Source organism: Amblyomma americanum, chromosome 4 (assembly GCF_052857255.1).
Source record: "Amblyomma americanum isolate KBUSLIRL-KWMA chromosome 4, ASM5285725v1, whole genome shotgun sequence".
NCBI classification, from domain to species: Eukaryota; Metazoa; Arthropoda; class Arachnida; order Ixodida; family Ixodidae; genus Amblyomma; species Amblyomma americanum.
In genome coordinates this window covers 162530894-162602654 of record NC_135500.1, presented here as the reverse complement: position 1 = coordinate 162602654, position 71761 = coordinate 162530894, and the positions used below count along the sequence as shown (strand labels likewise).

Genomic DNA, 71761 nt, shown 5'->3' with positions numbered 1-71761 from the left:
CTCCACACAATGTCTGATAGTAAAACTTGCTAGAAGGCATCTCCTTACGCCCATTAGGCAAATCATATGGTTTGATTACGTTCGAAATTTTGTGTCTGTGCCCCCTTCAAGAACATTCATAAGGCTCCCTAGGCCACGTATTTCCACAAGTAGAAAAACGACAGGCTGCGCCTGTTGGTGGTTATTCATAATTCTTTAAGAACAGTGCTACCAGAGGCAATACATGAAAAACGAAAAGAGACACACTGCGCTGATGTGACCGGTGACAGGACACCTAGATACGAGAGGTTCAGATTGACGCAGAACAGAGGCCCACGTACAGGACTGAACTGTAAGAATGGCAGACTCGGCAAGTTGGTTGTTATTAATGGTTATATATGGTTGTTCAGCGCATGTCTTGGCTTTGACAGGGCTGTTTTTAAAGAACCATGTATTTCCATGTATTGGCTACTGAAAGCATCGTCTCTCAATGGCTGGGTTTGAAAGACACCGACACTGGGCGCGCGTACTTACAACAGAATATTGAGAACGAGCCTGTAGCGCCCAAATACCGGTCGAAGTCTGTTCTCAACGCCATGTTAGCCAGAGGTTCTTAAGAACTGTCGCAATGGGCAAGCCGAAAATGCCAACAAAGCTAGCAAAGAGTGGCTGGCAAAAGATGCCTCTCTGAGACTGTACATCTCTGAACTGCCCCCTTAGACACCGATAAAGCATTAACCGATCTGCTACATCATGATATAGTTGCGTGAGGTGCCCCGCCGTCTAAACTACTTTATGGGTGAAATTCAAAACAGCCAGAAAAGCTTTGACGTAAGCATAGTGGCAAGGAAGAGCAACTGACTGATTGGCTTGGAGCCGCTAAACAGATTTTTTTAGTGGATGTTGTTTCCGCCGAAAAGTTGAAGTGAACACGTTTTTTCTTTGAACTTTAAAATCTCAGAATGTCGCTTTTTCTTTCATTTCACCCATTAGTAGTAGAGCCCCCAATATAAAATAGAATTATGAATCTTCCAAACCGTTTTTAGAGATATTCGAGATGGTTTTTGAACTAAAAAGTGCACGTACACTCAGTAGTTTTGTTACTAGAGGTGTTTTATTGCGAAGAAACGCCAACTAGGAAGTGGTTTGAAGAAAAAATACTAAAAATTAATATTTCCTACTATACAATTTTCCTGCTTCATTTCAAAGAATACAAAACGGGGAATAAAACCAAGCTTGCCAAAATGAACTAAATGCAGTATTTGCCAAGAAAATCGGTCTTAAGTATGCTTAAATTAAGTGGAAAGTATATGGCTCACAACTTCGCACAACAATGTTCCCCCTGAATGCCCACAAATTTCAACTTCATCATAACGATGCTGACATTTATTACCGCTTTCACTCCCGGTAACTCTACAGCAGTAGCGAAGCACCACTAAAACAAAACGCGTGTTTAATTAGGTTTTGAGCGCAATAAAATAAGCAAACTATGGGCAGGAAGTTACGTGCGGTATAAAGCAACATATTCAAATCCATTATGAGCGGTACAGCGCGAACTAGACGACGGGCAAAAGCAAGAAGACAACACAGACGAGCGCTGTATAGTTCTAGTTCGCGCTAAACCACCCACAATGATTTATTATCAACTCGCCCAGCAGTCCATCCTTATTCAATGTATTCCAATCCAGTATAGTCACTCAGACTTTGCTGCACGCAGTGCTCAGTGGATTAGCATCGCGTTCTATGTAAGATCCGCCGTGAGATTTTCTGTTCTAGCGCGAGTGTATTTGTTGCTGGGCTGCCCACAGTCTCGTGAGCTTACCGCGGTAGAGAAAATAGTGTGGTTTTTTTCTTGCCGCCGAATGATCCCTTACCTTATGGCTTTCTGAACTCGCACTGTTGCCTGATGAATCTGGTCGCGTGCAACGCGTTGGGCCTGTAGGAGCGCAGTTCTGTGTTGTGCGCACCATTTTGCATCGCATTTGCACCACTTTCACGTCATTTGCACCGGGTTTGTGTTTTAGCTGTACTTTTCGACTAGAATAAACGGCTGTTTTTTTATGCAGGTCGTGGTGTGTTACTCGCTGGAGGGACCACTGTTCGTGGACCTGTTTTGAAGGCGTGGCCTGGATCGACAAAAAATTTACAGTGTGTACTCTGCAGCTGAATGTGCCACATAGGAGACCCCTGCTTAGAATGGCTAATAAAGGGCTGCGCCAGCTCAAGCTGCTTACATTTATTGATTGCTTTCATCTTCAAATGTATTACCTCTGCAGCCTTGCATCTGGTCATTCACCAGCAGAGGTTAACGAGCCTGTTTCCTTATAGATAATATCAATTAATCAGCATATGCATTCCCTAAACTACCGCGCAGGATGCCTCTGATGCATTTAATTCCCAGAATAAAAGTAAGCTGGCTACATTGAGGCACGCTTTATACATGAAGCTCAGTAGAAGGAATCGCATGCAATGTTATTCACATCCTGCATTTTTACTGAGGCGGTGGAAAAGAAGTTATAAAACACTACGAGATGGCAGTATTCACTGAATCTTTTCCATCTCATGTTCACCTCTTTCATTGTGTTCGTAATTCAAAGCGCTGCAAACAGGCAGCCGATGCTGACAAGCAGCGGGATGGGAATGGAACGATGCTGGCGGGACGGGAATGGAACGCAAGAGAGAACAGCAATGGGAGGAAGTGCAGACCCCCGCACCGACAAAAACACACTTCCGCCTCTTTCAACGCGGAGCCTGCGCATGCAGAGAGCTTTCCACAGACGCACCAAAGGAATTCAAAGCAAAGAGAACGAATGGCAGGAAGGCATCCGACAGCAGCCCACACGGCGGGCTTGTGACCCTGAGCTTGCTGAGTCTGCTGGTGCTCTGCGGGCAAAAATAGAAAGACGGGCACAGCTTGGCTCGCGGTTGAAAGCATTGGTGTGTGTGTGTGTGTGCGTGCGTGCGTGCGTGTGTGCGTGTGTGTGTGTGTGTGTGTGTGTGTGTGTGTGTGTGTGTGTGTGTGTGTGTGTGTGTGTGTGTGTGTGTGTGTGTGTGTGTGTGTGTGTGTGTGTGTGTGTGTGTGTGTGTGTGTGTGTGTGTGTGTGTGTGTGTGTGTGTCGAGAAGTTTTTGTATTTGTGTACTGAACAGAAAACAGCAGCGTTGACAAGAGAGCCCAGAGAAGGAGATGGTCTTGTATGAAAAAGTGTCAGGAAAGTTCGAAATTCGATACGTTACTTTACCACCTCCACACATCAATTTTAATTTATATTTATGTACAAAGGATGCTGGCTTCGCGGCAAGGCCTAATTCAAGAGTTTGGTTTGTGTTAAAGTACCTTGTCAAGACAGAAACGAAATCATCGCAGTATATGGTGCACGCCACATACAGAAAGGGGAAAAAAAAATGTTTCACAACAGAAGATAACATCTTGCATGAGGACTTCACGGTAGGAACACCGGAAAGAAATGATCAGATATCACATAATTGTTAAGAGTTTTTAAGCATAGCCGTAAACGACGCCGCAGTTGGGCCTCTACAATATTCATCTTGAGAGCATTCAGTTCCCTTGCAGTCCTTGGGAAAAAGGATAAAATGTTATATGTTTCAGTTCGACATGAAAACTCCTTCACTTTTAATGAGTGGTTAGACTGATTTGGGTGACCAGCGACAAGCTCGATGTGCTCGATGCTATTAATGGGTTGCCTATTATGAACAATGAGATACGTGCGCTTTAGTCTTTTCATGGTGTCTCCTGAGATGCGGACTTGAAATTCGCTTTCTTAATTCACGTGGTATGGGATGTCTGCGGAACCGCTAGTAAGGTACGCAGGGCGCTGAACGATTATAGTAACAAGCCAGACTCTTTACTTGCATGCCAGAGAAAATGAAAAGGACCGGTACATGAAATTACAAGGAAATATTGCTATATTACGGCACTCCTTGAATTCTAGTTTCTGAGGGCTGGTTTTCTGCTCATTTGAAGTTTTGTTTTTCGAAGTACAGCATAGTTAATTATTAAAGGAAACATCCACAATGCGTCATTTGGTTTCTGTCAAACTAAGTTTAGGTGAGAGTAGTGCAGGTAGGTGGGAGTATGTCAATGAAAACATAAACGCACTGAGAAAAATGAAAAGAGAAGATGAATACCATGGAAATTCTGTGATGAGCAGATGAAAATAAAGTACACATTGACACGACAAACATTCTAATTCAGTATTTTATGTAACAAAATTCGATCAGATCGGGATATCAGGCGCTTTCACAGACAAATTAGTAGGGTGGCCCACGATTCATCGCAAACTTCACTGTAGTGATGAATGGAATATAATTGATTTGGATCAACATAATTAGGCTGAGAGACTTTTTATAGTCGCGGTGATATATGTGAGACACATTCACCGCACTGACGGTTTTGGTGCACGAGGAAAGGGAATACAATTGATTCAAATCCTCAGAACGTTGTATTCGGAAATGAATAGCTTTCTTATATTTTGTGCCTGCACTTACGTTTCATTCTTGAAGTTCAGACCATGCGGGTTTGTTTCGTAGGAGCTTCAGCCGGCAGTTAAGCACAGGTACAGCTCCTAGATATTCGAACGTACTGACTAAATCGGTTTTTATGCAGCTGAAATGTAGTATTTCATGCTTGCGCGTACACTTGATTACTGTATCATTCACCAAGAATGGAACAGAAGAAACAAATATTTTATTCCTTTTAATATGTGCGGTGTATCGTGGACTCAAGGTCAACTAAGAAGCAGAAAGGAGGCACAAGGCAGCACGTAGACATTTCCTGTCACGTCATGCTCATTTTACTTGCAAGTCTTCCTGCGTCAGCCTTCTTTCTCTCATCTTCGCCACGGCTCAAATCGGAGACATTCTTTGACTCCCTATTGCAGGTCAGAGCGACTAATTTGTAAGCATGTTGCCCATGCATTTCATAACTGGCAAACCTGCTGACCAATGGTCTACTGGGGGCATTTTTAAGCGCTGCTGAACAGTCGTGATGTATTATTTGATCTCTCAGAGAGACGACTAATGTACTGAAGACTGACCCAGAGGTTTTCTTCCTAAAACGAGAGGATATTTGCAGGAAACTCCTAATATGAAGAGGGAGCAGCGGTTGGCACTTGCAGGAACGTTATTGCAGGTATTAGAAAACTTCACAGGTTGTGGCTGCAGTCAAGCTGGGTTGACGTGTCTCCAGTGACAGTTGCAACAGGGCTGTTTAGATGAAGTCGGTTGCACAAGCTGCAAAATATGCTTCTGGTTTGAGGAAATGAGCCAGCGAGGAATAGTAAGCGACAAAACTCGTAACCAATCAACGCTCTTAAATGACACGAAGAGGAATCATGGGCAAGCAACAAACAGCAAGAGACCGTTTCAATGCGCGGTGAAGCCAAAACCCACGGCTATCACAAGCACTCTTAATGTGCCAGACTGAAGCCTGCATCGAACTTCGACGGAAAACAGCCCGTGCGCAATCATTGTCAACAGATTGACGATTAAGCCCAGCCAGATAATGTAATTACTTGTGCTTCTATTTCTGTGTCTTTGCTTAATCAACTCATAAAGAAGTCAGAACAACAAGAATGACACAAGACAGAGGAGAAGCGCAGGCCATGGAACAAACCAGCTCCTGTGACGTACAAATCGCACTGTTCACAATAATCGCTATCGCGTCACTGCTGGCGTACATCGGTCGCAAGCACCCTGCATAGCCTCTTTTTCTTTTTCTTTCCTGGGAACTTTCTGTGATGTGAAACAAGAAGGAGCATATTTTGTTGTGCTTACACTTTTGTTTTTGTCCGCAACAGGGCCCTGCTTTCTCGCGCGCTCCAAATCTAAATGCCGCTAATTATTTTTTGCTTTTTGCTTTTTTACGTACCCTGCCACCTGTTTAGCGCATACCTGCGGCGAAAAAAAAGCTCGCAGTCACTCGAGGAAAGAAATCGCTTCAGTTTTCCACTCGTCTCTCCTCCTCCCAACTGACGTAAGCGTTGACGTCAGCCGGGAGGCCCACAATCGATCGCCCGCGGCGCCAGTCCTCGCGCGACATCCTCTCTTTCCCCAAGGTTCTTTCCCCATGGGGACAGATTCACTTCCCCGCATATACGTGAGAGTGCCGCAAAGCTAGGGCAGTTGCTGGTTTGGTTGAAAAATAGCAAAAAGGCGACAGTGGCCTGGCGGATCGCATGAACACACTGCTTGAATGCGCCGACAAAAGCAGCTTTTTAGTTCCAGCCTTGCGTCAAAGGGATTTTCAGAGCTACTTTTTATTTCGCTCGGGCCGGAAGCTCAGAAATCAGGAATCGGAAAGCCTACTGTAATAAGGTTTCGGGAATGCATTAAATGCGCGCACCTACTTTCAGACGCCGTAAGGCCACGGCTCTGATCTCCAAGTGGGTGACGCTGTCTTCCTATGCAGAAATATTTTGTAGAAACGAGGCTAATTGGTTTGCGTGTATTCTAAGGGCGAAAGGGCTCTAAAGGAAAATCGTTATTTAGGGAACTTGGAGAGCTATTATAGAAGGAAGAAAAAAAATAACAGCGTCGGAAGAGAAGGAGTAAAATCACTAAAACTTCTGCTTCCACCTGACAGCCTAGAGTGGCGACGAACTCACAATACCACCTCCTTCGCTCAATGAGACTGCGAGAGGAGAAAGTTCCAGGCGGCTGGAAGGAAATGAAAGAAACAAATACCTCGCACGGCTCTTTTGACCAGATCAAACGCGTCGGGCGTTTACATCTTGAACGAGTGCTGACTCGAAGTAGTGTTTACAGAAGCGCCTGAAAAAAGAAAAAGGTGTGTGTGTGTGGGGGGGGGGGGGGGGGGGTGTTCTAAGCAGTCAGCGTCAGCTTAATCTGCCGCGGTCTGTTATTGTCACGTTCGTCGCGCTGCGTGGGACGACGAAGTGCGCCTTTTCCCGTGATGTCCCGATTGGTCAGTGAACGCGAGTGGAAGTTTCCGCGCACTGAAGGGTGTCTTAGCGGTCGGCGTTTGATTCAAGTCGACGCTGAAATGTCAGCGTTCCGAGAACAGACAGAGCTGGGAGCTAGACCAAGCCGCGCGCTGAGTGCAGGAGAGCTGAAGAAAGGGATGCTTGAGACCGTAATGTGCTTGAACTTGAACATTCAGGGAGTATATTTGCGCTGCAAACACGTTTAGGCCAAACATTGCTTTATTTATCTCACTCTTACCTTCGGCCTTCCTTCAGTTGTTTTCTGCATTCTAACATTAGAAAATTATCCGGTGGTGAGGAAGAGCGTATATAAATACGAGGACACAAACGCTGAACTTCAACTGAGTATCTGTTGAAAGCAGAGCAGCAAGAGTGACAGCAGCATGCGCACCAAAGAGAAAAAAAAAGAACCAAAGAGCATATGAGAAGAAAGTGACTTATCGCTGACAAAACGACTTTAATTCCCACTCTTGCTTCCTATTGAGTTCTCTTTTATAATACTTCCAGCATCGCTGGTTTCATTTCAGTCTTTCCAACAAATGAGCGCTTCCGCTCTTCCACAGCCCTCTCATGTTTGATTAATGCTTTCTTAAGCCGTCAGTATTTATGGTGACCTCTGTTATTGCGTATAGGAAACTCCATGGAACGTCGGGAGTGCGTTCGTGTGACACATGCCGGACTTGTGACATTCTTATTCCCCCTTTTGAACTCCGTTTAAGGCAAAAACTCTTATTAGAGCGCAATGCAGGAGGGGCCTCTGTTAGAGCTAGAATAAACGCGTCTATTCCACGCTAATTCATGAAGACCTTTCTTCTTCTGTGCCGAATCTCGGGGGCCTAAATTTTAGCGCCTGTCAAGAGATTGATTTACGCTGGGTGCGAACTGCAAGGATGAGCCAGTGTGTTTTATGAAAACAGGTACCTGAAATGATTTTTTTTGCCTTACTCGTGCATGTAACAACAAAAATAGACCATTCTTGAAGGTACTTGTTTCGTTTACGTAGTGAGAATCAGAACCGGCGCATTATCACAATAAATAGGGTGCTCTGACCATCACGCTACACACCATATCGCAAGCGTTGTAAAGTGTCGCAGTGTCACCCTTTTAATAGTGTTCGATCAATTAGCAACGGGAAAGCTAGGCCAAGCAAAAATATCAAAGTGCGCGAACTCTGTTTTCTCTGTACCCCCGTCTCGAAACCTCCCTTGCTCCCTTGCTGATGTTCGCGCTTCTCATAAAGTACCTGATATGAAGGCACATTGTTAGTCATTTCGAGCGCACCTTGCCGGACGGAGCCTAACTTCATGATTCGCGTATTCCACAAGAAGACTGCAGTCGTATACAACTCAGGAACAAAGGGGCAGACGCCTCTAAAAGGAAGCCCTCGAGCCAATGTCGTCGACCGATTTTCAGGACGCCGCGGTTGATCCGATTAAGCCGTGGTTTATATCCTTTCTTCTCTCTACCCCTGCGATATCACGCTAGCAGGTCCAAGGGGATTAACCACGGCGTCATGAGAATCGGTCGACGCCATTGGATGGAGGGCCTCCTTCGAGGGGCATTTGTAGCTTCCTTCTTGAGTTACATCCGACTATATACATTTCTCACCGCGATGGTCCCGCTGTAGATCAGTGTTATTTGATGATATTAAGCTAAAAAAAAACGGTCGAAGAAAAATGACGGCAACATATTTGATGCAATCCTTCCAACAATACAGCAATGAGCTATTGAGAGTAGTGACGTCATTATTCGTGCCCAGTACACGGATCGACGGCGGGAGCTGTGACACGTTCCATCAATCGCGGCGTCCTTCACGCAGAGCCTTGTTTGTGAAATCGACCGCGCTGTCCATCTAAGCAGAGCGCGACGAACGGCAGTCATAAAACGAGGCGAATCGTGCAGACGGAGAGAGAGGAGAGACATTTTCGAGCCGGCCGTTTGCCATGAAAAGCGCAGCTGTCGCGAGCTGCGCGCTAAGGCCCATCGTATGGGGTGGGGACATGAGTAGCCACCGATTTTTGCAAGCGCGCTCTGTGCAGGCGGATGGAAAAATCCCGCCACCGGACGAGCTTCGTCAGCTTCCAGGACCCGGAGCCATAGACAAGAGAAGGATTATTGAGGAAGAGGAGGGTGCAAAAAGAAAGCAAGAAATTGAGTGAAAAAAAAGTGCAGGTGCTGCTTTTGGTTCACATTACATAGTTTAGTATACAATATATATAGTTAACATTATGGCTTGCTACTTGTGGGCAGTGCAAAAAATAGACAATAGACTGCAGCCCTTTTCCACTTTCGTGCACGGCGATGAAGCTATTCATCATTTAGCGGAAGGAGATGGTTATTATAGCAGATGTGACATCAAATTTGATATCACGTTACAGTTTGATCTGCTTGTTTTGTGAAAATATAAGTTGAAGCATCTTTACAACTGCGAAAGAGGTCTAACGAATATATGTTCACCACAGAGAAAATTTAACCAGAACAGGGTGTTCGGTTTCAATATAAAGCTTCATTGAACAAACTTTCAGCAACCGAGATTTATGTACTCAATTCCACTGCACTACATCGGAATGTATTAAATTGAACTAAACCCCATTGTTAAGAAAACCTCATTTTGTGTCATGGTTTTAATAAAATGTGTACAATTCTATGGAATGATTCGGTACTTCGCCCAAAAATTTTCAAAGTGAATTGCTTTTACATTCATCTGAATGGAGGGCTTTTTTGGCAGGCTACAACAAAGCTCAGTGTAACTGCTGCCCACACTTATGTTGCTTCGTATTTACAGCCCAGTCATGCTTACCCACTGTACCAAAATTTAGTTTCAAGTGACTTTGATTTTGTCTAGACCATTAATTGACGTTATTAGCAAATTCTGAACCAGCTACGTAACGGCTTCACTGCCTGAGCGTTGTTGACTGGGCCATTTGAGGTTGAGATTGTTGTAGGCGACTGATAGGGTTAGCGTTACGATCATTATGCCGGCAATTACTCCACCGTAGCGACAATTCAACATTAATTAAACGCGAAAGTTAATTTTGCGTTTGTGCCGTGAAAGTTCATGATCGTATTAGTGGACTTGGTTCAGGCAGTGTATAAAACTCGGATCACAGAAAAAAAAAGAATATTGCCGTTAAAACACTGTTCTGCCTCGAATAAAATCACACGGTAAATGATGCTGCAAAACCGTATTAATAATTACCGCAGATTGTCGAAAGTAGTATACACTGCCCTACGGCATGGAACATTCATTTACGGAGGCGTCATTTTCGCATTTCTCTTGCCGCGTCTAGAACGTGACCAGATGAGGGTGCCATATTTCATTGTAGGTACGCTAGAATAAAAAGGCCTGACCTCCCAAGATCATGTTCTAAAGAGATATAAACGTGCATCCATCAACGTGCGTGATATATTGATTATATGCTGCATTTATACGGTTTTGTTATGTGTTATCAAACATCTTTGGTCAACGCAATGTCAAATGCTATCAATTGTTTTTGAAAAAGGGCCGTCCAAACTGAGGTAATTTGTACACCTCTCCGAACTCTCCGTTCACTTGTAGAAACAGAACCAAGGAACTGAAATATTGCAGACCAGAACCAAAGAGGTGATAAAGAAAATATAGTCACTGGAAAGGCAGTGTGCGATGTCTGTTCTTTCTCCTTGTGAATATTAATTGGACTATCTCTATAAATACAAAAGAGCATCATACTGATAGTTGACAAAATGCGGAAAGGTGAATATGTTCATGGTCATGGCGTCCTTTGTAATTTGCTGCGTTGATTAAAATCAATACGATTAACATGGAAGGCTATGGTAAGATATGATACGGTATGGTACATGGTGTGGTGGGGTGTGGTGTGTTATGGTACGGTACAGTACGATATGATATAGCATGGCATATGATATTTAAATGGTACGAAGCCGCGCGTGGGCCATGCAGGAATTCGCAGTCTGGAGTGTTCTGTTAATTTGGGCTATGTGCTCTTTTTTTTTTTTTGCTTGTACTGACATCGCAAACCACACAAGAGGCGCTTTCGCATTTCTCTTCCATCGAAATGCTAATGCTCGGGCCGTGGCTGGCGTTCAATGCTGGCCGCATCATCCGGACCGAGTCCTTTACTCAGCTACATATCGCCGGCATTACTCATCCATGCTTGTTTCTTGCATGCGTTACAGAAAGAGCGAGTTGAGCAACCAGCCACGTGCAGTTGGCTCATCTCATACTCCTGTAGCAACGCATAGCTGAGAGTTACAGATCTGCGTAGCGGTCGTGTTTCATTCATGTCCGGTAACAAGTCATCTTCGTGCAACGACGCACCACCCCCTCCCCCTTTCCCCCCCTAGTACTCGATGCTACCCCCGGACTGTAATTTGGAACGTTTTCGCCCATACCTAAACACGAAGAAAAATGTAGGGTATTATTTCAACTGGGCGCCTGCCCCATTATTTCCGTATAGAACACTGGAGCCCAAGAGACTGGTGTACTACTCCGAGCAGGTCACTTACTCCCCCCTTGGTCTTGTACAGGTCCCCCTGTACCACAAGTGATCTTCTGCTAAGTCGCGTGCTGTTTCGCTTTGAAATGCATTTCTTCGCCATGAAGGATTATAATCATGGGAAAACGTAAATGCGTTCCTAGTAATTACAGTGGTGTTTACGCGAGCCGAAAACATTCAATGCGAGTGTACCCTGAAGGCAGAGTTTTCAAAATTGCCCAAAAATGCTGGTCATCATACCAAGAACGATCCTGTGATCAAGTTTCGAAGAGAACGGCTATTTTGTCGAATGAGATCGCTTACATTAACGGGTGGTTAAAGTAGATTTGTAATGCATTTGAATGCATGCGTAAGGGCTTTATTGAAACGGGCTGGCACATCAGCTGTAATTAAAGATACACTGAAGATAACGCTATCAAATTTTTTCTAGTGAATTCCTATTAGTTGGGCATTTGTGGCTTTGTTGCCGCTTGTCCGGCAGCGAAAGGTGCACTTGTTACTAAGAGATTGAGATACGAGGTTGAAAAAAATTTTTTATGACGCTCTGATTCAAGCTCGGGGACTCTCTGATGACGAAATAGGATAAAACTGACGTCAAGTGACGGAAACAGGGACTGCGTGATTGTTGACAGCGAGCGCTGCGCTGCCGGCTAGCAGCAGTCGAAATGAAAACTGCTGTCGGCCGTACGGTGAAGACCTCTATCAGCCCTCGTCGCTTCATTTGTGTTTCATTGACGTTACGGTGGATCCCGCTCCCTATTCCGGCAATGATGTTCTCGCAAAGAACTGCGGCCTGCACTTCAGCGACCTCAACCCCACACAGCGTGCGATTCTTCTGAGGGCTGAGGCTGCGGGTCTCGCAAGAAAATCCGAGCGCCGAGGAGTCGGCAGCGTCGCTGTCATCCCCGAGCCACCGTCACCACTGATGTGTAGAGACTGGTATATTTGAATTATTTAATAAAAGTCCTCGTAGGGCTCGTTATGTAGACCAAACGTGTTGGTACGTTTATGAGCGAACACGCCGAGCGGTGTGTTTGCTGAGGTGGAGGTGCAGGGAACATTAGCTACACACGACTTTTTCCTTTCCGAAGGTGCGTGCCGGTTAACGAACTGCTCCGCCCTTGTAACTCTAGACGCGTCAAAAACTAAACCACATGGGCGCGAGAAGCGCATAGCCGCGAGGCACAACAAAACATACCGAAACTGTTACGCCTCCAATTACAGGTTTTCTTTGACTTCCGGAATTGAGGATGTATTTTTTCCATTTTCCCCATGTGATAAAAGTGCACTAGTGGTTAAAAAAATTCTGTACTTCAATATCGATCAAACGCAAAACCTTCATGCACGTTTTTCAGCATCAGAGATACGTGTATTCTGTTCTCCTATTTCGTCATTTCGCTTGAACTTTCGAGATTGGCGTGTGGCGGCGATGCCTGTTTTTCAGTTAATTCTCTTTTCTGCGTGACGAGAGCTTTGTTTTCAGCAAAAAAAAAATTTTTTTTTGAAGCTGGTAATGTATTGATAGTAGCCAACTTCAATTTCCACTCAGTGTCTTTTTAAGGACGCGGAATACTAGGGAAGAGAAAATTTTTTTTTTTGCAGAAAACGAAATCATACAACTCCTAATATCGAAATGAAGCAGCTTGCGGCGCATTCTGTTAGAAATATAATATGCAAACAATTCATAAAAAGGAGGATTCACTGTGCGCACAGAACAACATTGTTGGCTTATTCAACAAAGTAGAAGAACATCGACGAATAAAACATTCCAGGATTGTCTTCTCCCTCAGCACCATGGTAGGTTCTAGACTGATAAATTCTAGGTCAGAGCGCATAACAACAACCAGCAGTGCGCACTGTAATGCTGGGATGTGCGGTCCATTATTATTAGCCAGTCTTGTCCTTTGATAGGTCATACAGTCCATGGGGTTGGGCTTCTATGTCTGACGTGATTACGGGTACATGCTTTTAGGGCGTATTGAGGAGCAGCCTGCAATGCCCCTGGAAGGCAGTGTGAAATGTCACAGCAGCGTTTGATCCATTCATGAGTGTTCTTTTCCGTGTGTCCTCCAGCACCACATCGCGGATGGGCCGCGGGATAGGAGGGCACGCAGCTGGGAAGTACTGCTGGCAGCCGACGTTTTTGATTGGCAGGTGATCTTGGGCGACTTACAAAAGACGGGCTGTCGGCCACGATAGTACGAGAAGAAATGAATGGGAGGGAACGGAAATTAGTAGCAAACGAGGGGTGACGAGGAGTTAGCACAGGCGAAAGAAATAGTGTGTCTGAGCATGCAGCAGATTGGACTACGGTACACTGGGTGAATGCAGCCGCGCAAGAGGCACCATGCTCAAAGAGACGCCGAAGAGTTGCCGGACTCAGGTCAAGCCAAGCGAGACAGTACTGATGACATGGAAGGGGCGTCCAAGCGTAGGAGAGGTGGACGTGCGTCCGGGGGCACCTACCGGGTGTCGAGGTCAAAGGGAAATGCTCAGATGCGTCTGCACAGTAGTACAAAAACGCCAGAGGTCTAGACAGGGAGTTTCACTGCAAGGTCGTCGTCGGTAATAAGGCACCGTTCCTCAGCTGACAAGACGTTGTTGGAGGACAGGGAATAAGGCGGAGATTAGTCGCTTTTTGGCGCAGTTGGGCCGATGGCCGTTGAGCTGGCTTGGGAGGGGAGAAGTGATGGGCCGCTCGGAGCACTCGAAGAAGGTGAAGCTATTTTGCCTGCGGAGGCAGAGGCTGCAAAATGGTTGGTGCGGCTTAGGCGGACGCTACGCCATCAGCAGGTGAATAATTGGAGCGAGTCAGTTTCCTAATGAATGCGACGCAGAATTTTTATCTCGGATCGTTTGCACAGACATGGTCCGCTTTGCAGTCGCTCAGCGAACACAGCCTTCCTGGCGCAATGTCACATAGGTATTTCCAAATACTCAGCTGAGGGAGTGCATCCTTTTTTTTTTGGACGCGGCTGGAGGACTCGGCAATTTCCACCGGCCTGCACAACGCTGCCAAAGCTTTCCCGTCACGCCTACGGCACCGCGATTTTTTCCTCTTGTACATTTATTGCAGTGGACCACAAAACAAGCAGGAGCCGAGTAAGGCGCCCATACGACTCAATCGCATAATTGCTTATTCGCTTAATCGCTTAACTGCAAAATGAATAATTGTTGGGCTAGTTGGTTCACGATATTGGAGCGAAACAGTACGAAAATAGGGGACTACAGAAAGAAAGAACTGTGTCTGTGTTCTTCCTTTCTGTAGTCCTGTGATTTCGCGCTGTTTATTTCCAGTATCATTAATCGCTTACTATCACAGAAACGGGGACTATAAATTTTACAGGATTTGTTTAACATTATCTCAAACCGTAAGGCAAATGCAGCCATAACGGCTTTAGTGGTCATTGTTTTTAGCGACCAAACAAATCGGCTCTTCTGTCCGCGACTGCGCTTCAGACTGGCAGCAGCGGAGCGTGACGTCAGCGACGGGCCACCTGTGAGTGCTGTCCGCGACGCGGCGAGAGCACCGACACGAACTCCTCTTTCGAAATGCGATAGGTTCTTTCACTGCAGATTGATTTTACGATTGCTCTTCAGCCTTTTCCACCTATATTTTGTTCTGCCATGCTTCAGTGAGCATGTCATCCGACTTGGGTTAAAGAATTCATCAGCATAACTTACATCGCAGTCCGAATCCATCAAAAGCTCATGAATTTCTCCTTCCTTCAAACATAACATGTTATTGCAGCGGTTATTCCGCACGGCTTCAACGTCGAGGCAAACCGGTGGTGCACGAATCCGGTCCACCGAGGTTGGTGCGCAGTGCGAGGGGGTACGGTGACGTTGGGAGACTCTACGTACGCTTTCCCGCATTAATGGCGACGCTGGCTATGAGACGGTGAAGGCGCGAAGCACCCAACACTAAAGATTAGATACGCTTCGCCTGTATTCCATCCCTCTACCAATGAGTAATTGAAAAGATATGGCCTGCATCCTATGCGATGAAAGAGAGTTTGGTGAGAATTCCATTCAGACAACGGTACAGTGCCCCAACTTCTCATTTCGTCTCCCGGCTCGTCTGCAATCTTTTTTAAACTGCGACTTCGGCTCCGGAGAATTTCAGAATGCAATCTTAAAGCTAATACACACCCCTAGGCGAATGAATAATGGTTTTCGTGCGAATAATGTTTTTTGTAAAGGCGAAAAAATTTGACTTCGCTTTAGGGTCATGAACGGTTATTTTGGCTCAATAGCATGCCAGAATGCACTCTAAAAGGCGAACATCCTTCCAAGAAGGAAAAATAAATTATTTTCGTGCTGGTTTTGCTTTGTTGAAAAAAAAAACATTAAAAGTCGATTAGTAGAAACGGGATTTGAACTGCACTTCATAATCACAGCGCTAAACCATTGCTCCATAGGAACAACAAGGCTGAGAGTATTAATTATGTCAGAAGTGTTTTCACAAATTTTCTTCCATTTTACCTAGGCGCGCGACTGAATTTGTTCACACGCAGTTTCGGCACTGTGGCTTTGGCGGTTCGGAAAACACAGCAATGACGGCAATCTGTCGGGCGATATCAAATGAGGAGCGCAGCTTTGTCCTGCTTGTCGTTCATGGAGCAGCCAAGTTGGGGCAGTTGGTGAGGGATGCGTCTAGAGGCAGCGTTTGAAGATAGATGCATCGACACTATGCATTGCCAGAGAAGAAACACGTTGACGTGGCCCGCGGTGCGCTCGCACGGGGTGCTCTGGGCTTTCCACAAAGACGGACTACTGTAACCCGATTTACTGATAATGTGGACAGCCAGTGCATGGAAGTGGTGACGGCTTTCTTATGGGCGTCCTACAGGATCAGAGGGTGTTGACATCATTTAGGAGCGTCTTCCTTGAGGTACACTGTAATAGTGACAGCTTCTGCCGCTTGAATTAACCACTGTGTTGCTGGGTGGTTATTGAGGTGGTCCAGGAGCTGCTCACATGACCGCGTTCCATTCAAGGTGCGGGAAGTACGGTTGGGGTAGTAATCATTGCCTAACGTGTTCATGTTTCTGTGCAACTCCTAAAGCTGGAAGTCTGCGCGCAACGTAATACCTAGGACATATTACATCTGTTTGGAGAGGTTTAATGATACGTAGGGCAGTTGCTGGCGTTTTCGAATAAGAGGCTAACGCGCGCTGGGCCAGTGAGCCACTAGAAAACACTGAGGGCAGATTGAAATTGGTTTGTAATGAGAGATTACCGCAGTCTAACGACGAAGATGCTACTTGCACTGAATATGAAGCGTTTATAAGTTAGTATACGAAAAAAAATGAAGTACAGGCTTTGCCATCACTGGCTGATTTCAAAAGCAGACTGCGGTGCGTCGGAAGGTGTGTTAGGCACGGATCCCAGAGGTGAAGGTATACCCCTATTCACTTCAGAGCAGTGATCACGTAGCTTTCTTAGGGGTAATCCTCACGGGCTTGAGTCGACTGGAGGGTACATTTTTATATGAAATTTTCAGCGGTATAACTGAGTCTTTCGCTGCCCGATAAACATGAGCATGCACAGAAAGGGACACACTAACGATTTTTGTCAAAAACAAAATTTGATAAAGTTGTCCTGAGCGTCCGTTGGAAGATTCAGTCAGTTGGAAAGCAACCTTCTGTTACACTCAGTGATGTGACGATATCCACTTGGGATTTGTCATCATGGGGCGTGCATCATGCCGACAGCAAACAAAACAATAGATTTATTATAAACATCTTGAAACTACTACAAATGACTGCACAGGTCCTACCAAAAACGAAAATGCCTCTATCCCAAAACGCCTTAAAGACGTCTGTCACAAAAAGATTACTCAGAAACATTTCCTAGAACGTCTGTAGCAAGAAGGTTTCTCAGAAACGTCTTTAAAGCATCTAGCTCAAGGCCACTTGAAGTTGACGTGCCTTCACGTTGAGGAAACTGACAGAAAAACAAAAGTAATTTGAAAGTTACCGCTATTATTAAAGGATGTCATGGAAACGCGACAAGCGTTTTCGAACTTGCATCTTTTATTTCAGCCCGTGAATAAAACAAAAGTACGGCACATAATTTATTAGATGGTTGAATTTTGTTCTGGTGCTTACACTTTCCTAGTCGAGGACCACACCTGTGCAAAGACAGCTATCACTTTACTAAATCTTTATAATCATGTTAATCATGGTCCAAATCGATGCCAGCCAATCAACAACTCGCATGGGTTGGCTTTAATAGCATGCGGATATTGAAATCCGAAGGTAGTTGAAAGCTGGGTTGTGTCACTTGTTGCATGTTGCAAACGCCCTTTCGTTGCAGCTCGGACGGCCGGCAGGACCGGCCGGCGCCGACGCAGCGAATGCTGCGTGGGCTGACATGCTCCTGTCGTTGTTGTTGCCTCAAATACGATGGCACATACTCCTGTAAGGGCCATGCTCCTGTCACCATGTTCCTGTGCCATGCTCCTGTGCCATGCTCCTGTGTATGCTCCTGTCACCGCCTTTGCCCTGTCCCGCGCGCAATCCACTATTCTTCCTCCATGACGTTCGGTTGTGACACAGTGTACAGTAATGGATGCAGTGCATGTCAGCAGGATTTTAACCGTTGAAAGCCAAAGTAAATCTTTTCAATACCTGTAAGTGCTCAGTTTTACATGAAAACATGAGAATCCGTTTCTGCACTGTTCTGTTGCTTTCGAAGAGTTTATTTTTACTTTAGAAATTTAGTACGGAATTCGGCCATTTGGCGTTGCCCTCGGTAGCGATCGATCGCTACGCGTGCAAACGACACCATTTTGACCATTTCTGTGCGCTCGCAGTCGCTTTACGCTGGAGTTCAGTTGTTTTTTATTTTAGAGCTTGCTTTTACTGCCGGCGCTGCTAGGAAATGAGAACCTCGTTAGCCGATAAAGCAAGTAACCTTCCATTACTCTTTTGTGCACGGTGAAAAAAAAATGGAACAACTTACTGCGGCAAAACCGCTAATGCACCTGATTTAACTGTCGTCTAGTATGCCCCTCCATTGGCCTACGTTGTTCATTTTAGGACTCGCAAAGCAATATGAACCGGTGTTTTACGTACTGAAGTGTTACGTTGCACTTATTAAAAGAAGGGTAGGCAAATGAAGGGCTAATTTGTGATATATATGTGAGAACGCCAACAGCAGCCGAAAGAATAGGTGAAGGTTCGTATCTTTTATTCTAAATAGCATTGTTAATCTATGAAAAATTAATGGTTCAATTACTGCTTGGTTGAAAGATAACTGATCAGAAAGACGAAAAATTCCTAAGGACGACTGCGATTCTCCCTAATGCGAAATTTGAGCGCAGCTTTGCCGATGTCTCAGGCTCTGTAGGCTCATTGTTTTGCTTTACTGGGTCGTCGGTACGTCTGGCAACGATATTAGTTCGATAGTAGCATTAGTTGAAGAGGATGACGATGTGAAATGCACAGTGCGTGAGAATGTTTATTTTAGTTAAATAGCAGTGTTAGTAGACGAAGACGACGGTGTGCAATGCACAGCACAAGAGCGCGTTGAACAACACGGGGCGTGATCGTCTGCGGCCCTCTAGGCTGAGCACTAGCCTGCGGCCTAGTGCTCTCGTGCAGTGGCCAGTGATTCTGATCTGTTCGTGGCGCCATTTTTCGAAACCCTTTCGCGGCAATGTTTACTTTTATTGATTTATTTACTTATGGTTTGTCTCAGTTGCACCCACGGCGGCAACGTGGCTAAACCCAGGAACGGGCGCTGAAGAGCTGCTCTCTAAAAACAACCACATTCCGCCGATGGGGTCCTAACCCACAACCTCTTAATTTTGACAAACGGTCGTGTTTCGGAAAGCATTTGACGCAGCTGAACCCTCAGCAGTCATGCAGGCATTACGGAACCACGGTGTAGGAGCAGCATATGTAAAAGTACTGGAAAATATTTATAGTAGCTGCACAGTTACCGTAATCGTATAAAGAGAAAGAGCTAAAGCCCCAATCATTAATGGTGCCAGGCAGGGAAACACGATCTCTTCACTGCTATTCAACGCGTGTTTACTGGAGGTATTCAGAGAAATGGACGGAGTAGTGGGGATAAAAGCTCATGAAGAATGCCATAGTGATCCACGATTCGCTGATGACATGCATTTGCTGATGCATGAAATTGCAAAGCATGTTCGAGGACCTAGATAGGCAAAGCTATGCGGCGGGTCTAAAAATTATTATGTCGAAAATTAATGTAATGTGCAACAGTCTAGCAAGGGGACAGCAGTTTACTATAGGCAGTAAAGCGATGGAAGCGGCCTGAGAAAACATCTACTAAGAGCAGGTAGTTACCGCAGATCTGTATCATGAGAGGGAAATAACTAGAAGGATAACAATGGGGTGGAGCGCATGTGGCAGGCTCTCTGAGATCATGAGTGGCAGTTTACGAATTTCTCTCGAGAATAAAGTATGTAACAGCTGTATCTGACCGCTACTCGCGTATGAGGCCGAAACATTGAGGTTGACGAAAAGGCTTGAACGTGAGATGAGGACGATGCAGCGATTGTGGAAATGAAAATGACAGGTGTAGGTTAAGAGACAGGAAGATAGCAAGGTGGGTAAGGGAGCAAACGTGAGTTAATGACATCCTAATCCATGTCAAGAAAAAATGGGCATGGGCAGAACAAGTAATGCGAAGACGAGATAACGATTGTGGTTAAGTGTAACGGAATGGATTCCAAGACCAGGCAGTCGTAGCTAGGGGCAACAGAAGGTCAAATGGGCGCGGATGAGATTAGGAAACCTGCGGGAATAAGGTAATCATAGCCGACACACACACTAGCACAATACAGGCTGAATGGAGAAGTATGGTAGAGGCAGGTGATGTCTGTGCCCTGCAGTGGATACTGTTAGGCTGATGATGATCATCATAAAGATAGAGGGGCCTTAATCGTGTCAGTAGTGTCTGCAAGGAGCATAGGAAGAGAGGGAAACAGCGTATAAAGGTGCATCGGAGAGAGGAGGGAAGCAGCGGGAGGAACGACAGGAAACGGTGTCTTATCGGTATCGTCGTGTGTCGGATGCATTACAACGTGCTTTTGTCGGCACTCCTGCATTTCTCATGCCGTGGTGATAACATTGTATGATGGAGCATGCCCAGTGTGTCTGGAAGGATTCTTTAGAGGCAGGTGCCCAACCTTGAAGATAGAGGCAAAGCTCTGTGTCAGTGTCAATGTCGGAAAAGGAGCAGCTGCTGACAGCGGTCCTGCCACAGTTTTCACTCTTAAATAAAATTCGGCGCTTTTTAGCACGCCAAAGGAGGTCGTAACGCCCAGCTTAGGTCGAAACGTCAGGCCCGGTTTTTTCTCATTACTAATGTTTTTACTACCTAGCTAGAAAAAAAGACAGACCACCAACACATCACTGCGAACGTGTCCGAACAAATTTGATGAATGATTCCATGCACTCCGCTTTCAAACCAACGCTTACTTGGCTTCGCGCCTTTAAACCTTCCGGGACTACGCGCTGTAGACATTTGGCGCCGTCTTGTAATACCAAAGAGGAGTACCCACGATTGAAGATACAAAACATTACTCCAGGCGGCGCCACAAACACCATTTATATGATGTGGTTTTAGTGGTTTTGTGTAAAAAATGGGGTTTGGTCTTTACTCGGCCTGAAATACTGCATTTTATCCGAAAAACCTTTTAGAATGAGTACAGTCAAGCCTTGTGATGCTAAAAATATATGCTGTCTGCTACTGTCTTGATTGGCGAAAATTGAAGCAGATAAAACCCCGTCGAAGCCTATGCATAAAAACGAAGATAAATTAGCAATGCTGTTTGAAATAAGGCGTTATTAAGACAAAAACAAAAAGCATGGAGGACCGTTGTCATCAGAACTGTGGGTCCCTGTGGATAAGGAGATAATCTACCGACATGAGGGAAGCGACAAAACGCCATAATTTGTTGCGTATTTTTCGTGTATGGGATGCAGCGCAACTATCGCACGAAGCGAAATTTCTGGCTTTTTGCACTGCTATTTCCCAAGGAAGAACCATTTGCTGGCGTCGTAAGTTAGAGAGACGCTCTACAGTTTCGAGCAAAGTGCTCGCAACGTAGCTATATAATTACGTAATCGAGTGTGCTATGTCAGGGCTCATTTTTTAATTAAACTTGGAAATTTTTACTTTTCCATCGCTAAGGCAAAGGAAAGACAAGAGGAAGTAGTTTTCGCTGCGGCGTCTTACTGAAGTTCACTGTGAGAAAAAACAGAGCACACTTAGACGAAAAATAGAGAACGAGAAGGAAGACACCAGCAGCTGCAGCGCTGGTGATGTCTTCCTTCTTGTTCTCTGCTTTTCGTTAAAGTGTGCGTTGTTTTTTGTCGCTATGAATCAATATATGGATGCCAACTAGCCCAAACGCCTGCTCAACTATCGATTGCAGTTCCTCAGCGAGTGCAAGGAACACAGCTTTTCCATTTTACAGTGACACGCTTCAAGCTTGTTTTGAGATGCACACACCGTATTCGTCGTTGCAGAAGTAATTTGTAGTTTCCCTGTCCTAATGACCCCGCGCTGATATCACTTCGCACCCGTCGGACCAATCAGAACAGAACACGCCGTGTTCACGCACCGCCATCGGCCAATTAGAAGTCACAACGCGTCCGTGCTTAGTGTTATCCACAGCGCCATCTCTCGTGATGCCATCTTGATTTTTTCCTCTGAGATTAGCTGTGGAGCGGCCCTCTATTGGCAATGTTAACGACATACAAGGCCGCGCTACGGAGGACTCTGTGGGCAGCCTAGGTAGAATCGTGAGCGTTTTAAAACTTCGAGATAAACTCGCGCTTGTTTGTCGATGGTAGCACCCTTGTCTGAGCAAGTCTTTGGTTTCTAGAGGGTGTAAAAGATTAATCGAGAGACAATGAAGAAATCGCTCTCTGGCGTTTGGAAACGGCCGGTGTGGGCGTGGAGCGTTAAGTGGTGGACGCGCGTTTTCTGGATAATATAATATCAAACATTCACAATGCACTAAGTTCTGCCACATTGCTTAATCAGAAAATAATTTTGCCAGTCAGGGTCGCTTGGGTTTTAACTGATGAAGCTGTATCCTATTTCGTTTCTTCGTGCTGATCAATTTCGTTAACTATGTTATCAAGATATAAATGTAGATTTCTAGTCATGTGTACAGGTCGAAAGTGGGAATAATGAGGTTGCCATCTTCGAACAGTGTTTTCTCGCAGCAGACAACCACGCCCGACGTTCTATGCAGGAAGTGAATGGAAGGCATGCAACGAATGTGATGTCGTTGCAAGATTAATATTTCAGTTGGATTCTGTTCGATTCTTCACACCTGCTCGTCTGACAGTCATGATTGATTCTGGCGGCAGCGAGAACGTGGGCCATAACGAAATGCTAAAATATTTAAAATGAAGCAGAATTCCAATGAAATCAATTTCACGCCGCCCCATTTTCCGTGAATAAGCGAACGTCCAGTTTTCAGCTTTTCTCATGGATCGCCAAGGCCGCTATGTTTCCCATACGGAGAAACTCTGGACACGCGCATTTTTTCAATGGGAAGATGTTTATGACGCAATTTTTTTTCAATATATCGCAAGATTGTGCAATATAAATCAATATACTCGCAGATATCCCCTCGACAGGCTTGCATTCTTTTGCTATCGTCAAAAGCGTTCCCCCTTGTTTTTTTATGACGATCTTCAGAGCGAAGGACAGACTTGTAAAGAAAGATTGTTGCACATCGAAAGAATGGGCCATTACCTTCAATATTTCTATAACAAGACCTTACAATATTCGACAGTTGTCTTAGAATTAAAATTCATGTCCAAGATTCCTGGGCAAGCTGGCGAAAGACCGCCCTCATCAAAAGGCGCGGATGTTCTTTTGTGTCTACAACGCGTCTGCTGCCATGTCCCACTTACGACGGTGCTCGTTAAGGTAGGCGAATGCCACCAGGTTGCCAGACTAGCTAGCACCTCGTTCCGCAGCCGCCACAGAGCGGCAACAACAAAGGAGCGGTGGGGCAAAGCAGAAGTTTGGGCTAGTGGGTAGGCTAGTTAGCCTTCCTTCTCTTCTGTGTTCCGTCTGGTTTGCGTTGTTTTTCACCATGAGCGATGGGGTTCCCATGGGTCATTTTCTCCTTTTGGGGTAATAACGCCTTCGTTAAGTGGCATGACTTGCCATTACAACTGAAGAACCCTGCAATCCTTCGGCAGCATGCCTCGCCGGTGGTGAGATGCGCGCACTCTGCTTTTCCCGTACAGTTTAAAACTAAGCCACGAAATTGGGCCCGCTTTTTAAATGGGAAGAGTAAGTGTCGCAAAAATGCTGCCGAACATCATTTAACCACGGAATCAGAATGTTTCGAGCAGTAGAGGGGCAGCAACCATCCTGTTGCTGTCATTGACAGCTTCTCCAGGGATGTTGGGCATCATTGAATATGCCTGTCTTCTTTTGCAGTTTCATCTATCTTTTCACCTAGTGTAAATAATGTTTCGCACCACCCTAGGGTAATACACCAAGTTAACTTAGTCTATTCAACTATGCCTATCCGATCCAATTCTTCGATCTGACGGAGCCACACCTCCGTCCGGAACTTTCACTTCTCTACAATGCACGCACTGTCAATGCACGCAATGCAAGGCTGTCACTACACAAATAAGTCACGCGCAGAACTCTTCACCATTGTGCTGGCCACGCTCAATTATTATTGGACATCGATTTTGGTCGAAATTGTCCAAGGTCAAATTCCTGGGGTAACCCGGGCCAAATTTTTGGAAATGACACGGGCCTAATTTGGAGAACGCCATAGTGTCGGGCACGTCCAATTATTGTTGGACATATGCTTTGATCCAAATCGACCGAGGTCAAATTTCGGGCATTGACAGGGCGAAATTCTTTCCACTTGGAGCCACAGTTGCTGTGACAACGAACGATCCGCAAGCATGATGGGCAAGCAAAGTGCCAGATGCAAAAGCAAGATGCAAAAAGCACAAGCAAGATTTTTGCTCGGCTCTGACGATCGTATGAGTGCTCTCGCACTAAAAGCCAGTCGGCGAAAGAAGGGGAGAGAAGGTGGAGAGCACACTGAGACTCTCTCGCGACGGCAGCGCAACGCCTCACACTACTCAGCCCTTACTCGGTCATATGGACATTGTGTGTGAAGGCATTGTCACTTTGCAAACGTTGTCGCTTTGCGAACACATTTGCTGGCTATAAACTAAAGGCAGACCATATCATCCAGGCACCGCAACCAATGTAGGCCAAGTGAAACGTGACTGATTCCATGAACAGTGTTTTGAAATCACCTACAGTGCCGCTTCGCGCTCCCCATGGACATTTCGCGCCATCTAGAGTGGCCAACAACAACTCCATGTGGCTGATGCTGCAAGGTACTGTCCTTGGCGGCGCCACCAACAGCGTGGGTGAAATTTCGTTTTCTGTGATGTGGCCTGGCTACTGCACCAGACCTGAGAGCCTTTTTGATATTGAAGTCCAACAAAGCCTGATAAGGCTGGAAATGCCTTATACATCGAGGCGAAAATATGACAGCATGCTACTGAAAATTGTCTGTAGCTTTGAATTGGTTAGCAAATATAATTTTTCTGATTGAATTGGGGTTTGTAGAATTAGTCCTCCAAAGTGCTAAGGCAATGCGGGACGCCAGAGTGGCTGGCTACGGATAATTTAGACCACCTGAGGTTATTATAGCGCACTGACATCGTACACTATAGGCGGCTCTAGCACTTTGCGTCCATCGAAATGCGACCCCTGCGGGTGGGTTCGCACCCGCGGCTTTCGTGTACTGTGCGATGTCAGTGCACGATGTCAGGTAGTAGAAACTATCCACGGCGGCGTCGCTCATAGGCTTAGTCCCTTTCTGACGCTGAACCTATAAACTCAAAATAAACGTGCAATAATCCTGCTTGTTGAAATATTCAAACGTGCCCAAATTGTGTGAAAAAAACGTTACGAGACGATCATTAAGTTCAATTTAGTGATGCTGCTTGAAGCAAGGCGGACATAACTCAACTTGCGTGTATAGATTGTGATCAGAATTGGGCATGTGCCAATATGAATAGATAAGAATAATTGCAATTCGACGAAAACCAAGGAGTTATCGAGCATTCTTATAGCTTAGTCGAAATTAGGAAACATAGTAAAAGTGATATCCCTAAATATTATGCGAAAAAAAAAAAACAATTGCCAGCGATGCAAATCGGACTGAGACTTTTAAGACTGAAGAATGAACTCCCGACTGGGCTCGAATAAGTAATCGAGTTCATTCGAGTGCTGAGCCCATTGCTCATTTCTGAACGGAGGTTCGAAGGCATTCCCTTTTCCAGGTAGCATTTTTAGCCCAGTCTTACTGAATTTTCTTACTATATGCCAGGGCAACACATCATATTTCCGGATTTCTTTTGCGCCTCCTCCGGCGTAGCCATCTGTCAGAGTAGCCGTGTGCCGTTCGTAATGTCACCACGCTGGCAGGATGTGACCCCCGACTGGCCAATGAGAAAGAACGGGCCCTGTTCACTATGCAGCTAATACAATGCTATTTAAGGTTATGTGATGTTGGTTTTGTTGCCTGTGGCTATGGGAAAGAGCAACCTCAAGAAAGCCTTACGTCCTGTGGCAGGTTTCCGCATTGCCAAGCACTCTGATACAATGCTTTCTCCTTAATCTGTTTCCGGGAAATTGAACGGCTTCAAATACAGCTTCAAGAGAATTTGGCTTGTGGATACCGGCAGCATGATGTGAAGGTCCCTCCAGTTTGTTTTTTTCTCGTGCTTGAAGTTTCCTTTTCTCTTACCTTCCTTCTCACCTATTTCTCATAGGCGCTGCCATATTGGAGAAGTGGAGACTGGTGTGGTGACGTACGCCATGCTGGCTGGGGCTGTCGGCTTTTTTATTAATTGGTTTTTGGGGAAAGGAAATGGCGCAGTGTCTGTCTCATGTAACGTTGGACACCTGAACCGCGCCGTATGGGAAGGGATAAAAAAGGGAGTGAAAGAAGACAAGAAGAAAGGGGAGCCGTAGTGGAGGGCCCAGGAACAACCCCGTGCACCTGGGGACCTCCAACGCACACTGACATCGCACAGCTCAAAATTCGTTTTTGGGGAAAGGAAATAGCGGAGCACCCGTCTCACATATCGGCGGACAGCTGAACCACGCCGTAAAGGAAGGCTGTCGGCTGCAGCTGCGTTTTCTGAGCATGAGCAACCGTTGGCTGCACTGTGTAATCCAGTCATTTTATATTTTTTTTCACATGCTGAGCGCTTGTGTTCATGAGAATATGGATTTAAAATCGTTCCCGCGGCTTCTGCAAATCCTAAACTTGACTGCTGTCCCTGGCTTGGCAAGTCCCTGTTCCCACCATTATTTGTGTGCGACAAGCTACAATCGCGTATCGTAAATAAACGAATCGGGGGGAATAGAGAGTTGATCGCGGTGTTGAAACACTAGAGCAGAAATTACGTCATGACATGACGGTAGTACCTTGTCCGCATTTTATACGGCGCAGCGAATACAAATTAACATTATGAATGGAAGGAAAGAGCGTGCTTTTTCTATACTTTGAAATAACTGTGTCATTCCGCCTCGTCGAAAAGAATATCTTCTGTGCATAAAGGCCACGAAAATTTCCTGGAACTTCGTAAACAAAGCGTGCACTATACAATGGCTTATGATAGTTATCAATGGGATGGTTCCTGAAGTATTTTTTTATATGCGGCTATTCGCGACTGCCTGAAGAGAACTACATTGTGCTTACAGGTGCCATTTATGGGAGTCCAAGGCGACCTAGTGAGTCTGCGACGGCTGGCGCATTGCGAATTTTTCTTTTCGCATTTCCTTCGTATAAATCTGAATAGATAAGCATGTTGCTTCCGGTGGAAAATCTGGAGCTTGTGAATATTACCGAAGGATCATTATTGGATAGGACGCTCTAAATTCGCAAAACAAAACAAAACTGGTTTTTCAGCTTAGCACAGCCCGCCGCTCGGCTACCCCACCAGCCAGCAAGAGGAGGAAATGACTGTCTCCCGGCGAGCCGCTGTTTCTCTCCTCACCTGTGAAAGCGGTCTGGACGCCAGAGTCGGCGCTCCATAAATGCCAAGACCCGGCCATTTCAGTGAAACATGGCATGGGGGTCACGTGGGTCCTTTCATTTGGCGCTAGATATGCGTCAAAAGTCGCATTATTTCAAACTATTCGCGAAAAAGCGATACACTTTCAGAAATTTAATTCATTGTGAATGCTCAAGAAAATGAGCAATGGACAGACAAGATTATGGCACTGTTGGTCTGGTCTCATGCTGCAATAATGCAGAACGCATGGCATAATTTTTATTGTTACATCGAAGGGAGGACATGGTTCCTCCGGAACCATGAGCTTTATATCAATGCTCAAATTCTAATGACATGTTACTAGTGCCAAGTTCACGAATGATTATAGTGGATATAGTGCAACATGCAAAAACCACAGGAGCGCTTAAAACAGGATAACGGGCCAATTTGCAGATAGCATGACAAATAATGGCAAGAAAAAAATGGCGACATTTAGACAGCCATAACTCCTGTCTTTATTTCTGCCTTCACATTTTTGCTTTGCAGAAGTGCCATAAAGCAACAGAAATGTTCCACGGCACTTCATACTGTATGCTAGCTAGAGAAGATTCAGAGCTTAAGCATGGTGGAAGTACATAATGCGTGCATTACGGGATCTGTTATTGCAAAATACCCGGGAGCATTGCTATGACTGTAGAATATATAAAATTTTCGGGATCCTGAATGCAATAAGCTGGAATATTAAATAAATATAAACGTCACCCTCTTAGCAGAATACATTAGGTCTACGTGAAGACGGTGAATAGGCAGTGAAGCGAAAGTACCGGGAGTGTGTTGAGCGCCGGTCATCCCAGCCTAAGGAAACATCGAACACTTGTCCTTAGGGTTCATAGGGGAGTCCGGCTCGCAACCGAAAGCACGCGCAAAGTCCGAACTATGTCGATGCGGTGTGTTGCAGAGCAGAGGCCCATCAACCTCGCCACAGAGTAGGTAGCACGCAGCAAAGTAGGGCAGCTGGGAACTAAGGATGGGCGGAATGTCTCCTGTGAAGGCGCTGAGGTTGGCGTCTTTGCTCCACTTCCGGAAGAGTGCAGACACTATGGGCACGGCAGCCACGGCTCCCTGGGTTAAACGCAACAGAACTCAGATCGGCACACACACTGAGACACTCGTTACATAAGTAGGCATATGTCTAGACGCACTCAATGTGCTTGCCTAAAGATAAGTGAATACAACGCAGAAGAAATACCGATGTAGCCAGTGGGATCAAAACCTACGGCCTGCAAATTTCACCTGCAGTGCGCTTATCAAGTGAGGTAGCAACTAACATGAATACGGCCGAAAGTAGAAGATGGACAGCCGCCGCTGTAGCACAGTTTGTAGAGCACCGTATGGAAAGGTACGAAGGTCGCGAGGTCGGATTCGATTATCTTTGAACTACCGTTAGCCATAAAGTAAACTATCTTTAGACATAATGAAATTATTTACTACTGATTAGCGCCACGTACTAGAACAAAAATATATAAATATTCCCCTATGCTCTTCAGGGAAATGCAATCAGAAATTCGGCGGTGAGTAAGGTGGCATCTATTAACTCATCCGCAGGCTTTTCCCTTCCAACTCTCTAAATAGGCTTTATAAACATGTAGTGAATTGCAGAGAGTTTTCGTAGCTTATCCTGCAATCGTTTTCATTAGAATCCTATCACTTTTCTTGTGGAACATTATCGCCTGTGTACAGTACTCAGACACCATTCGTAGCAACCTTGCGTGTGCTTTATACACTTACTATACACAGCCCATGCATCAGCACTGCCATTTAGGCTATGTTTCGACTAAATTGCACGTATCTCCAGCGTAAGCTTCTGTACTGAAATTGTCTGTTGATCATATCGTCCGCAAGAAATGGGTTCCTCAATCTTGTGGCTTTCAGATATCCACAGACATTGAAGAAAGGAGTCCTACGTCGGGTGCGTTTAAGCACTGTGTGTGTGTGGCAAATGAATACCAAATAACGTGTTTTCTCTATCTGTACTGCAGAGTTCCTGTAACCATTGGTGACACAGGCGTGGCGCACGATGCCGCATTCTTGCTTTGAACGCCCGAAAGATTGAACACCTTTAGGGAAGAGGGGAGCATAAGGGCACCACTATTGCATCGCGAAATTTAATGCTCACGAAATATTAGTAAATTGCGACATAAGCCAATTTAGCGAATATTAAGTTCTTCAATAATAAGCTGATTATAGCATGTAGCGCGGATGACGTGGCATGACATCATTACCTGGAGGTCGAGGTTTGGTCTCTCGGGCTTCGACGATAGACAGCGTTGGTTTCGCTCGTAGACTTCGGCAGGTTGCCTGGCGACCATGTCGACGTGGTCGTAAAACAGCGTCGCGGCGAGCGACGTCCCAAGGCCTCCCAGAATCATTCCTAGGTGGGCGTCTTCAGCGTAGAATGGAAGCCTGAGATGATGCAGCATCATTGTGAAGTTCTTGAACCTCCTGAAAAACTGTGCGCCGGAACCAAGGAGCAAGGAAGAATCGTTGTCGACTAACCCAGAGAAGTAATTCCTTATGCGAATCCAATTTTCCAAGGGCTTTTCTGTCAAGGTCGGGTACCCTTTGTACAAAGCAGGGTACCCGGACGGAGTGGATCTGCTGAGAATTTCGAAAGCCTCTTCGAAAACATCTGCCCGTACTGAAAAAGCTTCGTACGAACTCCTATTCTTGCCTTTGAGGTCGCTGGAGAATGCGGTCACCAACTTCGGATATTCGCGACGCATACTTTCAGCGAGGTTGATGACCTTCTTCAGCTCTTTGTACAGACCCATTGTCAGAAACTGGTTGTTCACTGCGTAACCGAACAAAACGTAAACATTGTACAAGCAGAAGTCACGCAGTGACTTCACGGCTTTGTCTTTGCTTCGGTAGTAGCTAATCTGAATGTCACCGTTGGTGAATTCCAATAGGTTTTGTACACTCAGAGTTTCGATTATGTCGTTCATAGTGTCTTCGCCGAGGTTTTTGTGCATTGCGAAGACGTCCGTAAAGTACTTCACGTTCTGAATGCTCAGGCCTCTGTAAAACGCTAGTGTGTCGCTCGTGTAGCGTTGCAGAACCATGTCCCACCTGTGTCCGAAAAAATAAAAGAACAGCACCATTATGAAATTTCAAGTTGGGTCAATAGAGCGATGTTTAGAAATTGTAAAGAAGCGGCAATGAACTCTTGTCAGAAAGCTGTGGGAACCCTGAATATTGCTTTATTTTTGAGTATATATCTAATGATTCAACACGGATGGCGCGCCTGCGAGCATGCGATACGAGTGTCACAGGCAGCTTCCCTGCAACGAAACTTAACGGCGGCCTTGTATAGTCGGGATAAGCGAATAGTGGGCATATGCACAAAAGCAAAAGCGAGCTCAAGAAAAAAAGTTTACCTTTTCCTGCTCACAGACGGCGTGTACCGGAGGATGTCGGTGCTGTCGTTGAACACCCTCAAATCGTCGACCACGTCCTTCCACCGCTTCAGGAATTCCTCGAAGCCGTTCAAGTTAGTCATGAGCTGGTCCAACCGCGTCTCGTTGTAAGTTCCGGCGAATGCCTTGTACGAAACTGCCAGGTGTTGGCGAATGTGGCGCGTCTCGAACAGCCTCCTCAGCTCTTCGCTACGAATGTTGTAGGTGCTGGTCGGGCGCCACTGCAGGTAAGCGCCCCTGCAAGAAAATGAGAGTGAGTGAGGGTATAGGCCAACCGGAGGGCGTGACAGACGAGAAAGTGTCACCGCATTGGTCGCGTAAATATCGATATTAAAATGAGAGAACGCAGCTGGTGGGCGGAAATGAAGCCTCAGCCTGAGCCTGAATGGATGGATACATTCCGTGTGTCCATTAGTGTGCATGCAGCTTAAGTTGAAAAATACGCATGCATGCATGCCCACTAACCAGGGGTGTGATTACTACGCTCCTAGATATGCATTCCGCTCACGTGAAACAGAGTGATGCGCGCCAGGTTGCTCCTGTGTTCATTCTGATTCAAAAGCAGGAGACACACCCCAGAAGGCAACGACCTGGCATCACAAGGGAGCGCTGGAGACTAGCAGATTCTACGACTGAGATTACGTAATCAAGACGAATGCAGTTAACGCGCAACAGCATTCACATGACTGTGACTATCATGCCGCAAAGATGCGAAAAGCTGTCTCATTATAGAGCACGACACACATGAAATAAAGGCAGGCATAACGGTGCCGAAGATATTCGTGGTCTCAGGTCTTAAGAGTTATCTGAAGTTTTAATTTCGTTTCCATATAGACTTGCGTAGCCTAAATCAGTTGCAGATTAAACCTCTGAACCACATATATTATATGAACGCTATTCAGATTAGGTTATTTAATGTGGAGAACAAACTTTCGCAGTCTTTTCTTACCTAGTAGGACTTAACCAGAGCACGCGGGTTGTAAGTGGAACCGCTCTCTCACTATTTTCCCTGGTATAGGTATGCGGAACACAGTTGCAGCTATAGTTCCTGAAGCATTTCAGATAAAACTTTGTCGCTGTCGCCAGGAGAGAAAACAGGAGAGACGAGGTGAGGAGAGATCTTTTTGTTTCAATTCGCTGTTGGGCGAGTGACATTTTGGAATGAATATGGCTTTAGGTGACAGCGTTTCTTTGTTTTATTTTCTTCTCACGAAAACCTCGTTGCAGTAATTTAAAACACTTATGGACGATGTATTGCTTCTGATGATCTCAGTTTCATTCTCATTCACTAGGCGGCCATTATTTTCCTCCGTTGGGGTTGTAGAAAATGCTTCGTTAGCAATGGACTAAGTTCACGTGAAGCTTTATTCAGATAAAGGGACTAAGTTAACCTGTTTACTTAGTCGGATGGTTATTTATATCTTTAATTAGTTGCTGTGATTACGGAACACGGTGACACTTATTTCAGTGAAAAATATGTAGAACCTGGCTGCGTAGCTCAATCACATTCGTCGTGAATCATGGCAACATTAGGTGCCTTCGTCAGCAGTGCAGGGGATTAAGTGATTTTGTAGTAGTAGCTAAATTACGGTAGCATTTAGAGCCTTCAGCGTGGCGTCGTCTACACTCTGTGGCTGCGCCATCACGCTGTCACGTGGTTGGGCGCGTGATGCGGAACAGCTGCCGGCGGCGCGACGCTGTGGCTAATCACGTGGTTCGACGCGTGGTTGGTCACGTGACCAAGTTCCACTCGGCCAGCTGTAGCTATCGCGTCACTCCAGGTTTAACCACAGCTAAACTACCGCCAATTTTTCGGGAATTTTTTGGGCGTTTCTTTTTAACAGCGAAAGCTGTTAGGTGCCCGTCCCTGGCTTCCTTGTCACCGTCGCCGTCGGCGTAACTGTCGTTAATGCACCCGTTGGGTGGATGCCATTAACACACCCACCGGTCATTAACGCACTCACCTCATATTACGGTTAACCTGGTTTGCAAAGCCTGCAAGTGGCTCTGTTTGGAACAGCCGCCTGCCAGTGCAAGGGTGCATCATGTGACCACTACACCAGTGGTCACATGGATAAATGCCTAAACTAAACTAAAATGAACTAAACTACTAAACTAAACGCTTAAACAGCTATCGCTGAATCTTAAGTTACAGAGGCGCAACCGTGCTGTGAGTTTTTCTGAAGGAAAACATATTGCTACGAGGAAGGCCTCTTTGCTGCAAGAAACTGTAGAGTCTGCTGCCTTGTGCTCTGTTCCGCAAGGCCGCAACTCTCTCAGCGTGTGGAGCCGGTCAGACAGCAAAAGATCAAATCGAAACTTAGTGCTGTCTGTGCTGGTTTGTCTCACCTTAGCTCAAGGCCATAATACATAATGGTTTTAACTTGGCAGTCGAGAGCACTATAACCTTGCCTCAAGGATTTCGAAAAGGGTCACTGGAAGTCTTTGGCCGATGGCGCAGCCATTAATAACGCTGGGCACACCGCCGTCGTCTGCTTCGTTGTCTGTTGCGCATGCGCGAACGCGTTCAGACTGCAGCTAACTAGGGGGTGACTTTAACTCTATTTATTTCTTTCCTGGATGCAGCGATGGCGTAGAGGTAGAACATCCGCCTCGCGTGCAAGAGGACCGGGGTTCAAATCCTGGTGCCGCGCAATTCTCCACCGGGTTTAAAAAAAAAATCCGCGTGTCGATGGGATTGCATAACCAGGCCTGGAGTGCGGCCTTATCTCGGTGACCAGAACCGACAACGCACTCTCTCACCAGAGCAGGACTTGGCCACCCTGGTGTAGTACTTGGCCACAACCTTCTATGATCAAACCAATTAACCCTCGGCCCTCAGTCCCCAGCGGCTGCAGAGCAACTGACCACGGCGGCGGTCAGACCTGTGACGCAGCGGAGGGTGCTAAGAATCTCTGGCTCCGGACAGGCCGCCATTGGAATCTGAACCTGGCAACGTTTAACGCTAGAACTTTAGCTAGTGAGGCTAGCCTAGCAGTGCTGTTCGAGGAACTAGCGGGAAATAAATGGGATGTGATAGGGCTTAGCGAAGTTAGGAGGACAGGTGAGGCGTATACAGTACTAAAGGACGGACACATACTGTGCTATCGCGGGTTAGAGGATAGACGAGAACTAGGTGTGGGTTTCCTCATTAATAAGGATATAGCTGGCAACGTAGAGGAGTTCTACAGTATTAACGAGAGGGTAGCAGCTATAGTAATTAGGCTGAATAGGAGGTACAAGCTGAAAGTGGTGCAGGCCTACGCACCCACATCCAGCCATGATGACCACACCGTTGAAAGCTTCTATGAGGACGTAGAATCAGCAATGAATAGAGCAAAATCGCAGTACACTGTACTGATGGGCGACTTCAATGCGAAGGTGGGCAAGAAGCAGGCTGACGACCACGCGGTAGGTGACTATGGAATAGGCTCTAGAAATAGCAGGGGAGAGTTATTAGGCGAATTCGCGGATAGAAATAATTTACGGATCATGAATACCTTCTTCCGCAAACGAGAAAACAGGAAGTGGACCTGGAAGAGCCCTAATGGTGAGATTAAAAATGAAATCGACTTCATACTATGCGCTAAACCTGGCATCATTCAGGATGTGGCCGTCCTCGGAAGGGTGCGTTGCAGCGACCATAGAATGGTAAGGTCTAGAATTAGCTTAGACTTGAAGAGGGAACGGAAGAAGCTAGCGAAGAAGAAGACCATTAACGAGTTAGCCGTAAGAGGGAAAGCACAGGAGTTTAGGATAGCGCTGCAAAACAGATACTCGGCTTTAACTGAGGAAGATGATCTTGATGTTCATTCAATGCACGATAACCTGACATCAATAATTACGGAGTGCGCAGTAGAAGTAGGCGGTAGGACAGTTCGAAAAGATACCGGGAAGCTATCTCAGGTGACGAAAGATCTGATTAAGAAGCGCCAAAACATGAAGGCATCTAACACTACCGATAGAATAGAACTAACGGAGCTATCAAAGTTAATAAATAAGCGCAAGGTAGCCGACATAAGGAAGTTTAATATGGAGAGAATCGAGCATGCTATAAAGAACGGAGGTAGCCTAAAAACAGTGAAGAGGAAACTAGGCATAGGTAAAAACCAGATGTATGCATTAAGAGACAAGCAGGGCAATGTCATTAGCAATATGGATAAGATAGTTAACGTAGCCGAAGAGTTCTACACAGACCTGTACAGTAGCCAATGTAATCAGAACGCTAATGAGAAAGACAGCAGTGCACAGCAATGCGTCATCCCGCCAGTAACGAAAGATGAAGTAAAGAAAGCCTTAGAAGCAATGAAAAGGGGAAAAGCAGCTGGGGAGGATCAGGTAACAGCAGATCTGTTGAAGGATGGAGGGGACATCGTGCTAGAAAAACTAGCCACCCTGTATACGCAATGCCTTATGACCTTGACTGTACCAGAAGCTTGGAAGAATGCAAACATTATCTTAATTCATAAGAAGGGAGACGCCAAGGACTTGAAAAATTACAGGCCGATCAGCTTACTATCCGTTGCCTACAAAGTATTTACTAAGGTAATCGCTAATAGAGTCAGGGCAACGTTTGACTTTAATCAACCAAATGATCAGGCAGGCTTTCGTAAAGGATATTCTACAATAGATCATATTCACACTATCAATCAGGTGATAGAGAAAGGCGCAGAATATAACCAACCTCTATATATAACTTTCATTGATTACGAGAAAGCATTCGACTCAGTGGAAACCTCAGCAGTCATTCAGGCATTGCGTAATCAGGGGGTAGAAGAGCCGTATGTCAAAATACTGGAAGATATATATAGCAACTGCACAGCTACTATAGTCCTCCATAAAGTCAGCAATAAAATTCCAATAAGGAAGGGCGTCAGGCAAGGAGACACGATCTCGCCAATGCTGTTCACCGCATGTTTGCAGGAGGTATTTCGAGGCCTGAATTGGGAACAGTTGGGAATAAGAATAAATGGAGAATACCTAAATAATCTGAGATTTGCTGATGACATTGCCTTGCTGAGTCACTCAGGAGGTGAACTGCAAATCATGATCAACGAGTTAGACAGGCAGAGCAGATCGATGGGTCTAAAAATTAACATGCAGAAAACCAAGGTAATGTTCAACAGCCTAGCAAGGGAACAACAGTTCACAATTGGCAGCGAGAGCCTAGAAATTGTGCCGGAATATGTCTACTTAGGGCAGGTAGTGACAGCTGATCCGGATCATGAGAGGGAGATAACTAGAAGGATAAGAATGGGGTGGAGCGCATATGGAAAATTCTCGCAGATCATGAGTGGCAGTTTACCAATTTCCTTCAAGAGGAAAGTGTACAACAGCATAATCTTACCGGTACTCACCTACGGGGCAGAAACGTGGAGGCTAACGAAAAAAGTTTAGCTTAAGTTAAGGACAACGCAGCGAGCCATGGAAAGAAAAATGATAGGTGTAACGTTAAGAGATCGGAAGCGGGCAGAGTGGGTGAGGGAACAAACACGGGTTAATGACATCCTAGTCGAAATCAAGAGAAAGAAATGGGCTTGGGCAGGGCATGTAATGCGAAGGCAAGATAACCGCTGGTCTTTAAGGGTAACGGAGTGGGTTCCAAGAGAAAGTAAGCGTAGCAGGGGGCGGCAGAAGGTTAGATGGGCGGATGAGATTAAGAAGTTTGCAGGCAAAGGGTGGATGCAGCTGGCAAACGATAGGGTTAATTGGAGAGACATGGGAGAGGCCTTTGCCCTGCAGTGGGTGTAGTAGGGCTGATGATGATGATGATGATGATTTCTTTCCTTCTTCGAACGGCTTTAGCTCCATATCAAAATCCGAGGTTTGAAGAACACCCATGCATGCACACTCCCAGCGTCGTCACTTTTAAGAGCATAGCCACTTCGTCGTCGACTGGTAACATCTTCAGCCTCGGCAATGTCACCGTGCCGGTTAACGCTAGGCGGGCAATATCGAACGGGAATAGTAGGCATTGTGGTGCGTCACATGCACTATTTGGGAAGACAGAGTAGCGAACAGTGAATTATCATGGAGCGGTGCGTTCTCCTAGGTCACATTGGTCACTGGGAGGAAAACACGGTAAGGGCCGGTATCCCGCTGTTAAGTTTTTCTCAAAAGACCATACTCGGACGAAGGATCTCCTGGAGAGTAATGGACGCCATGGTGGCGACTGTCGTGGCGGCGGTTTTGAGAACTTTGGGAGACAGACAGCGTGTGACAAGTAACCTGGCCGGCGATGTCCGCTCGGACGATGGAATAACGAGTACAAGTAGTGATGTACTCAGTGGCGGGGCAGCAAGGTGTCGAAGCGCAGTAATGGGTCTCGCCCAAAGGGGAATAAAAGAGCGAGTACATAGCGGTACTATGGCGAAAATAATTATAGGCGATGCGCTGAAATTGCAGGCTAACGTCCCGGTCCCAGTGATCGTCGGGAGACATACATGCAGAGCATGTCTGTGGGCATTGTGGTTGAGACGATCCGTGAGGTTGTTCACCTGTGGGTGATAAGCCGTGGTGAATTCGTGTCGCATGCAGCACGAACGAAGAATTTTGTCATCGGCACGGGAGAGGATGCAGCACCCACGGAGGGTGAGCAGTTGACGAGGAGTGCAATGCTGGAAAATGACGTGCAGAATCAAGTCAGCCCCGTCTCTAGCGCAGCTGACCTGTAGGGTGCTCGTGATCGCATTCTGCGTGGTACAATAGAAAACGGATTGTTCGAGTTGGTGAACGGCTGCAAGTGTCCGGGAGGCAGCTCCGGGGCTTCTACCGGCGTTGACAGCGCTCGCAAGAGGCCACACTCCGTTGGACGGAGTGATAGAGGCCGGACCGATATGAAAAACGAAATTTCCGCTGGTTACTGACACGTGTCGCTTTACCTGTGACAACCAGCTGCTTGTTAACGAACAGCTGCCGCAGGAGATGTGCCGTTTGGAAACATTACTACCACGAAAAATCCTCGCGAACAAAGCTTGACTAGAAAATGAGCAATGCCAGCCATTATTAACTAAGAATTACGATTAGATGCTAGTTACTCGGCGAATTTCATTTACATGATTTCACCGAAAGAATGCTTCGCTGTAAAAATCACTCACAGTTCTTGCGTGGCATGAATAGTTGGGACACTTTCCGCACTGGAAAGGAAAATCTATACCTGCCGTAGTTGTCCTCGATGGTGAGTTCCAGAAGCACAGGCGCGAATACGTTGGAAGACATGAAGAGTATGGCATTGAGAAAGTCTGGTTTAGGGTTCTTCTCGGGCCATAGAATACCTCCTTTGGCCAACACTCGCTTGACGTTGTCGACGTTATCCACTTTGATGACGTTGAGGCACGACTTCAGGTACAAGAGACCTTTCTGAGTGATCAGTTGATTGACGCTGGAAATCTGGAGAGCAAACAGAGGGCGCGTGAGTCTGGGTGAGAGAGAACATGTTTCTATGCTGACTGCAACATCAGGTTGTCAGTCATTACGTCTCACTGGCGCATGGATTTCATCGTAGGTAAGAAAAGCCGGAGAGTGATATGTATTGAAGCACCTTTCATACCCCAGAAAAACATTAAGCGAAAGCACTATTTCAAGGGGTCCAACCCAACCAAGAATCTTGTAGCTGACATGGACTTCCGGATAAATTTTGCCGCGGCTGGGTCAGATCAGCTTCGTGGCCACTGCACGAGAGCACTATGGAGAGCACTATGCTATCGCCGCAGCCGATGACGCCTTGTGTTAAACTGTTGCTGTTGTTGTCCTCATACTATGGCACATGCCCACATAGGGGGATTGGTCGAGAATTGGGGGGCACAGAGAGTTTTTCAGGTAAATATTTCCTGGACGAAATTAAAATGATTGCTAAGGATGGAAGAAGTAAACAAAAAGGAACAACGAAATGAAACGGGAAATGCAGAACGCACGCAGGTGATCGAGACTGATGTTTATGGCCAATTGGTTAAATGTTAATGATAATTGTATAAATAAAAATAGTATTGAATACTTAAAAAAAATTAAAGGTAGCCGTCTTGATTGCTTTAAAAAATTTTGGACGGCGGTAAAAGCAGACTTGTGGCTGTACCCAAGTATGGTGGCTCCAAACGACAATATGACTGGGCTGCTCAAACAAAGGCAAAGCTGTTGTAAAGGTTTCTCTAAAAGCCGTCTTCTCATCATGGTGTATCGGCGACAAAACAAGAAAAAATGGTCTATGGTTACGTGCTCACCACAGAATAGACCGACGGGATTAAGCGCCAACACAGATCTGTGCGAATAAAAATTTAAGTCTGGGATCCGGCAGCGGAGCCTTGATAGAGATACCTAAACCTGCCGTGAATAACATGATTGCCTGCTCCACGATTACCTCAGGTGGAGGTCATCATCAGATCTCAAAAGAGATCCAGTTGTCATTCTTAACAAATTCTGTCTCCGGAACCTCGCTGCTGTAATGTACGCTGTAGCCGGAACGATAGGTAGCACGGGGCCATTGAGGGACGCCTTTGCCAGGCAGTCTGCAACTTCATTGGCTGTCACACCGCTATGACCTGGCACCCATATTATGTGAACAAGGCTCAAATGCGGATGGAGTAATGAATGGAAGGTGTTTAGGATTGTCGAATCTACAGCCGAAGCAAGACACGAACACAAAAAAAGGGAGTCTGTAATGACAGCCACTGAAGAAAAAGCTGGCTCTAGTTTGCGAAGAGCAAATACCACCGCCAGAAACTCCGCTTGGAAAATTGGGGGTGTAGTTGGGAAGCCGCACAGAAACAGACCAATCTAGAAGCGGGCAATATATTCCCGCCCCTGCATTTTTTATCACATTGGGAGGTGTCAGTAGCTATAGTTAAGCTAATAGGTAGGCTTTGTAAATCTTCTAATAATCCATTTAAAATGCGGTGTGGTAAATGCTTAGCGTTTTTCGGGAAAATGTCGTCACAGACAAATTCTACAGAGTACCGACTGTTTCTTGTCGGAAGGATGTTATACAAAAGAATATTTAAAGGATCAAGCAAATTATGTACCATAACTACCTGCGGGGTATAAAATCTAGGCCAGTGGACTCCAAAAAAGGAAGTCGGCTGACAACAAAAAACAGACCAGGAGCGGTGTAAATCTGATTCATATATCCTTAGGTACGTCTGAACAGTTAGAAATTGAAATCTAGATGATAAAGGGGGAATACGGGCTTCAATATAAAGCACGTTATTGGCCATACATTTGGGGAGGTCAATGCACAACCGAAGCGCTTCCCGCTCCAAAAGAACGAGCGGAAGAATTTTGTAAGCAGCCGTACCAGAAAACAGCACAGATCCAAATTCTAAAATTGGTCGGACATACCAAACATAAATAAGCAAAAGTGCATCTCTCCGCATTCCGGACCGGGATTACTTAATCTACGCAACATGCCCACAGCACGAGCCCCTTTCGCTGCGACATGGTCAATGTGAGAGCGCCATGTGAGGCTGTCATCATAAATGACACCAAGATATTTTAAGGACTTTACTTGAGGAATATTTTGTCGCTGGTAACTGAGAGACAGATGAACAGGATCTTTCATTTGAAAAACAAGTACAGCGCACTTGTTTACATTTAAGGTGAGACGTAAGTCACACAACCAACTTTCAAGCACATTGCAGGCTCACAAAGATTGAATGTCAACTGCAGCAGTGAAAAATGCAATGTCGTCCGCATAGACTTACGTGCCCATGTTTTGATGGCTGGGAATAGAGCTCATTAGAATATTAAAGAGCACAGGCGAAAAGACTGCCCCTTGTGGAGCACCTCTGGTTTGTTTGTATCTTCCAGAATTCGCACCATTTAATATACAAAAAATTGTCTGTTTTCAAGAAACGCATATATCCACGCAAGTAAGTAATTCGCAAACTGCAGAGTACATAATATTTGCAATATTATGTAGTGTTCTTCGCTGTCATAAGCTCTGGCTACATCTAATGTCACCAACGCAGCATGCATTTTTTGGTGCCCCACAAGACGAATGCGACTCTGAAGATAGGTGTGAGCATTCCATATGAAACATTTTTGACGGACACCAATTGGACAGGGACTAAGGATATTATTGCGGTCCACGAACACCGAAACACGTACGAGTATGACCCTTTCAATTAACTTAACCACGTTTGATGTCAATGAAATGGGTCTAATATTATGCCGAGAATAGCCACCACTATTGTTTTCAGATAAAGGGATCACTTTGCGGTTTTCCACTCAGGAGGAATCCATGCGTATTTGATTGAAAAATTAACCAGCTGCAATAAGAATGTAGGGGACTCCTCAAAAATGATCGTTAACATTTTTGATGTTACCCTATCAGGGCCAGGAGCAGCAGTTGGTAACCTCAACACTATCGGGGAAAGCTTGGGAAGGGTAATAGGGGGGACATGCTGAAACTGGTCCACTGACGCCACAAACGCGGAGCGGAAAGGAAGTACAGAGGCGAAACGCTGCTGTAATCCTTTGGAAATCGTCTCAACTGTTTTTATTGCTTCTTGCGGGGTTAAAACACATGAGGGTGAATTTTATGAAGCCGAAATCTTTTTCCGCGATCTTAAGAAACCGAAAAGTGCGCGACGATTTTCTGAATTTGATAGAAAATCAAAATGCTCAGATTTATAATATTCTTTCGCTTGTGAGATTGTGTGTTTAAAAGTAGCCGCAATGAACTTATAATCATTCTAATTTTTTAGGCACTGAATGTGTAGGAGTTTCTTCCATGCATCCTTTCTGCGTCTGTAATCCCGCGAGCAATCTGCATTCCACCATCTATCTGAAGTGTTTCGTCTGGAGATACGTACCAAAAACTCGGACTTCTTTCGGCGTTACTCAAAAGCCAAGCATATGCCGTTTGCTGTATGCTGTGACATTCCGTGTGTGCTACGAGGATCCACGTTCGACGGCGCGGCGTAGACGGAGACCCGTGACAGCGGCATCATCAATTACCCAGCCATGCTCTTTGAGTGACGACCAGAAAAACCGGACCCGCCGCCGCCCCGGGGAAACAGGCTTTATCCTCCCCAATTTCCGGTTACATTCCAGGACAAGGGAGCTGTCAGCGGGCCAGAGCGCGCCGTACCACAGCCGACGCTATGCGCTACCGCGAAGACGACATTCTTTCCCTCCCCCCCCTTTGTCGTGGGCTATCGCCGGGAAGGCACCCACAGCTTCCCAGAAGGGCCGCGACGGACACCTGTCATGGCGGACAGGCAGTACTCGCCAAGAATGTGGAAAGACAGGCGCTAGTGAATTAGCTCCGAAGAGAGAGCCTGTGTATACTCTCACTTGAGAGAGAGTGGTGGCGTTTTTGTTGTTTATTTAGTTTGTATTGTTAACAGACTCTGGGTTCGAGGCTAAGCCCAACCCAAAGGGGTGGCCCCCATCTCGCATGTTATTTTGGATTGGAGAATTGATGCTTTGGGCGGGCCACTGGAAATGACCGCCCTTAGTCCTTTGTTAATCAAGTGCTTAAAAGCACATGTAAACGGATGCAGTCCAGTCTGAGCTGGGGCTCCATGCTTAGCATGTAATGTGATGCTACTTAGGCACTAACCTGCCCGGTCGATGAGTAAAGTAGTGCAAAGTTTGTTCTGTTGTAAAATTATGCACTTCTGTCATCATCTACAAGCTCGCCTCCTGTTCATCTTCCAAGCCGAACGACACTAGAGGAAGGGTTTGAGATCCATCCTCGAAGAAACGGACGACTATTGAAATTCTACTGCATCCACGCCCAGGACGACATCGTTAGCGAAGAGGGCCTTCAGCGCCGAAGCCCGACGGCGTGCAGCTTCTGCCAGCAACCGCTCGAGCCCAACTCCGGAGCCACTCCATCGCCCCCATGAAGTCGTCGGCACGTAAGCTCGGACGCCCCAGCCTCTGATGTATAACCTTAACCATGTGTAATTATTGAATATACCTGTTTGTTTAAACTGAGCCATACGGTGTCTCTTTGCCTCTCCGTCCCGTGTGGACCTGCGCATTATGGGGGTCATCACACTGGTGTCAGAAGTGGGGTCATTGGAGAAGGTATATTCGCGGGTTGCCGTCCGGCTGGTCGAGGAGGCGGTCGTCCTTCCTTGGTCGGAGCACATTTTGTACGCGTTTGTGCCTTCAGATGTAGAGAGCGGCGCCGTGGGAGTGCTTGAGCCGGTCGACTCTCTCAGCAATGGCCTGAAGGCAGCCGCGTGCCTCGTGACAGTTAATGACGCCCACAGAGTGCCCCTACGGGTGGTTAACTGTAGCCAGCAGCCACTGAGCCTTCCCAAGAACAAAACATTGGCTTTCTTCACCTCTGCGATAGAGCAACGTGAGCCCACCGATACGGTACTCGCAACTGTAGAGCATGCTAGTCCTTCGGCTGCTACAAAGGTGTCGTTCGATCTTTCTCACGTAAAATCCAGGGAGAGGGAGGCTCTGGCTGGTTTGCTGAACGACTACTCGGAGGTATTCGCCGCGTCCAACCTGGATTTGGGCTGCTGTGGCGTTATAAAGCACAGGATAGAAACCGGCACTTCATCGCCCGTTTACCAGCGTGCGTCCAGGATTCCTTACTCCCAACGTGAGGAGATGGAGCGGCAGGTGCAGGACCTGATTGATCGCGGCATTGTCGAACACTCAAAGTCACCCTGGGGAGCACCAGCACTATTGGTGGAAAAGCCAGATGGCTCGTATCGATTGGTAGTGGACTACCGCAAACTAAATGCCGTAACTAGCATCGATCCATACCCCATCCCCAATATACAGGAGACGCTTTCTCAGCTGGGCTCTGCCAGGTACTTCACGGTAGTGGACATGGCGGCGGGATTCTGGCAGATAGCAATGGATCCGGCAGATGCCGAGAAAACCGCATTCAACACGCCCTCAGGGCACTATGAATGGAAAAGAATGCCGATGGGTCTGGCCAACAGCCCTGCTGTCTGGCAGAGAACCGCTGATGTTATCCTGGCAGGTCTTCTGGGGAGGCTGTGCTTCGTGTATATGGATGACATTATCATATACAGTGGCAGTTTTGATAACCATTTGCGCGATATTGAGCAGGTTTTGGTGCGACTAAGAGCAGCGGGTCTCAAACTGAAGCCCTCTAAGTGCCAATTCCTCAAAAACGAGGTGAAATACCTCGGGCACGTTGTTTCAGCTGACGGCGTGCGACCGGACCCTGAGAAACTAAGGTGTGTCTCGGATTTTCCATCCCCGACTAGCGTCCGCCAGGTCCGGCAGTTTCTCGGCCTGATCGGTTACTACCGAAGGCACATAGAGGAGTTCGCCAAGCTCGCTAAGCCGCTCACCGCCTTAACAGCCAAAAATGTCGCCTTTCGTTGGGACGAAAACGCGGAGAATGCTTTTGGGGCCCTGAAAAGGAAGCTAATGAGTGCACCGCTGTTACGCCACCCGGATTTTAGTTTGCCCTTCGTTATGGCCCCAGATGCGTCAAAGTTCGCAGTTGGTGCCGTGCTATCTCAGGTTATCGAGGGCAAAGAACATCCCGTTGCTTTTGCTAGCCGACAGTTGAGCCCCACAGAGCAAAAGTACGGAGCTACGGAAAGGGAGTGCCTCGCCGTTGTCTGGGCAGTAAAGCACTTCAGATGCTACCTTTACGGCCGCAAATTCAAGCTAGTCACAGACTGCCATCCTCTGAAATGGGTGATGAGTGTCAGGGACCCTAGCTCGCGACTCGCTAGATGGAATCTACACCTGCAGGAATACTGCTTTGAAGTTGAGCACAAGTCAGGAAAGACACATCTGAATGCTGATGCACTCAGCCGCACAGCTGCCGTGGCAGCTATAGAAGAGTTTGTCCCCGTAGTCGACCCCGCCGAATTACGCACAGAGCAGTGCAAAGATCCTGACCTGAAGCGAATAATCGAAAGCTTAGAGGGCGCACCGTCTCATCCCGAACAGCTAGGTTATTTCATTGACAAAGACGGCACCCTGTGTCGGCGCACGAGGCCAACCAGGAAAGGGAGACCAGAGAAAATCGCTTGGGAGAGAGTCGTCATACCTCGGTCGTGGACAGAAAGGGTTCTTCGCGCGTTTCACGATGCGCCATGCGCAGGTCATTTTGGCGTAGCGAAGACACGCAGGCGTGTGGAGCGTTTGTACTTTTGGAGTGGCATGCGACAGGATGTTAGAGACTACTGTGCGAAGTGTCATTCCTGTCTCGAAAGAAAAACACCCAAGGGACGAAGACCAGCTCCAATTCAGCCGTTCCCTGAGGTTTCGGCTCCCTTCGAGCGGACAGGTATGGACATAATGGGCCCATTGCCCACGACCACTTCCGGAAACAAGTACATTTTAGTATTTGTCGACCACCTTTCAAAATACGCGGAAGCGGTAGCACTCCCAGATCAGAAGGCAGACACGGTTGCAAGAGCATTTGTCGAACAGATCGTGCTCCGACATGGACCCCCGAGGCAACTCTTGACAGATCGGGGAACGAACTTCGTGTCGCAGCTAATGAGGAGAGTTTGCGAGCTGCTTAAGATCGCTAAGAAGCAGACAACACCGTACCATCCGGCTTGCAACGGCGCGGTGGAGCGACTGAACCAAACCGTGGCCGGGTTCCTGTCGCATTTTGTTTCGCGCGACCAGCGGGACTGGGACTTGTGGCTCCCGTATGCAATGTTTGCCTACAATTCCGCAGCACACGAGAGCACGGGCGAATCGCCATTCTTTCTTCTCTACGGCCGAGACCCGGACCAGCCTAGTGAAGTGCCAGAGGGCCCCCGTCGTGTCCCATACGCTTCACTGGACGACTATAAGGTTGAGCTAGAATCGCGCTTGCAAGTGGCGAGGGACATCGCAAAGGAGTCCTTAAAGAAAGCGGCGAAGCGCAGGAAGGAGGTGCACGATCGCAGTGCTAGAGACGCGCCGTTTGATGTGGGGGACAGCGTGTACATTGAAAACTGCCAAAGGCAGATTGGGCTAGCTCGTAAGTTCCAGACGAAGTGGAGAGGACCGTGCGAGGTTGTCGAGAAGCTTTCTCCGGTAAACTTCAGAGTCCGAGACGTGAACCGGCGTTTGATAAGGATACACGCAAATCGCCTCAAGTCGGCACCGGTTCAGTATTCACGAAATGAGGAAAGGGAAAGCGCGGATTTTGATGGGGACAGAAGTGAAGCGGAGCGCGCAGATAGTTCGCAAGAAACGCCCTCTCCTGCATTTGTTCGGCAGGCGCCCGAGGTGACGGCCGGAATGCCACCGGATTTACTTCATGCATTGCTAGAAGAAGAAGCGCGCGAGGTTGCCGCGCAGATAACGCCAGGAGAGGCTCCTGCCACGAGCCCTCGCGAGTCCCAAAGCAGACAAAGGGGCACAGACTTACTTAGTATGACTCATGAAGGCCGATATCCGCTGCGAAATCGGAAAGCTAAGTCGGACTAATGGCGTAAACAGAGCGGAGTTGTGAACTGGTTAGAATTGTGTAATGCCGCAGCTCATAACATTGCTATGTGCTTATGTGTTAAGTTATCGGAGTTGGTAGTTAAACCTTTCTGTCATTAAGTAACACCTGCACAGGAGAGCATGCGGAGCGCATGCAGAACCTGCCCTACTTCCTTTCGTTATCTATACTTTTGTCTGTGCCGTGATCGTGCTAGAAGTGGGAGCTCCTTTGTAACTGTGGTAAATTTATTTCGTCCAGTTTGGACTAGAAAGGAGAGGCTTGGGTGCTGAGTTTCATGTTTATCTGTAAAAGAAGATCAGTGCTGCCCCTGGAGACGCCAGTATTGACAGCGGAGGCATATGGTGTTGTGCTGTGGTGTTGAGTGCAGCGAAAAGTGTTTTGTCGGACGCACTGTGCGAGGCGATTCAGAAAGACAAGGGGAGCTGCGTGGACTCAAATGTTCGGAGAACATTCTTCTGGAGGGTGAGCGAGTGTGACATTCCGTGTGTGCTACGAGGATCCACGTTCGACGGCGCGGCGTAGACGGAGACCCGTGACAGCGGCATCATCAATTACCCAGCCATGCTCTTTGAGTGACGACCAGAAAAACCGGACCCGCCGCCGCCCCGGGGAAACAGGCTTTATCCTCCCCAATTTCCGGTTACATTCCAGGACAAGGGAGCTGTCAGCGGGCCAGAGCGCGCCGTACCACAGCCGACGCTATGCGCTACCGCGAAGACGACATTCTTTCCCTCCCCCCCCCCCCTTTGTCGTGGGCTATCGCCGGGAAGGCACCCACAGCTTCCCAGAAGGGCCGCGACGGACACCTGTCATGGCGGACAGGCAGTACTCGCCAAGAATGTGGAAAGACAGGCGCTAGTGAATTAGCTCCGAAGAGAGAGCCTGTGTATACTCTCACTTGAGAGAGAGTGGTGGCGTTTTTGTTGTTTATTTAGTTTGTATTGTTAGCAGACTCTGGGTTCGAGGCTAAGCCCAACCCAAAGGGGTGGTCCCCATCTCGCATGTTATTTTGGATTGGAGAATTGATGCTTTGGGCGGGCCACTGGAAATGACCGCCCTTAGTCCTTTGTTAATCAAGTGCTTAAAAGCACATGTAAACGGATGCAGTCCAGTCTGAGCTGGGGCTCCATGCTTAGCATGTAATGTGATGCTACTTAGGCACTAACCTGCCCGGTCGATGAGTAAAGTAGTGCAAAGTTTGTTCTGTTGTAAAATTATGCTCTGCTGTCATCATCTACAAGCTCGCCTCCTGTTCATCTTCCAAGCCGAACGACACTAGAGGAAGGGTTTGAGATCCATCCTCGAAGAAACGGACGACTATTGAAATTCTACTGCATCCACGCCCAGGACGACATCGTTAGCGAAGAGGGCCTTCAGCGCCGAAGCCCGACGGCGTGCAGCTTCTGCCAGCTACCGCTCGAGCCCAACTCCGGAGCCACTCCATCGCCCCCATGAAGTCGTCGGCACGTAAGCTCGGACGCCCCAGCCTCTGATGTATAACCTTAACCATGTGTAATTATTGAATATACCTGTTTGATTAAACTGAGCCATACGGTGTCTCTTTGCCTCTCCGTCCCGTGTGGACCTGCGCATTATGGGGGTCATCACAATGCTCTTCAGCAGAATTAACCGCTGAAGCAAGAGTGGAGCGCAAAGAGGGCAGAAACTGGTCATAGTTTATATATGACCTCAGCTGAGAGCATGCCGGAGTTAAGCGGCAATTAACAACATAAACGATGGGTATGTGACCGCTAGATGTTCCACAATCTAGAGTCGGCCAATTGAATACTGGAACTCTAGAGCTGGTGAAAGTTAAACCTAACACAGAACGAACTTGTGCGCGGAGAAATGTGGCCAAACCTGAATTCATACGCGAAAGGTTGTTATCAGTAACCCAATCCCAAAGGCGCTTACCACAGAAATCTGTCTTAAAGCCCCCCGACACATGATGAGAATTAAAGTCACCGGCTAAGAGAACTGACTTCTGACAATTAAGGAGCAGGAGATCTAGCAGCCTGGTATCCTGCACACCGCAAGAAAAATAAACATTTACTAATGAAAACGGATAGCACCCTGGAACTTCAATGTCTAAACCCAATAATTCACAGTCTATAGTAGAGGACTGAAAAGTAATCTTAGCCCTGTGACAAAATTTAGAAGAAACTAGTATGAGTAAGCCGCCTCCTCTTGACTGACAATCTTGTCGAAATTAAGAATAATTTTGCAAATGGAAGTGTTTTTCAGATGTAAGTCAAGTTTCTTGTATAATAATTATGTGTGGATTATGTTGAGATATGTAACAGTAAGTCTGTTGAAGCTGAGGAAGTGACCGACAGTTCCACTGGAGAACTCTTAACACCCCTATGGTTGAGAAATCCAGGCAGCAGCAACTGCCTGCCCTAAAATAGTTTATTCCGGCTTAGAGCCAATATGTTGCTTCTTTGATTTCGGCTGAGGATGTGTAAAAGAAGAGTTAGACATGGGGGATCCACTGCGTTTCAAGATTCGCGTATCCGAATCCACCATCCCTGCATCATGGATAATTTGAGCATTATCTGTATTAGTGGACCGAGGAAGTGGAGAAACAGCGGTAACTTGTTCTTGGGGCTGAGACTGCTCAGGCAAGGGGTGTTGGGTCATTAACGAAGGCATGGCTGACATGGCAGAAGTCATTCCAATTTGCATGGCCTGAGTAGTCTGCGTTGCCAGAGCATTAGATATGCACTTTGTGACAGTGGACATTGTCCTGTAAACCATCTTAGCCATAGAGGCTTCCACAGCAGTCTCTATTGCCTGAGAGATATACGAATCTAGTGTCACTCCTGAACGGGCTGACACAACTGGATAGCCGTGACCTCTCTAGTTTCTGATATTGCCTCGCGTCGCGAACAGCGTTTGCGGTCGGTGATTTCAAGAATTTGCAATTCATAATCCCGAGAAGGACAATCCATAGAATTTGCAGCTAAAGATCCACCACAGAGGCAACACTTCTCGTTTTGATCAGAGCATAAATTTGCTGGATGGTCATTGCCGCATTTGCAACAGCGCAAGGTGGACTTGCAGCCACTAGCACTATGGCCATATCGCCAGCAATTGCTGCATTGCAGTGGCTTAGACGGAAGGTCATCTACACAGAAGATTAGGGGCCGAGCTTTTATTTATGAGGGGCAAGCAGTACCCGCAAAAGTGGCAGTAACCGTTTCCGTTGGCACCCGCTCATTGTTCCTCTCCCGGCTACAGCGATACACAGCAACAACACCCGCTGCAGAGAGAAGGTCGCGGGTCTCAACTGGAGACAAGCAAGAGTCCACACTGCGAAGCATACCTTTTGTACAGGCCAGATGAGACCAAATGAAGCTGTTTATCGAAAGAGACCGAGAAGTAAAGCAGTTTAGAAGATCCTTTACGCACGACAGGTCTGGTGAATGGCACAGAATCCCGCCACGTCCAAACTGCCTTACCTCAGTGATTGCCTCATAAACGGAAGTGGCCGCCAGGAGAGCAGCTCGAACAGGCCCTCGATTGTTAATTTTGATAGAACCACCATCCTTTGGCACCAGCGCCAGAGGAATGCTGCGGACGCCGGAGCGTTGAAAAGCTTCCAGAGGCATCTCATGAGGCGGTAGGGAAGCCGACCAGGGGAACCTCCCCTGGCCGGGAGTCTGCGTAGACATTACCTGAGGTTTAGAAACTCACCGCGTGCGTTGTCCACACAAGAAAAAAGGTGCAAAGGCACAGAGGGAAAAGGAAAACAGGACCAGCCGCCCAATACTTAGCCAATCCCTCGTCTTCCTCGTCTTCCTCCTATCTGCCACACACCGAACTGCAACACACCCTCGCACTGTGCACTGCACATCATCGTCTTCGTCGACTTGCATCTGCGGCGCGAACAGGTCAGATAAGCTCAACCTTGGTCAGAGCTTAACCTGATTGTAATATTGTCACCACACGTGCCGACGACCCGGCGAAGGAAAACCGTGAGCCAACAACAATAAACGTATGCCTTCGCACGTCTACTCAGAATAACTACGTTAAAATCTTACCATACTCTGTCTAGGTTATGCGCTAACTTAAAAATTTAAATCTTGTATCACTGCGTGTGTCCGTTGGAGCTCTTTCGGCGCATCTAAAGCGCTGAATAGTGCAAGAGCCACTTGTGGGTTATAACGTTCTACGCACCTTATGTCAACACAGTTTTATTAAGGCATGCACATATAGTACAGCCTTTTGTTGTCTTGTGGTATAAGACTACTTCCTATATTCCATGTGTCACTTTTGCAAGCAAAACACCGCCGGTTGTTTCATTTCGCATAGATCGCGTCAGAAGCAGAGTGTAAATTGACATGGGACGTTGTACTTTCTTGAGACACATACTTTTGTTGATTGTAAATGCATTAGCGACGCGTCAACATGACAGCACGCCATGCAATAAATTTCTGAATGCTCTGAATGTCATCGGACGCGTGCCAAGGTACCATCCTCCGGGTATTTTCCTGTACCGGCACGTGCTATAATGGGAGGCTCAGTTTACCTTCAAGTGGTCAAGGGTGGACATGACGAACTTCATGAAATCCTCCCACATCAGTTGAATGGCCGTTTTGCCTAGTTCTTGTGTTTTGCTCCACAGACCGCAGACGTGAGTGTAGAAGTCACGGCAAGGTGGCATGGCGTCTTCTATAGCGGCGCTCAGTAGGCTGCGGTAGCGGACACACGAATCACTGGTGCACTTCGTTGGTGCATTTCTCGCTTCCACCTCACGAAAGGATTTGCCTCTAATTGCACGGTGCAGCAAGAAAGCCGTGCCCAGAGTGACTGCGAGCCCGAAGCATACGGCGATGAGGGAGCGGTTGACCATGGTGTTGTAGCCTCGGGGATGGCTTTGTGGTGATACGCACTGCATGTTCCGGCATGAGGTCATGGTAATCAGGACACGCCGTATAAGTCGACATCCTTTTGGAATACTTATTCATTTAAAACCCACAAACGATCCCTTTATAGGGGAAGTTTGTGAGAGTTGGTTTACAAGAGGGAATGTAAAGAGACAGCGGGAATATAAATGTGCGATTTTGAACTTACAAAAGAAAGAGGTCGGGCATTTATAGACTAGTAACGGTAAAGCTAAGCTAACATAAAATTTGACGCTGTTAAAAGTAAAAGAAGTAACCACTAAATGTTCACTTATAACTGATAGCATGACAAAGAGAATCTTCAAGCAGTCTGGAAAATAAAGAAGACAAAGAAATCCGAAGGTGTACGTCGAAAAGAAAAATGCATGTTTTATGTTTAACGTTTAACGTAATGTTTAACGTAAGCTTCTTTTCTATTGTACCGCTAGGCCAGTGACTCAAATTGGGGCGAAATATTTTGTACCCTATGCGGTAAACTTAAATTTTTGCTTCGCCAATATAACCAGAAAGTTTTATTTATTTATAAATTCCACTCACGTGACTAAAGCGCTCAGAAAAAATATCGTGAAAAATGTCATGCTAAGGGCGCTGCTGTGTCTTCTGTGGAATGTAAGAGCATACAAAAGCGGTTGGCTCAAAGTCATGACACTTCAAGCTTTGTAGAATTCTCAGTGTTGGGTTAGTCATAAATGGGCGGTCGATCCCCTTTGTAAACTGTACATATGTACGCCAATTTAAGACAAGAGTGCTGGATCGAAGCTGCTCATCTAGCATTCACGATTAGAAACAAATTGCAAAAAGGGCAGAAAATGTTTATCGCTTGTGAAGAAGGCTGACTTCAGTTCGCATTGTAAAGTGTGGTGCCAGAGCGGAAGGCAGACGGCGTTATTGCTATAGAAGAATTAGGCAAGCAGAGCCCATTATCTCAAAACACCTAGAGGCCTAATCACTGGGTTCTGCTTCATACGCCCAGGCGCTGAAATGCGCATCGTTGGTGTTCATAAGAATCCATAAGCATCGGTATGAAGACTACATCCAACTGGATCTCCGGTTAGAAGGGACGCCCATAGCGAAGGTGCAAATATTAAGGGACCTAAGGATGTGGCTTCTCTACACCGGGAGGGCCAATAATACCGTCAAAATACTCTCCGTCTGTGCATCAAAGGTGGCCCAGATGATTTCCCTACTAGCCGGCCGCGAAAATTGACTCAAAGAGGGGGACACGCTCAAGATAATACATCCCTTCGTTGTAAACGGAGTCAATTACAGCCTTCCCTTGCAATTTTTTAGCACGAAACAACCGGACCATGTAAAAACCGGCCTACGGAAATCGCTCAAAACAGCACTCGGACAACAAGTGAATACCTCCACCAGCAAGTTGAGGGACATAGGGACATCAGCACTTTGACAGAAAACTCAGAGCTTGCCGCACACGAAGAACTACACCTCCTAACTCCGTCGGTAGGGCACTCCTCATCAAACTTGGTTATTTGCATAATGCTGGCGGAATCAGCGAGACAGAAGACGTTCCGGACGAGATAAAGGTCTGCTACACGGTCGCTCCTATTCCTCGCCATATGCACCACATCTTACATCAGCGCAGTAGAGCAGCCGAGATAAAACAATATAACTGTATATAGGCGATCCCCAATACACATATGTGGACGTGGCTAGCTACTCCAAAAGAACAGCCACTTTGGCTATGGTGATCGACGCTAACTACCTTGAGCTCGTTAGCGCCACTTGAAGGAATTGCCGTGTACATGAGGCCTACGATCGCTCTAGCTATCGCAGAGGGCAACACATAGGGCAAATCCTTGAGAATCAAGTCGGGCTCCCAAACGACCGACCGGAACTTCACGAAAGGCAGAGTCTAGCAGAGAACCTTGAACATCCTGATGCAGTATGAGTATCAAGTGACGCGTCATAACATTATGTGAATACCGGGGCACGCCGACACAAAGACCAACAAGTAGCCAATGCTGTCGCCCGAGACAACACAAAGCAAGATGAAAATGGTGACCGCGAGCCCACACCCTTCCTTCAAACGCACTCTGCTATCCTGGAACCCCTCTGGGAAATGTGGAACATATTGACTAGCGCATACACAGACAGGGACCAAAGTAAGAGTGATCCCGGCCGCGGCGGTCGAATTTCGATGGAGGCGAAATTCTAGAGGCCCGTGTACTGTGCGATGTCAGTGCACGTTAAAGAACCCCAGGTGGCCGAAATCTCCGGAGCCCTTCACTACGGCGTCCCTCATAGCCTGAGTCGCTTTGGGACGTTAAACCCCCATAAACCAAACCAAACCAAAGTAAGAGTAAGAGATAGGACATACTTTGGTCCCTGTCTATGTATGCGCTAGTCAATATGTTTCACAGCTACAACAAACTAGCCAAAATGTAAGCCTTAGCCCCCTGGGAAACCTGCCATCCATAGCCTCACTCCAGGCTGAAGAGGGAACAGTCAATTCACTGGAGACAATCAAACCCGTTTGTGAATTTTCATATTGCCAACAGAATTTATTCCTGACACTATAAATACACATGCCTCTGACGCGAGGACAAACCGATCCTATATCATACAGCAGGGGCTGCCAAAATATACAACTACAGTTCCTAAAATACAATGATACAACTCAGCAGCGTGCGGCAGCGCTCTCTAGAAAAACCCTGGAAGAGCTGCGAAGGCTGCTTGACCGGTGCTATATTGCCACAGAACCCGCGGGGGCTTTGAACTAAAGGCTCTATGCGAAATGAACGATTTATTTTCGTGCTAAATGAACCAATTTCTTTTTCTGTATTTGGTGTAATTCTTCAGAGATGATAAAGTTGTGCGCAGAAAAAACAACCAGCGCAATATGCCCAGCAATTCTGGACAAAAGGATTTTTGAGTGGGAAAACATTTATGAACGCAATGTCTCATATAATGCAAGATTTCACTATAGCAATGAACATATCTGCAGATAAACCGGATGGCAGTCTTGAATTTTTTTTTCTATTAACGCTCTTGCTATACAAAAGCTTTCCTCATTGGTGTTCTATGCGGGTTGTAATTGTTCAATGCGACCAATGGAAACACTTTAAAAAAATATTTGTTTTTCCTTTTAGAAGAGTAGCCAACACCTTCAATATTTCCGTAAAGGTATCTTACTATTTTCCTGTTTTCAAAATTTTTGTCCGAAATTGCTGGACATGCAAAGCTCAGGACGAGTGCGAAACTGACAACTGATTTCACTTAAAGTTGCTGAGCACATATTGGAGGCAAAAAGATGTAACATGCCCAACAATTCTGGACAAAAGTATTTTTGAACGGGAAAACTTTCTCAGTGCAACTTTTTCAAATATTTCAAGATTTCACTATAACAATCAATACAGCCGCAGATCTCCCGTCGGAAGGCTTGAATTTTTTTTACTAATAAGTAGTTTTCGCATTAAAAAAAAAAGTAGTTTTCGCATTACGCCAAGGCGCCCGTGTGCTGTGCGATGTCAGTGCACGTTAAAGATCCCCAGGTGGTCGAAATTATTCCGGAGCCCTCCACTACGGCACCTATTCTTCCTTTCTTCTTTCACTCCCTCCTTTATCCCTCCTTCCCTTACTGCGCGGTTCAGGTGTCCAAAGATATATGAGACAGGTACTGCGCCATTTCCTTTCCCCAAAAAACCAATTATTATTATTATTATTATTATTATTATTATTATTATTATTATTATTATTATTATTATTATTAATATTATTTCGCATTTATTTTCTGTTACAGGTTTAAGAGCTCGTTTCCAGCGATGAAAACACCATGAAAGAAAGATTTTGCCATATATCGGAAGAATGAACCACCACCTCTAATATTTCCAAACAACTACCTTGCTGTTTTCAAATATTCAAAATTGTTGTCCAAGAACGTTGGACATGATCGATCATACACGGCCAGATAAGAGCTAATATTTGGCATACAAGGCAGTATCTTACAGCATCTTGTTAACGAACGTTACCTAACTCTCGAAAAGAACTGAAAAGTCGTTAATGCAGTAGCGCCATCTTTTCTTTATAAAGTACGCTTCTATCGATTGCCGCGTGATGGAATTACTGCTCTTGCCAAGGATTATCATCTCATTCCTTCGTGGCCGACACGTTTTGCAGGCCTGAAGATGCTTCGACGAACTGGGGCCCTCCCTCGTCGATAACGTTAGGTCATGCTGCCATCCAGTCTACCCTATGTAACGTTTTCTGACAAGGGAGTGGTACGTCGTAGAACACACTGGGAGCGCGTTCTACAAAGAGCCTGACATTCGTTTTTGTCACTAAGCACTTTCCTTGACTTTTTCTTTGGCGATACGGGGCATCGTTTCGACACTGAAAACAGTCATCTGAAAAAAAAAAAAGAAACCATGGGAAGACTGCATCTTTCCGCTATTCTCCAGGTTGTGGGATATCTTAGCCCACCTGACATCTGTGCCCCCATGGCACGCAGAGGGCTTGCGTTGGAACCGCAGTGGCGGGTGTTTTCTTTTAATCATTTACTTCTATGTTCTGAAATTTTTTTCCAACTCACGCAGGATGACGTCCGACGCCGGGTTTTCGGAAGAGTGAGCTGATTACGCTATCGCATACAAGGGGGAATGGCTGCATCAGAGACCATGCAGTTGTGTTTTCCAAGAGTAAGGTAGCGTGCTGGGGCAAGGCGCTGTAAGATACTAAGTTGTCTACAAAGTTCGAACTTTAACTTTGCAGCGCACGCTCCTTTTAAATATTTTCCCCTAAAATATGTGTTTGCGAACTTTCAATAACTTCAGTCGTCGGTTGTACTGTAGCCTGTCTTCTGATTCTCCTTTTGCGCAACTTTACGATGTCACATAAAGATGAGTCGTTCCGTCTAGCAATTTTAACTATCTGTTCTGGCTTTCTCAGAAAGTTTTCGCTGAATTAGTAGTCTATTAAGACCGCAATTTAGTGTGTGCCTTTAGAGGTGATGAGCGTTGCTGGGTGAGTTAAATTTTTTCATGTTAAGTCAGAACTTTATTAAACGAGTCATTTCAGCTATCACCACTGAGGCCGCTTACTCTCTCGGGACGGCTCCTGGAAGCTGGGGCAACCTGCAACGACAATGGAGACTTGGGAGACGACGCCTTTGCATCCGGCGGTGACTTCGGAGTGCGCGGTGGCTTTGTGGAGCGGCGTGGAATCTTATGTGACGGCAGGGAAGCTGCATTGTGCATCTTCTCGCTCGACGACCTGTGAGGCTTGCGCCCTCCTCTTCCGTCCGGAGACCTGCGTACCAGGGGAGAAACTCAGCAGCAGCTCCGAAAACTAAAAATAGTTATTGGTCGTATTTCTCAGCCTTTATCTGGGGCTGTTTAGCCGTGTAGTGGCGTATGCGGAGAGAGCGGTTTGGCGCTATTGCTTGCCCTTGTCGCGTGTTTTCAGAGCCGCAATTCAGAGACTATTACTTGTCTGTGAGAGTCTGAGTTTTCAATTCCTTCGCTATAGCACTCTTTAGCTAATTTCTCCGCACTATACACTAAGCTTAACATTCTGAGCACACGTGTCATGGCAGGCAGCAGTTTTTTCCATCTGTTTACATGCGAATAATATACTAGCTTGACAATGAAACGTAACCTGTTGCTCAAGCAATAGAACATGAATGTTTTTTTACGGAACTGAGCAGACCAGTTTAGGTATTCATAACTCAAGTTTCTTTTCCAATTCGGTTTGGCATTTATTGGTCGCCAATCCACATTAGCTGTCAGACTCATATCTATTGTTGTGACACCTCCACCACGTATATTTGCGACGCCCTGTACCTTCAGCCTGTCAGTGGGTGCATTCTTCAGATAAGTTATTCGCAAACACGTTCTTCATGCTTCCATTATAGCAAATTTCTCTCCAAGATTCGTCTGACTTCGACACAGCAGCGCTTATGCCAGGTAGTGGCAGATAGGAATGATACTAACAACAAAACTTTGTATTTTCCACATTCGGCTGGGCCGTCGTTCTAGCGCTGACACTTTAAAATTTGCGCCGGGCTTTAAGCTACTCTGCCGTACAACACTCACTTGTGCGAGCCTGGCGAGAGCTTCTTCTTCTCGAGTGGACTATGTTTTTCGACAGGGCCTCCGTGCTTGCTCCGAGTCCTGCGGATGCTTTTTCTTGACCCCGGAGACTTTGGGCTTTCGGGTAACAGCATGCCGGGATCCATCGGGGAATTCATTTCGGGCTGTGAAGCACGTTGCTCGAGCCCTGAGAAATACGGCCACATCAAACGCCGGTTATGAATAAAGGATGAATGAAATGAAATTAAAATTGGTTTTAGGGAAAGGAAATGGCGCAGTATCTGTCTCATATTTCGTCGGACACTTGAACCGCGCCGTAAGGAATAAACAGTTTTGAATTGCGTTAGCCCCATAAACAATTTCGCCTTTTACAGAGAAGACTCAAAATGAATGGTATTTAGGCTCTGAATTACAAGCGCAGAGTGCTTGTGATAGCGCTTCGTCGGCACGAGCCACTCGCGCGCGTAGCAGTACAGCAATACACGGAGAGCGCTGTTTTCGTAGGTGTATTCACTGCAGACGACAAGCAGGTACAACAAGAAAACCGAACACGCGGAAGCACACACGTCTCCTGGCGCTTACGAAAGAAAGACAACCAAAAGAATATCAAGAAGCAGGATACTCACCTATTATGCAGGTCCGCAGACATGTATCAGAAGGTAATTAAACTCAGCATATTTGAACGTCCATCTGCAACTGCGATGCGCCGGTAGTTTGCTACACTTTGGTTAAATTAAGGGTAAAGAAAAATGCAGAAGCGGTGTGGCCGGGCTTTAAAATGTTTAGTGATTATTCTTGTGCGCGAAATGAAAGCAGAAACTAGGAGGGTGGTGTTTTCATGAAGCAGTAGCAAAGGCAAGAAAAAAAAAGCAAAGCAATTGATCCTGATAGACGCACTGACAGATTCGTGGTCTGTATCACTGGGAACGACCTCATCCGGCGAACATAGCTCGTATTGAATAGCCCAAGCGCTTCTGAATGGTATTACCAGAACTAAAATATTCTCTCTACACACAAACAGGAGTGATGGCTTACAAATAGGTTTTATGGAGACCTAAAAAAAATTCATACACAAGAGTCACGTAAACTTACGGTGCATTGCACACATGCGCACACCACGTTTAAGGGGTGTTTTTAGGCACTCTCATGAGAATGTGGTGAACTGCTTCAAAATACCTCAGTCCTAAAGTTTTTTCTTGCTTTTCCTCTTGTCCAAATGAACCACTACCAAGCAGCAGCAGCTTGTTATCAATCAGCAATAATGACGCCTTGCTAAAGCATTCTAGTTCTCTTTTTAGAATGAAATATGCTCCCGTTAGTCCCCTTGTTGTTCGACCTCGGTGGCAAAACAAAATGTATCTGTTTTCGCGCTGTTCCACTCGCAAGGAACTGCCGTTAATTTAATGCTGATATCAAAGTGTTGTAACCAGCTAAAGCATAATTAATATGCTTATACAGCCGCCGGGGTGGCTCAGTAACGATTATGGTGTTCGGCTGCTGACCCTGAAGGCGGGGTTTCGATCCCGGCCTCTGCGGTCGCATTTCAATGGGGGCTAAACGCCAGAGGCATGAGTACTGTGTGGTGTGTCCCTAATAGCCTGAGCCAAGTTGGAACGTAAGACCCTAAAAAGCAAACCAAACATATGCTTATGCATGTAACCACATTAAACTTGCACAACAGAAAGATTGTCTTGATTATCACTAAACGCAGTGCAAGAAAAAATAGTGAGATAGACTCAATTAATCTTGCACAAATAAATAATGTGCTGCTAATGGAACAGAATGGAGAGGCTAAAGAAGCAATACTATTTTTCAAGTACTTTAGCGGCAGCAGACGCCGCTTGGAGTTTCCAAATTGCAGTGTTCTTTTTGCAACCCTCAAAAGCATGTAACTTAGAAGCACCACGTCGAAAATCTTGTTGGGTGTTCTGATGATAAAAAGACATGAAAACTTGAGGGGGCACCTAGGATTTCAATTAAGGGTGCGACGTGAGGGTATTACTGGGTCTCTTCTGGGTCCCCGGGTACTCTTTGAGCATTATTTCGCAGACAGGGATACTTTTCTCACTCTCACCATCACTTTACGCTTACCCTACCCTTGAGAGTACAATGCGACATCATCCTCTCCTGCACAAATTCTTCCCGCACAAGTACTCTTTTTTTGGGGCTTAGGTCCTGCCTGCATTATCGTATAATATGCGGAATTAGTCATTCTTTACTTTAGTTCATTTTTCGCGGAGAGTCTTTATACCACACCTTGCGAAGTGGTGCAGCGGTTAAGCGATGCGCCACTGCCTAGGTGGCTATTTCAAACACAGCCATCGGCAGGGCTTGTGAGACCCAGGTTTATTTTGACGAGCAACTGCCTTTTTCCGAACCGCAAACGACGCCGAGGTTGCTGCTGCGCAGTAACCTTAACGCTATCGCGTTAATATTGGAACATGATAGGCTCCCTGGATAGCGAGACGGCTGTTAGCGGTACAGCCTTCAGGCTCCCGTTGTGCAAAAGATCTGGTGTCGTCGTCCACGTTGCGCGCGAAAAACAGATGGCACAGCTGCTAACTAGGTCACGTGACCATGTGACGTCATCACAACCGGCCCACCATGTCAGGTGGCAGTTATAATGATGACTGGCAGCGAGAAATTTCTCGGGAAGAGAAAGCTGGGTGTCACAAACCACACCGGTGCTAGTGTTTGAAGTAGTCACCTGCCAGTGCAGTGGCGTATCGCTTAAACGCTGCACCACTGCGCCAGGAGTAGTGTGAGGACCCTCCACGATCTGTAAATATCAAATCGAGGATGATTATTTTCGATATATCGGCATGTGGGGACAATCAATGCGACAGAGAAGGAGTATTTCCTCGGTAGGGAATGCTGTCGCATTGAACTGTCAGTGGCAGGTTAAGCGTTATATACGGATTAAAGAAACAGCATCTGTGTGTGAGAAGTGATACGCAAAGAGGACTCCAAGCCGCTGAAGTGATCCATTAAGGCTATCGTGTCCTACCCTTAAGGTGGAGCTGAAGTGTCTCCTCACGTTTTTTTCTTCTTTATAACGCATACCCAACCGAGATGGCGGTATGCTGTAACACGAACCAGCTGACTCGCCGGATTTTGAAGCACGTGCGAAGGCATCGGCGGGCGTTTTGTGCCTTCGACTGTAACAAACAAGCTTCTTGCTTTAGGCCTCGAAGACATAACGGCAAAACGAGAGCGTTATTGTTTCTGTGGAAAGAAACATTTAGACATTCAAGGGCTTCCGCTCACCGACAGATGAAGTCAGCAGGCAAGGGGCAGTTGAAGGTACACGCAGCTAAAGAAGTCAGAGAAATCAGGAATGGCTGAATCGAGCATGCGACGGAAGGTTTCCTGCTCTTCTTCCTCCTTATAAGAAAAGGCTGCGTGCTATCAGAGCTAGACTGAGGTCAAGTCGCAAAGAGCTTGAAGAGAAAAAAAAATGAACTACAAGAAATCAAAATTATCATAATATTCCTGCAAGTTCGCTTCTTGTCATCGAAGACAATTTATAATCAGGTCCAGTATTCGTGGAGAAATAATTTCAATATTAGAATATTTTATTAGCCACATGAAAATATTCACATTTATGGTCTATTCTCCCGGTGCTTTGCAAAATCTTTATTTTGAAGTTTTTCGATCGCTCGCATCGATTAGTTAAGACTGCAACAGAAATCCAATAGGAAACATTTTTGACAATGGCAAAAACGTTGACAGCAAAAAATGTAAGCCTGACGACGGGTGATTTTGGTATATATTGATTGCTAAAATGCAACATTGCAATATATGCAAAAATTGCCTTCATAGACTCTTTCTTGAAAAATGCCATTGTACAGAAATTTTGGTCTATGTGGAAAGCACACACCATTTGTGACCGAATCGGTGTCCGTCGCGCTTGTGTTCAATGTGTCACTCTTCTCACCACACAAACGCTCTATAACGTCGGGTGGCCTGACACAGCTCACTGTCCCAACTGACCAAAGATCAGGGCTCACACAGAACACGTTTTGTACTGATGCTACCGTGCCATTAGCTCTCTTTACTTCCCTTACACTCCCCCTCCTTTCGCTCAGGCTCGGCAGATGATCAGTGAGGCAATTCGAAGCATGTGCTCTTCTTACCTTGGTTTAGTGTTGGCCTTAAATGAAGTTTTAGTGAAAAACCACCACTTCCCGCGATCTAAACGGCTCACCGAGTTTGTGTGAAGATTGAACCTTGACCTTGGCAAAACCTACCGCAGTAAGAGCTCATGAGGAAATGGAATAAATATTGCTGCGACTGGGTTTCCAATCCGCGGCGGTGTGAATCGGTACGCTTCGCTGGCCACTGTACGAGGGCACTATGCTATCGCTGCAGGTCGATCATGTCTTGTGTTAAACTGCAATACACTCTCGCACTGTGCATTTTTTGACATCTTCATTTTCATTAACGTTCATCTATGGCACGAACAGATGGAATGAACGTAACTTCGGTCAGAGTTTAACCTGAGTCTAATATCGTCGCCAGACGAGCTGACGACCCAGCAAAGCAAAACCACCAGCCAAACAGGCTAAAACCATGCATTCTCACGTCCACTCGGTTTAGGAGAGCAAGCTGCCGGGCTAGTTGGTGATGCATGTTGTAAACTTGGAAGCGCAAACTACCGGACGACGGACAGAGTAAGGGAACACAAAAAACAGGTTCACGAGCGCTACTACCAACTGTTTATTCATGCTGTGGTACAGGGGTGGAAAAAACGCTAAGGCGCCCGTGTGCTGTGCGATGTCAGTGCACGTTAAAGATCCCCAGGTGGTCGAAATTATTCCGGAGCCCTCCACTACGGACCTATTTGTTCCTCTCTTCTTTCACTTCCTCCTTTATCCCTTCCCTTACGGCGTGGTTCAGGTGTCCAACGATATATGAGGCAGATACTGAGCCATTTCCTTTCCACCAAAAACCAATTATTATTATTATTACAGGGGTTATATAGGAACAGAATTGTCGAGCATGCGCGTGGAAAAGGCAAACAAAAAACGCAACGCCTGACGTTCAGGCGTTGCGTTTTTTAGACCTCAAGCTTATGTTCTGCCGAGACCATATTTGCTGGATGTACTCCCCCCGAGCCAACAAAGAGCTGCTCAGCTACGACTCGGCTCATTCCAAGGTGGTAAAACGAGGTATTGCGTCGCTTTGCCTGGAGTCTGCGCTTCAAAAATCTTGCCCTCATAAAATGCAACAGAGTGTCAATGATCAGGTTGAGCGACCTTTATCAGCAGGCTTCCCTGGCCCGGTCATTTCAGCTGTCGCTGAAACCCTCCTGCAGAAGCACAAAGGCGCCCAAAAAAGGTCTGAGCCCCCTTCTTCGACGCCGGTGGTGGTCCCTTATGTACACCAACTCACGCACAACATAAAAAAAGTGGCTGGCAGGCACCGTGTGCCTTTGGTGTTCTCAGCACTCAACAAGCTATCTAAGCTATGCCCTCGCATCACGGGTTGTGCCGGCAGGGGCTGCAACAAAAAACATGGGATCGCCTACACCAAATGTGCAATAGGAGTGGTGTACTGCATTCCCCTCTCATGTGGGGCTTCATACGTTGGCCAAACTGGCCGCTGTATTAATGACTGGCTACGGGAGCATGCCAAAAACATAGAAAACAAAGACACTAGTGCTAATCTTGTGCGTCACATTGCTTCGTGCACGTGTAGGGCAAGGTTGGAGAAAACCACGGTTCTAGGCAAGAGCGGCAATGATAAGGCTAGGCTCGTTCTAGAGGCTTATTATATCCGAAAGCTGTTCGATCGTTGTGTCAGTGACACGTCTGTACACGTTTATTCATCGGAATGTGCCTTTTTAGATTCTTTTTTTGATTAACTGGTGCGCATGTCTGATGTGCGGTTTGTGTGCCTTTTCCACGCGCATGATCGACAATTCTGTTCCTATATAACCCCTGTACCACAGCATGAATAAACAGTTGGTAGTAGCGCTCGTGAACCTGTTTTTTGTGTTCCCTTACTCTGTCCGTCGTCCGGTGTTTTGCGCTTCCAAGTTTACAACCACTCGGTTTAGCTACGTTAAAACACTACCACATTTTTTTTCCTCTGCCTCCTCCTCGCCGTGAGTATTTTATAACGGCTCGAAGTGCTGCGATTCACAAAAATTAACCTTTACAGTACGCATGTAGAGAGTGCCACGGCAGGCGTTAAGCATGTCCTCCTCTTTAGTGTTAGAAAAAAATGTGCCTACACTGTTCTCATTGTGTAGCATTCGATATCAGAACACTCTTCTGGGGCTTGTTTCTCCGTGCCTAAGCACGCCTTGAGTGACTGTGAAAGATGACACCGTTCACTCGCAGCTTTAGACCATCTATGGGGAGGTTGTGCATGCCCAGTCTTTTTCTTAGATTGTCTATAATACCTAGTTCACTTCTAGGCCCAAAACTTAGAAGGTTATAAGTTTATAAAGAGGTCAGCTCGTTGCTGTCATTGGCACTCTTTTGTGGTGTATCATTAAAATTATTTATTAATGTGTGATCGCAGAATGACGCTTAAGGCGACAGTTTACAGATCTTGTTCTGCGGACACGAATGAACTTACAGATTTGAACCGTGATTATAGCGTGAATACACCGCGACTGCGAAAAAAAAACTTATGTATGAAGTTTTCACCAAGATTCCAAACACGGAACGCATTATGACCAATTTTTTTTTTTTGCGGGTTGGAGGATTCGGACGGGAACAAACATCTTAGGCCGACTTAAGTTTTGTACACCGACAATCGTGTAGTCTGACTTCCTCACCAGGAGGTATCGCTACATGTTCCGGCACGTGCAGTTATAGTTATACAAGAAGATTTATGCGGCGTAGGGACGCTGCTCTGATCTGCATGCTGAGTGCTCTTCAAATTTTTTTCTAATAGGCTGGTAAGGCAGAAGGGCTTCGGTCTAGTTCACCGTAGGTTCGAAAGCGTTCGGCTTAGGATAAAGGAAAGCCGGAATAGGTTCGGCGCACAGATCTCATTACAGCACAATACCAGAGCATGAGAGGTTGAAGCTGTTACTAGGTTCCAATGAATGCCACATTTACAAGCCGTGGAAATTTTCTGTCTACAGTGCCTCATTCTGACTTCGTTAGATCGAACAGAATAACAGAATGGCTAGCAAGCCTTAAGGAGAGTTTTTCTCGGATCACCACTTTTTGGCTAGTACATCGACGCTGACGCAGGATTAAGAGGAAGTGTGATTCAGGGGGAACTTATTACGCTGGACAATTACTACGAATTTTCTTGTGCTTCACAGTGCTTGCTGCGGAGTGCTTTTGATACAAATGGTGATGACGATAAGCTCGGCAGCTGAGCTACAGAACTGTGCTTCTATCCTGTCCTCGGGGGCCGCATCACGAAGGAAGCCAAAATGCAATTAGTGTGCAAGGCGAGTGCACTTAAAATAATCCGAGGTTGTCGGAATCAAACTGGAGCCTTCCACTACGCCATCCCTCATTGCTCACTTCTCGCTTTCGCACGTTAAACCCGTATACTGTGCCATATACTAGCACTGCCTACTAGCGCGTCATGGTAGGCTGCATGGGTGCCATTCGAGTGCTAGTCTTGATATCACTAAAGGTTTCCACCTAGTAGTTATTTTTGAGGTCGGTGGAAAGGTAATCAAGAAAGACGTAATGCAGAAAATCTTGAATTGTTTTATAGAGTGAGACATACAAATAAATGAGCATTTCGGAAGGCGTTTGCACGGTTTGAAACGCACACTGATGAAGCGCATTGTAATATTTCGTTCGCACAGAGGTTTTCTCAGAGAGAATGCACGACGAGTCAGTCAGACTGGCACGTCGTAGTCGGTCTCTTCAGGAGGAGTCGTGGACTTGTTTGCGACTGTAGCGCCTTGTGGAGGGCGCCCGTACGTGTTGAACGATGTACGGGTGGCGGGAAGGCTGCCATGGGCGACGTCCGATGCACCGTTGGTAACGTTGGCGATAGCGAAGGCCTTGGGCCCTGAGTGACCGTAGAACCAGGCGGCCGATATGAGCACGGCCAGTGTTAGGAGCAAACAGAGAGAGATTGCCGCTGTGGCCGCGGCTACACCCGCCTTGTTGTCATCACCGTCTGCATCGGTGCGTCTCCGATCCGACGCTTTGGTCTCCATTTTCTGAGAGCAGAACCAGAAGGCGTTCATGGATACGTTGCTGTCGTGTCTAGTGCAATGTGGAGTTGCAGGTTCTTCTTTTTCTTCACCTATTCATCACGGCTGTCTCATGGGGCATGAGAAGAAGAGGAACGAAGCAGTTAAAAAAAAAAGAGAGAAATGTTAGTTCAGGAAATTATAGGCAAAAAGAAAAAAGCACAGGCCGTTATACGATGTGTCGCGGCAGATCTGCAGTAGCGGTAGTGTTGCAGATTTCGCTTTTAAATTGATCGCCTTCTCATTGCATCTTTTTTTGATTTCGGTTTCGTCTCAGTGGCGCGTGGGCTTCTGCTGGGTGGCGGCTTCTGGTGCGAGATGGGTGGATGACTCTTAGATGGGAGGTGCATTTTTAGGGAACTTTATGAGGAGGGGACGCACAGGCACGCATCCCCCCCCCCCCCCCTCCTACGCGGACACACACATCGGCTGTTTCTCCGAAAGAGGACTAGATTCATGGTGCAAGAAAAGAAGCTCCTTTGGTTACTGGAATTTTGCAAGGTAATTCACTGCCGTGCATCGTCCAAGTTGCAAAAATTTGCCGTACACAAGGTAATAAGCTGCTGTCAAAGCACGTCGCGCGTTTGCTTCACTTGAAGTAGATCATGCTTCTTAGAACCTTATGCAGGACAGAGGCGAAAAAAAAGAAAAATAAAAGAAACAGAGCTGACTCTCTAGTGTAGTGCATTCTACGAAACGCAATGTATGTTAAAAAAAACTAATATACAAAATGTGGATTTAATGATATTTGATACATAGTGTGATGACCCCCATAATGCGCAGGTCCACACGGGACGGAGAGGCAAAGAGACACCGTATGGCTCAGTTTAAACAAACAGGTATATTCAATAATTACACATGATTAAGGTTATACATCAGAGGCTGGGGCGTCCGAGCTTACGTGCCGACGACTTCATGGGGGCGATGGAGTGGCTCCGGAGTTGGGCTCGAGCGGTTGCTGGCAGAAGCTGCACGCCGTCGGGCTTCGGCGCTGAAGGCCCTCTTGGCGAACGATGTCGTCCTGAGCGTCTATGCAGTAGAATTTCAATAGTCGTCCGTTTCTTCGAGGATGGTTCACAAACCCTTCCCCTAGTGTCGTTCGGCTTGGAAGATGAACAGGAGGCGAGCTTGTAGATGATGACAGCAGAGCATATTTTACAACATACATATGCAGAGAGTTAAACTGGAAAAAAAAGCAGAACTGAATTTACAAAAGAACAAACTTTGCACTACTTTACTCATCGACCGGGCAGGTTAGTGCCTAAGTAGCATCACATTACATGCTAAGCATGGAGCCCCAGCTCAGACTGGACTGCATCCGTTTACATGCGCTTTTAAGCACTTGATTAACAAAGGACTAAGGGCGGTCATTTCCAGTGGCCCGCCCAAAGCATCAATTCTCCAATCCAAAATAACATGCGAGATGGGGACCACCCCTTGGGTTGGGCTTAGCCTCGAACCCAGAGTCTGTTAACAATACAAACTAAATAAACAACAAAAACGCCACCACTCTCTCTCAAGTGAGAGTATACACAGGCTCTCTCTTCGGAGCTAATTCACTAGCGCCTGTCTTTCCACATTCTTGGCGAGTACTGCCTGTCCGCCATGACAGGTGTCCGTCGCGGCCCTTCTGGGAAGCTGTGGGTGCCTTCCCGGCGATAGCCCACGACAAAGGGGGGGGGGGGGGAGGGAAAGAATGTCGTCTTCGCGGTAGCGCATAGCGTCGGCTGTGGTACGGCGCGCTCTGGCCCGCTGACAGCTCCCTTGTCCTGGAATGTGCCCGGAAATCGGGGAGGATAAAGCCTGTTTCACCGCGGCGGCGGCGGCGGGTCCGGTTGTTCTGGTCGTCACTCAAAGAGCATGGCTGGGTAATTGATGATGCCGCTGTCACGGGTCTCCGTCTACGCCGCGCCGTCGAACGTGGATCCTCGTAGCACACACGGAATGTCACACTCGCTCACCCTCCAGAAGAATGTTCTCCGAACATTTGAGTCCACGCAGCTCCCCTTGTCTTTCTGAATCGCCTCGGACAGTGCGTCCGACAAAACACTTTTCGCTGCACTCAACACCACTGCACAACACCATATGCCTCCGCTGTCAATACTGGCGTCTCCAGGGGCAGCACTGATCTTCTTTTACAGATAAACATGAAACTCAGCACCCAAGCCTCTCCTTTCTAGTCCAAACTGGACGAAATAAATTTACCACAGTTATAAAGGAGCTCCCACTTCTAGCACGATCACGGCACAGACAAAAATATAGATAACGAAAGGAAGTAGGGCAGGTTCTGCATGCGCTCCGCATGCTCTCCTGTGAAGGTGTTACTTAATGACAGAAAGGTTTAACTACCAACTCCGATAACTTAACACATAAGCACATAGCAATGTTATGAGCTGCGGCATTACACAATTCTAACCAGTTCACAACTCCGCTCTGTTTACGCCATTAGTCCGACTTAGCTTTCCGATTTCGCAGCGGATATCGGCCTTCATGAGTCATACTAAGTAAGTCTGTGCCCCTTTGTCTGCTTTGGGACTCGCGAGGGCTCGTGGCAGGAGCCTCTCCTGGCGTTATCTGCGCGGCAACCTCGCGCGCTTCTTCTTCTAGCAATGCATGAAGTAAATCCGGTGGCATTCCGGCCGTCACCTCGGGCGCCTGCCGAACAAATGCAGGAGAGGGCGTTTCTTGCGAACTATCTGCGCGCTCCGCTTCACTTCTGTCCCCATCAAAATCCGCGCTTTCCCTTTCCTCATTTCGTGAATACTGAACCGGTGCCGACTTGAGGCGATTTGCGTGTATCCTTATCAAACGCCGGTTCACGTCTCGGACTCTGAAGTTTACCGGAGAAAGCTTCTCGACAACCTCGCACGGTCCTCTCCACTTCGTCTGGAACTTACGAGCTAGCCCAATCTGCCTTTGGCAGTTTTCAATGTACACGCTGTCCCCCACATCAAACGGCGCGTCTCTAGCACTGCGATCGTGCACCTCCTTCCTGCGCTTCGCCGCTTTCTTTAAGGACTCCTTTGCGATGTCCCTCTCCACTTGCAAGCGCGATTCTAGCTCAACCTTATAGTCGTCCAGTGAAGCGTATGGGACACGACGGGGGCCCTCTGGCACTTCACTAGGCTGGTCCGGGTCTCGGCCGTAGAGAAGAAAGAATGGCGATTCGCCCGTGCTCTCGTGTGCTGCGGAATTGTAGGCAAACATTGCATACGGGAGCCACAAGTCCCAGTCCCGCTGGTCGCGCGAAACAAAATGCGACAGGAACCCGGCCACGGTTTGGTTCAGTCGCTCCACCGCGCCGTTGCAAGCCGGATGGTACGGTGTTGTCTGCTTCTTAGCGATCTTAAGCAGCTCGCAAACTCTCCTCATTAGCTGCGACACGAAGTTCGTTCCCCGATCTGTCAAGAGTTGCCTCGGGGGTCCATGTCGGAGCACGATCTGTTCGACAAATGCTCTTGCAACCGTGTCTGCCTTCTGATCTGGGAGTGCTACCGCTTCCGCGTATTTTGAAAGGTGATCGACAAATACTAAAATGTACTTGTTTCCGGAAGTGGTCGTGGGCAATGGGCCCATTATGTCCATACCTGTCCGCTCGAAGGGAGCCGAAACCTCAGAGAACGGCTGAATTGGAGCTGGTCTTCGTCCCTTGGGTGTTTTTCTTTCGAGACAGGAATGACACTTCGCACAGTAGTCTCTAACATCCTGTCGCATGCCACTCCAAAAGTACAAACGCTCCACACGCCTGCGTGTCTTTGCTACGCCAAAATGACCGGCGCATGGCGCATCGTGAAACTCGCGAAGAACCCTTTCTGTCCACGACCGAGGTATGACGACTCTCTCCCAAGCGGTTTTCTCTGGTCTCCCTTTCCTGGTTGGCCTCGTGCGCCGACACAGGGTGCCGTCTTTGTCAATGAAATAACCTAGCTGTTCGGGGTGAGACGGTGCGCCCTCTAAGCTTTCGATTATTCGCTTCAGGTCAGGATCTTTGCACTGCTCTGTGCGTAATTCGGCGGGGTCGACTACGGGGACAAACTCATCTATAGCTGCCACGGCAGCTGTGCGGCTGAGTGCATCAGCATTCAGATGTGTCTTTCCTGACTTGTGCTCAACTTCAAAGCAGTATTCCTGCAGGTGTAGATTCCATCTAGCGAGTCGCGAGCTAGGGTCCCTGACACTCATCACCCATTTCAGAGGATGGCAGTCTGTGACTAGCTTGAATTTGCGGCCGTAAAGGTAGCATCTGAAGTGCTTTACTGCCCAGACAACGGCGAGGCACTCCCTTTCCGTAACTCCGTACTTTTGTTCTGTGGGGCTCAGCTGTCGGCTAGCAAAAGCAACGGGATGTTCTTTGCCCTCGATAACCTGAGATAGCACGGCACCAACTGCGAACTTTGACGCATCTGTGGCCATAACGAAGGGCCAACTAAAATCCGGGTGGCGCAACAGCGGTGCACTCATTAGCTTCCTTTTCAGGGCCCCAAAAGCATTCTCCGCGTTTTCGTCCCAGCGAAAGGCGACATTTTTGGCTGTTAAGGCGGTGAGCGGCTTAGCGAGCTTGGCGAACTCCTCTATGTGCCTTCGGTAGTAACCGATCAGGCCGAGAAACTGCCGGACCTGGCGGACGCTAGTCGGGGATGGAAAATCCGAGACACACCTTAGTTTCTCAGGGTCCGGTCGCACGCCGTCAGCTGAAACAACGTGCCCGAGGTATTTCACCTCGTTTTTGAGGAATTGGCACTTAGAGGGCTTCAGCTTGAGACCCGCTCCTCTTAGTCGCACCAAAACCTGCTCAATATCGCGCAAATGGTTCTCAAAACTGTCACTGTATATGATAATGTCATCCATATACACGAAGCACAGCCTCCCCAGAAGACCTGCCAGGATAACATCAGCGGTTCTCTGCCAGACAGCAGGGCTGTTGGCCAGACCCATCGGCATTCTTTTCCATTCATAGTGCCCTGAGGGCGTGTTGAATGCCGTTTTCTCGGCATCTGCCGGATCCATTGCTATCTGCCAGAATCCCGCCGCCATGTCCACTACCGTGAAGTACCTGGCAGAGCCCAGCTGAGAAAGCGTCTCCTGTATATTGGGGATGGGGTATGGATCGATGCGAGTTACGGCATTTAGTTTGCGGTAGTCCGCTACCAATCGATACGAGCCATCTGGCTTTTCCACCAATAGTGCTGGTGCTCCCCAGGGTGACTTTGAGCGTTCGACAATGCCGCGATCAATCAGGTCCTGCACCTGCCGCTCCATCTCCTCACGTTGGGAGTAAGGAATCCTGTACGCACGCTGGTAAACGGGCGATGAAGTGCCGGTTTCTATCCTGTGCTTTATAACGCCACAGCAGCCCAAATCCAGGTTGGACGCGGCGAATACCTCCGAGTAGTCGTTCAGCAAACCAGCCAGAGCCTCCCTCTCCCTGGAATTTACGTGAGAAAGATCGAACGACACCTTTGGAGCAGCCGAAGGACTAGCATGCTCTACAGTTGCGAGTACCGTATCGGTGGGCTCACGTTGCTCTATCGCAGAGGTGAAGAAAGCCAATGTTTTGTTCTTGGGAAGGCTCAGTGGCTGCTGGCTACAGTTAACCACCCGTAGGGGCACTCTGTGGGCGTCATTAACTGTCACGAGGCACGCGGCTGCCTTCAGGCCATTGCTGAGAGAGTCGACCGGCTCAAGCACTCCCACGGCGCCGCTCTCTACATCTGAAGGCACAAACGCGTACAAAATGTGCTCCGACCAAGGAAGGACGACCGCCTCCTCGACCAGCCGGACGGCAACCCGCGAATATACCTTCTCCAATGATCCCACTGTTTGACGGGTGTCAATATCGGTAATGCGAATCTCAGCCCCTCTCCTGTTCAAAAACGGAACTTTTGAGCCGCCCGCATTAACCTCTTCCTCAGAGAATGAGACTACTACCTTCCCTTTTCTCAAAAAATCCTGCCCTAATATACCTGACACTCCGTTTGGCAGAGACACCGTGTCCGGGCATACGTAGCAGGGGTGCTCCAATGCAATTCCGCCGAGAGAGAAGTGTAACCGGTAGAGTCCACTTATGCCAAGAGGATCCCCCGTTATGCCTACAAATTTGGTTGCCATACCACCAGACGCTTCCAACACCTCGCGGTCCCCCTTCCTTCGAAGCGTGTTAAAACTGCTCTCCTTAAGCAATGTCACCTTTGACCCCGTATCTATCAACAATTCTATACAGCAACCATTTAACTTGCAA

The 71761-nt window shown here is 47.0% G+C and overlaps 2 protein-coding genes and 1 long non-coding RNA gene across 3 annotated transcripts in view; 1 reads left to right on the top strand and 2 right to left on the bottom strand.

Moving 5' to 3' along the window:
• The window catches only part of LOC144130430 (uncharacterized), an 8786-nt gene extending 6593 nt beyond the window's left edge, over positions 1-2193 (top strand). The window contains exon 3 of the long non-coding RNA XR_013314098.1: positions 2046-2193. This is a non-coding gene — a long non-coding RNA (uncharacterized LOC144130430). The remainder of the gene's footprint in view (positions 1-2045) is intronic.
• Positions 2194-28192: 25999 nt separating this feature from the next.
• LOC144130429 (uncharacterized) lies at positions 28193-30616 on the bottom strand. The gene is made up of 2 exons (XM_077664350.1): positions 29785-30616; positions 28193-28624 (listed from the first exon to the last, which is right to left on the bottom strand). Exons 1-2 carry the CDS (start codon positions 30532-30534, stop codon positions 28358-28360), a joined length of 1017 nt encoding a protein of 338 aa, XP_077520476.1. The 5' UTR covers positions 30535-30616; the 3' UTR covers positions 28193-28357.
• A 319-nt stretch (positions 30617-30935) lies between these two features.
• Positions 30936-57520, bottom strand: LOC144129896 (uncharacterized). The gene is made up of 4 exons (XM_077663957.1): positions 57342-57520; positions 56349-56556; positions 38135-38367; positions 30936-31215 (listed from the first exon to the last, which is right to left on the bottom strand). Exons 1-4 carry the CDS (start codon positions 57494-57496, stop codon positions 30936-30938), a joined length of 876 nt encoding a protein of 291 aa, XP_077520083.1. The 5' UTR covers positions 57497-57520.
• Positions 57521-71761: the final 14241 nt, after the last annotated feature.

Coding starts and splice junctions, on each gene's coding strand:
- LOC144130429 (XM_077664350.1), bottom strand. CDS start 30,534: ATGCACAAAAACCTCGGCGAAGACACTATGAACGACATAATCGAAACT. Junction 28,625..29,784: donor GACCAAACCTCGACCTCCAG/GTAATGATGTCA, acceptor CGTTTAACCCAG/GGAGCCGTGGCTGCCGTGCC.
- LOC144129896 (XM_077663957.1), bottom strand. CDS start 57,496: ATGAATTCCCCGATGGATCCCGGCATGCTGTTACCCGAAAGCCCAAAG. Junction 56,557..57,341: donor CTCTCGCCAGGCTCGCACAA/GTGAGTGTTGTA, acceptor CCTGGTACGCAG/GTCTCCGGACGGAAGAGGAG. Junction 31,216..38,134: donor ATCGAGGACAACTACGGCAG/GTATAGATTTTC, acceptor ATTTTCTTGCAG/GGGCGCTTACCTGCAGTGGC.